This window comes from Dryas octopetala, chromosome 7 (assembly GCF_963921425.1).
Source record: "Dryas octopetala chromosome 7, drDryOcto1.1, whole genome shotgun sequence".
In the NCBI taxonomy this organism is placed as follows: Eukaryota; Viridiplantae; Streptophyta; class Magnoliopsida; order Rosales; family Rosaceae; genus Dryas; species Dryas octopetala.
Window position 1 is genome coordinate 20,289,432 of NC_141372.1, and position 60,948 is coordinate 20,350,379.

At 37.3% G+C, this 60,948-nt stretch overlaps 5 protein-coding genes across 8 annotated transcripts; 3 read left to right on the top strand and 2 right to left on the bottom strand.

Moving 5' to 3' along the window:
• Positions 1-1,332: 1,332 nt before the first annotated feature.
• Positions 1,333-3,263, top strand: LOC147280405 (putative galacturonosyltransferase-like 7). The gene has a single exon (XM_086251142.1). It carries the CDS (start codon positions 1,889-1,891, stop codon positions 2,951-2,953), a length of 1,065 nt encoding a protein of 354 aa, XP_086107268.1. The 5' UTR covers positions 1,333-1,888; the 3' UTR covers positions 2,954-3,263.
• Positions 3,264-30,595: 27,332 nt separating this feature from the next.
• Positions 30,596-33,434, top strand: LOC147280406 (uncharacterized). The gene is made up of 2 exons (XM_086251669.1): positions 30,596-32,343; positions 32,450-33,434. Exons 1-2 carry the CDS (start codon positions 30,937-30,939, stop codon positions 33,323-33,325), a joined length of 2,283 nt encoding a protein of 760 aa, XP_086107795.1. The 5' UTR covers positions 30,596-30,936; the 3' UTR covers positions 33,326-33,434.
• A 338-nt stretch (positions 33,435-33,772) lies between these two features.
• Positions 33,773-38,757, bottom strand: LOC147280407 (nodulin MtN21 /EamA-like transporter family protein). The gene is made up of 6 exons (XM_086252684.1): positions 38,031-38,757; positions 37,818-37,940; positions 36,205-36,354; positions 35,144-35,315; positions 34,839-34,899; positions 33,773-34,328 (listed from the first exon to the last, which is right to left on the bottom strand). Exons 1-6 carry the CDS (start codon positions 38,685-38,687, stop codon positions 34,226-34,228), a joined length of 1,266 nt encoding a protein of 421 aa, XP_086108810.1. The 5' UTR covers positions 38,688-38,757; the 3' UTR covers positions 33,773-34,225.
• Positions 38,758-41,363: 2,606 nt separating this feature from the next.
• LOC147280408 (NDR1/HIN1-like protein 6) lies at positions 41,364-42,443 on the top strand. Its single transcript, XM_086249845.1, has one exon. The coding sequence runs from the start codon at positions 41,433-41,435 to the stop codon at positions 42,213-42,215; it is 783 nt and encodes a 260-aa protein (XP_086105971.1). The 5' UTR covers positions 41,364-41,432; the 3' UTR covers positions 42,216-42,443.
• Positions 42,444-42,540: 97 nt separating this feature from the next.
• Positions 42,541-60,173, bottom strand: NBS1 (nijmegen breakage syndrome 1). Of its 4 annotated transcripts, none has more exons than XM_086249844.1 (14): positions 59,935-60,173; positions 59,547-59,600; positions 58,876-59,140; positions 58,517-58,605; positions 56,653-56,783; positions 49,710-49,756; positions 49,490-49,598; positions 49,009-49,095; positions 47,167-47,332; positions 45,748-46,097; positions 44,246-44,307; positions 44,049-44,150; positions 43,874-43,964; positions 42,541-43,634 (listed from the first exon to the last, which is right to left on the bottom strand). In XM_086249844.1, the coding sequence occupies exons 1-13, from the start codon at positions 59,969-59,971 to the stop codon at positions 43,910-43,912; spliced, it is 1,554 nt and encodes a 517-aa protein (XP_086105970.1). In that variant the 5' UTR covers positions 59,972-60,173; the 3' UTR covers positions 42,541-43,634; positions 43,874-43,909. The 4 variants fall into 4 exon arrangements, with proteins under 4 accessions (XP_086105970.1, XP_086105969.1, XP_086105968.1 ...); XM_086249843.1 differs by having other exon boundaries at positions 45,748-46,100; XM_086249842.1 differs by having other exon boundaries at positions 42,541-43,620; positions 45,748-46,130.
• Positions 60,174-60,948: the final 775 nt, after the last annotated feature.

The window sequence follows — 60,948 nt, forward strand, 5'->3', positions numbered from 1 at the left end:
AAAACTGTATCACTTACAAAAGTCTATAAAAGTCTATACAAATTCATATTGAACACACCCCTTTAGTTGGCTCATGTTTTTACAGAGAAGAATTGTTTGGCTTCTTTGGGTCATTATTTGGTTTTGTAATCACTGTCTTTTATATCCCCTATTTCTTGTGAGCAGGCTCTTTGAAGAAAATATATATTGGGTTTGATGCAGCTAGATCTGAAGTGTCGTTGTTTTATTGGCCTTTCGGCTGCCCTCTTAACAACAAAAAATGAAATAAAAAGTGAAAACCCGAAAAGTAAAATCAGATCATAGGAAGTTTGTGTATTTGATTACTTTTCTTTTAGCCTTTTAGGTGCAGTGTAACATAATCATGGAATGGTACTATGGCAGTGGCTAAAGCCTCAAACTTAGGCTAAGTAATATAATGGATATCACTGGCTCTTTTGATGTCAAAATCAATGGGTTCGGATCCTACTAAACCACACCGCCGGGTTTGACCCGAGTAAGACTTGTATTTAGTAACATAAAAAGAAGACAAAAGAGGAAGAGTGAAATTTTGAACGACTTATTCTGACGAAAAGAAATTGAATGACATCCATTAGATTAAATATTTATTGACATAAAAATTGGCTTATTCTTGGATTTATTTTTACAAAAATACTAAAAACACCACCCTATATTCAAAATTATTGATCTTAATAGGTGTGACAGATGAAATAAAAAAAAGAGAGTAGTACAAAAAAGAATAAAAACACCACCCTATATTCAAAATAACTTTTTTTTCAGCTGATATACTAAAAACACCACCCTATATTCAAAATTATTGATCTTAATAGGTGTGACAGATGAAATAAATAAAAAAAGAGTAGTAATAAAAAAACTAAAAACGCCACCCTATATTCAAAATAACTTTTTTTTCAGCTGATGCTAAGTCAGCAATTTGATTTAGAGTCAACCCAATAAATTATTAACTTAACTAGTTTTGGTTGGTATGATAGCGTAGGTGTCTGATTTTGGTTGGATTGTGATACCATATTAGCAATTGACCTGGTATCCCCGTGATAGAAAAGTTCTTCTCAGTACAAGAAGGTGCTGGCCCGGGATGCAATCGTCATTTTGATAGAAGACAGGAGGACAGCTGGTCCTTTCCTTGTACAAGGCTCTGCAAATGTCATACATATGCATTGTATTTATATATTATACTATTTCTAGATTTGTACCACTAAGTTCACTAACACAGATTTTTATTCCCAAAATTAATACCTCACGTATTAAAAATATTAAATAAAATTTAAAACTTACCCTTTGAATAAAAAACTGCAATTTTATTATGTTAATGATTTAGCCGTGGATTTCTATGGTGGAAAATGTAAAGCTGGAAAAGAAAAGGTCCTCTATCCCCCTTCTCTCTCTCTCTCTCTCTCTTTCTCTCTCTACTTGTGCCGTACCTACTGCCTGTGCTCCCTCTCCTCTTTCCCGTTTCACCTTCTCTCAGTCCCGGACCTTACTAGAGTGAGGTAGAGAGAGAGAGAAGGGGAAGAGCAGAGGGCGCGGCGGCGCAAAGTAGAATTTGTTCGCCGTGGCTGGGCTGGGGTTCGCCGTTGATGGATGATTCTTCTTCTTCTTCTTCTCCTTTTTCTCCCTAAAAAATTAGAAAAGGTTGCTGCTGCTTCGCTTGGTTCTCACGGCAACAACCCCTACGCCTGCACTTTGATTTGATGGAGAGAAAAGGAGCAATTCCCAGCATTTTGCTTCCCCTAATTTCATTCTAAGTATTTAGACATATAAAATTCTGGCGGACCTCAAAGGAAGCTTAGCGTTCCTTTCATCGGTTGTCGCAGATCATTTGGATTTTAAGTGGAAGAGAAGGAGGAGGGCTAAGGCTAAGAAGGCGAAGATGCTGTGGATTATGAGGTTCTCAGGGTTCTTTTCTGCTGCAATGCTGATGATCATTCTCTCCCCATCTCTCCAATCCTTCCCTCCCGCCGAAGCCATCCGATCCTCTCACCTCGACTCCTCCCTCCTCCGCCTACCCCGCTTCAACTTCCGAAAGGCCTCCGCATTCCGCAATGCCGATCAATGTGCCTCCGCTCCACCCAAAATCGGCGTCTGCTATCCCAATTTGGTCCACGTGGCCATCACTCTCGACGTCGAGTACCTCCGTGGCTCCATCGCCGCCGTCCACTCCATCCTCCAGCACTCGCTCTGCCCCGAGAGTGTCTTCTTCCACTTCCTGGTCTCGGAGACCAATCTGGAAGCCCTAGTCCGATCCACTTTCCCGCAGTTGAAGTTCAGGGTCTACTACTTCGATCCGAAGATCGTCCGCAGCCTGATCTCGACGTCGGTGAGGCAAGCGCTGGAGCAGCCTCTCAATTACGCCAGGAACTACTTGGCGGATCTGCTGGAGCCCTGCGTCGGCAGAGTCATATACTTGGATTCTGATCTGGTGGTGGTGGACGATATCTCCAGTCTCTGGACTACCAGCCTTGGTTCCAGAACCATCGGGGCACCCGAATACTGCCACGCCAACTTTTCCAAGTACTTCACGCCGGCATTCTGGTCCGACCACCGCTTTTCCGGCGCCTTCTACGGCCGGAACCCCTGTTACTTCAACACCGGTGTCATGGTCATAGATCTGGTCAAGTGGAGGCGGGCCGGGTACACCAACCGGATCGAGAAGTGGATGGAGATCCAGAAAAGCGATCGGATCTACGAGCTCGGCTCTCTGCCACCGTTTCTGCTGGTTTTTGCGGGACACGTGGCGCCCATCGAGCACAGATGGAACCAACACGGCTTGGGAGGTGATAATGTGAAAGGGAGCTGCCGTGACCTCCATGCCGGCCCGGTTAGCCTCCTGCATTGGTCCGGTAGCGGCAAGCCCTGGCTCAGGCTCGACTCCAAGCGGCCCTGCCCACTGGACGCGCTCTGGGCACCATACGATTTGTACGGACACACTCATTGAACTGCAAGGGGTAGTCGCCGGTAAATTCCCTCCAGGACTGTTTTGTTACATCCTTTTTTTCTTTTATTTCCCAATTTGCGGTTTACTTTTTATTTTTCTTTTTTAAATTTTTCTCTTCATTGTTTTCTTCTGTGTCTTCTTCTTCTTCTGGTTCATTTTAGCTTGACCTACTCATTTTTTTTATCTTTTGTTTTAAAATTTTGGTATGATTAGGTCATCTCTCACTGTCAGGCGATTTGTATTCTATTCTTGTTCTATTATTCCTGCCTCTGAAAATAAAAGAAAAAACCAAGGGATATTCAATTTGTTAGTGTATAGACACTTTGTTACATAGTGTTTGTCAGATATGGTATTCTTTACTGTTTAGTGCCAAACAGAGATGGTTGTGCGGAAAATGAAGAAAAATGGTAGGGCTCCCCGGGGACTTTGCATTGCAAATTTGCAATTTGCAATTTCATTTTCATTTTCAATTGAAATTCAAGTGGTGATATATGGAATGGAATTAGCCAATTTGTAGTTTTTAATCCCATTAAATTAAACTAGCAAACATATAATTACATTTATGAGTGCCATCCTTCCTTCCTTCCTGGCTAGCTAGCTGGTGCCTGTCCACCACTCCACCTGTTTGGTTCTTGGGAATTTCATCAATATATATATATTTAGGTTGTACTGTCTTTCTGTTCCTCTCCCTCTCTTTATCTCCCTCTTATGTAAGTTAGATTGGATAGGATAGCTGCTTAATTGTTTGGAGTAATTATTTAACCTACCAGTAGTACCTGTTGGCCAAGTTGGTTGGTAGTGTGGTTTTTATTCATTCATTTATTTATGTACCTCTTGGTTTGTTTATTTATAATGTTTGTGGGTAATTGGATTCTTGACTGCGGGTCATGTTTTGGGTGACGTACAATTAACTCATTTGATGCAGAAGAGGGAGGGAGGGATGGAAGGAAATTGGGTGAACAAGGATGCAATTTAAGGTGGGAGGAGACTGAGCTTGGAGCCTTGGACTACACTGCACTGCATTGCATTGCTGGTTATCGACTATTGGTGAGGTGGGAGTAGACTTGTGACTCCTTGTTAGCTGCTGCTAATCGTCCCACTCAACCTCTCCTCTTCTCTTGCCCGATTCGTTTTGCTGCCAATTCCTCATTATATTCCCTCTTTTCCATCGCATCCCATCATTCTCTCTTTTCGTAAATTCATCCCTAATTTCATCCATTTAACCCACTGTCCATAACATTAATAATTTTAGGGGCTTTTATCCATTCAAAATCTAAATACTTATTGTGAACTGAAGTGGGAACGATTTCGTTGACAAAATAAGTAGGAACCATTCATTTCTCACAAAAAAAAAAAAAAGGTGGTAACGATATTTAAATCGAATGGTAGCATCGGATTGGGACCCAGTGTCATTGTTGCGTAGCAACTGTCCAAACTAGTGTGGACGGGGACCGATTCCTTGGGCCCCACCATCACACGTGTCTAGTTGCCTTGCCTATGTGGACTTGGAGGTTTGTTTCTACATTCACATTCTTTATCTGTTTTGGTCAAAATTCTACAATCACATCCACCAATGGTCCAATACCAAAGGGCGGTTAATTGGCAACATCACAGTCGTTTAATCAGTCGTATAATTTACAAATCGATACAATTTAAAAATGTATTACCATTTTTGTTAATAAAATTATTAAATCTATTATGTTTTTAGTCATGTATTTTATAAATTATTATAATTTTTTTCATATATTTTATGTACGGTTAGTGATTTAATTATAAATTTAACGAATTAATGAAAAAAAATGCTAATATATCTTTAAATTGTACCTATCAAAATCAAAACAAGTAAAACTACAAAAACTAAAATAAAATTTGACATAAACTACGTAGACCAAAAAGAAAAAAAAAAAAAACCCGAATAAACTAAATGGACATTTGTTAAGCTGACCTAGATGGGTAGGGTTCTGTTAATTAAACAAGTTTCATGGGCTGGGTTGTTTTAGATGGATCCGTTATCACAGATCGATAATGGGTGTACCGTTTACGCCCATGAAAGAGAAGGTAATTTTCTTTTGCTTTCCTGCCACTGGCAGTATTTATATATGCGAGTAAGTGAGAGTAGGTTGTGCATGTGTATTGAATTGCACTGTGCTTTTCTTTTTTTAATAATTTTATTTATCTGTCGCTCATTTTTTATTTTCTTTATATATATATATTTACATTTAATGAAACGATTTCTAGCTTACTGAAAGAGTTGAAATGTTTAGAGGTCCATTCATTCTGTTGAGAGTCACAGGGACTAAGGAGAGGGACTCTTGAGTCTTGACCCATAACCCATCGCGATGGGATGGTCCCCTCCCAGAATCTTATTTGTAGAAAATGGCATATACGTACAACTTCTAAGTATGATGATAAATCACAGGAACTGGTCCCTTAAAAATTCCAATGGTCTTTTTTTCCTCTCTCCAACTGAAGCCGTATTCGAAATTTTAGCCTCTATCTCCACCTAGGGGTAAAAAAGAGTGCAACTTAAGGTCGACCGTGAGATTTTAAAGGCTCGAAACGAATTATTATAAATTTATAATAACTCAAATTAAATCAAAATTATAACATAACAAAACAACAAATATAAAAATTTGAGAGTGGCGGTTGACTCACTCAACTACCCGACTCTAGACTGTAAGTTATGGTGACAATTTGTAGCATGAGTAAAGAAAACCGTGGGAACTCAATAAAGTGACAGACAATCATCCATAAAGCATGAATTTACAACAAGTAAAAAAAAAATAATAACAATAATAATAATAATACAACAGAAAATATCAGCTAAAGTAAATGCAATTTGATTTTGAGAAGACTTCATTTTATTATTCAGAGCAACAGGAAAAATAAACTAGATAAGTGCATAAAAAACCTCCAATTAATTGGATTGTGAATATAACTATTTCATCTATGGGCGAAATCTGCAGCACATCATCACCCAAATAATTGAAAGGCTTTACTTGGGTTTTTAGATATTAGAATAAAGTAAATTGTAGGGGTGGGCATCGGGCAGGTGGGTCGGGTGGGAGCCCAAACCATCTCCGACTAAACGGCTTGAATCTCAGTCGGGGACGGGTCGGAGACGGTCGGAAAATGGGTTGGCCGGGAAGGAGAAGGAGAAGCAGAAGAGAGAAGATGCCGAGAAGGAGAAGGTGGCTCGCTTGAGAAATGGTGGCTGGTGGAGGTGGTTCTTGTGCTGCAATGGTGGACGATGACGGAAATGGAGGTGGTTGTAAACTTGCAGTGCCTGAGAAGATGGTGGCTGGAAGCTTGGCAAGCGGGCCGGCTTCGACGGTCGGTGGAAGGGGGCGGGCCGACACCGGCCCGTTAATGATCGGACGGGTCGGCTTGCTGCTTGGCAGGTCGGTGGAGGCGGGCGGGCCGGGTTCGGACGGGTTGATGCCTACCCCTAAATTGGAATAAGAAATTCATAAACACCCAAAAAGTATATTTAATAGGACATACTGCACATAATAGAAAAGAATGGAAGACGAGAATTCATGTGATCACGGGGAAAGATTTGGCTGGGAGAGGGAGGTGATTGCGGAAGGAGGGAGGGAAGGGATCAATGGTGGCCGGAGAAGGGAGGGAGGTAGGGTATGGGTGAGGAGGAGGGTCGGTGGTGGGGAAGGTTCTGCATCCTCCCAATCCCTCCCAATTTCTTTTAATTATTTTCAATTTATTATTATTAGTTTTTAACTATGATTAAAAAGACATTTTTACCCTCATAAATTGGTCATGTGCGGGTCACATGACCAATTTTAAATGGCAGTTATGATTGAATTGACGAAGAGTCCTTAATTGTTGCTTAAATAAATTAGGAGTTCTTAATTGGAACACTTTGAATGTCACATTCTCAACTGAAAACGGTGTAAAAGTTGAGGCCTTTTGCTAATTTTTTTTTTTTTCCACATCAGATAATGGCTTAAGCATGAATTTGTGGATATTTACAAAAGATGTCATTGCTCCGCTTTGAGCAATATTTAAAAATCTATGATTTGAGGCATTTATTACTCATAATTTTGAATGTTTTAATTGATGAAATTTCATGATTCATGCATCCAATTCAAAACAAAAATTGTTACCAATTATGAACATCAACATATAAACACTCAAATACAAAAAAATTAAACACCCAATATACATATAATATATCTATAATATAGATAAAAAAATAAATACAGTAAGCCTCTACTTTGGGTAAAAAAAAAAAAATATATCTAATAAAAATATAACAAATCCAACACAATACAAACATAGCACTAAGATATATAAATACAAATATCAATATATTGGATTCAGGTATATAAAACAAAAGAAGAAAAATAAGAAGATACCTATCGCTCTAGTCAAGAAAAATGTATAATTACCAACCTCCTTTTGAGGTACGTACATATAATTACTAACCTCCTTTTGAGGTATATATATCAATGGTTTCATTACCTCTTACTTAGGTAGAAAAATGTGGAGGAAAAACAAGAACCATAATCATGGAGAGCTTGGTGTTGAAAAAAAGAGAGAAAAAGATCGAAGATAGAAGATTGATGATGAAGAAGGATAGAAAATGAAGAAAAAAAAAAAAAAAAAAAAAAAGATCGAAGAAACCACAAACACAACCAAAGCAAAAAAAACACGTTACTTACATGTAAGTAAGGATGAAAGGAAACTTGCAAAACATTGCAAAAAACGTTGTGTTGAACTTTTGAAATTGTTAACCTAAAGAACAGGTGAGAATGAAAGCTTAATGATGTTTGGAAAACGTAAATGCTATTTCTTCTTAATCTTTGAATGTTGGTCGTAATGCACTAATTTGGACAAACATCTATTTTGAAATTTGAAAACAAAATAAAAAAGGATATACTTAATTTACAAAGTCAAACATAAATGAGGATTAATTACCAAAAAAATAAATGACAAAACCTTTAAATAAGGGATTAATACACACTAATTTAGATAGATAATTAATACAATTGATACAACATTAATTAATGTTGTTGGAGTGTTGATGACGGTGCACGCACAATATATATATCCTTCAATTCCAGGCACTGGAATTATATATATTTTGATATCAGGCAACCCAGTTGAAGTTCCCTCCTGCAAAGCGCACATTAAGTAGAGTAGATGGAAGACTTGGAAATTAAAGCCCCAAAACTTGGTCCCAACTATTGAACACCGTCAACTAAGAGGTTGTCAAGCCAATGCGGATCATCATGAACAATATTATCCCCCATGTTGCTGCCCATGGTATGCTGTACGACTTCATCTGCTGTACATGTTGCTATAGGGGTAGTACGGTCAATACTTATACAATTAGCAGCTGAGGATAATTCTTTATTTATGTAGAAATTATTATAACCTCCACAATAATATTTTATATAGGCTAATTTTGCTCTGGGAATTAAGCGGTAACCATATCCTGAAGGTGGTGGCTAGCGAGTCAGCGACATTCTCCCTAGTAAGACCAGAAACACCCATTTGCTGCGTTCTATCCAAAATTTTCTTTGGCTGACAATCTGCACCAATTAATTAATACAGCACAGACATTACACAAAAAGCAATTAAGAATCATATGAGAAACATATATAAATTATGAAAATTATTGATGTTTCATCAATTATGAACTAATTAATCACAATTATGATTCCAAGATTAATTTAATGTTCATCAATGTTGACAATTTTACATTGATGGTGCAGTACTGAGATTATTAACGTAAATAAAAAAGTAAAATAAATAAATAAATAACCCCTATTAATATAATATAGAGAAATTCTTTTAAATGCATACAAAAAGTGAGCATACATAAAAAATTGAATTTGAACTTTTGGACTACAAGATGTGCTCAGCAATATGTAAGATGTTATAAATATTATTATATCTTAGATGGATGTCTATATGTATCCGGAATATTATCCACTTCCTCCAATCTACTTTCTCCATTGGCCTTCTTCTTTATTATTCTCCTTATACATTGTATTTTCATGATCGGAACTATTCATTTTTTATATCATTTTTTTTAAAATCATCTCTGCAAAACATTAATTAAATCGGAAATCGTTTGGTCTTATAATTGTTATAAAATAAACAAACATTGAATCAAGATGTTACCAAAACCGTCTCTTTATTTGATCTTACATAATCAAACGATGTCTCAATTTGGTTGATTTTTTTGCAGAGATATCTTCATAGAATGATTTAAAAAATGAACGGTGAAACTAAGACACTTAGATGTTCATCCCAAATTATCCCTGAACCCCATAAATAAAGGACCTATGTTAAGGAAGTGACACCTTCAATTTCTGAAAAAAAAAAATCTTTCTTCATTCTTTATTTTGATAACATTAGAGAAATTATTAGGTCATTATATATATATAGAGGCCCCTTCCGTTGAGATATACCTCATCTTAAACATGATGATGTATGATTTGTGGGACCCATTTCGCATTATAATTTGATGATCGAAGCTGTCTATTTTCTAAGTTTCTATACAAGAATTATCTTTGCAAAAAATTAAGTAAATCGGAAACCATTAAGACATCTAATTATGATAGAATAAATAGACGAATATACAGATTCCATTAAATGGTTAAACGATTTCCGATTTATCTAATTTTTTTACAAGGATAATCATTGAATATAGACTTAAAAAATAAACGGCTTCGATCATCGAATTTCAATGCAGAGTAGGTCCCACAAACCATACCTCATTATGTTTCAGTTGAGGTATACTTCAACGGAAGAGATCTGTATATATATATATATACACACAGTCCTTCTCTAGGGCAGACGTGCTCGGCAGTGTATTTTTCTACTTCTCCGAGAGCTTGGCATTGTCAATATTCTGTTAGATTTTAACTTTGAGATTTTGGGCTCTTGTCAAAATCTCAAAATTATAATCTAACATGCAGCATCCACAAGCCTCATCCTACACCCTAATATAAGGTGAATTTGTCCGAAAATACCCTAAAAAATTAGCAGAGGAAACAGTGCCAAGCGCTTGTCAAATGGTGCCAAAGGCTAATATTATAATAAGGCATTGTTTAAGTCTTTGGACAACATAATCTTAAATTTGACTTTTATAATTTAATTTCATTCATGAAATGATTGAAATAAGTAAAATAATCAATTTCAAATTCTTGAGGCTTGTTGGGAAAAGAGGCATTTCTAATGCTGATTGTTGAGATGCATTCAGAAATAGTGGTCGACTGACTGACTGGTGACTCACATAATTATATATAAAGCATGAAGGTGAAGATTATTGTCACCCGTTGACTGCAATTATTGGTAGCTACAGGCATATAGCTGAGGTGTAACTTGAAGGAAGCATGTATGTGTGCAGAGAGATATTTGAAACACAGTTGCAGATTGCCTTAACCCTGCTAACTGCAAAAGAAAATCCAACCATGACACTTACATGCTCTCTAGCCTTTGTCATAATAACTTTCGGCTGAAATAGAAAGTATAACATTCTTATAACCAACCATTAGTTTTAAAATGGCTTATCAAGAGAAAGGAGCTGGTTGATGTTACTTTTGCTTCATGCATGAGAACCAAAAGTCGTTTCCATTTCTATGTTACTTGATAAACTATCTAGGCTGCTTTAAAAAGTCAAAGACCTACTGTGGCCGAAGTTTCCTCATCAACCACTTCTTTCGTAATTTAACATCCAATGCCATGAATGTTTTTGCCTTCTTTTCATCCTCTAGCAAATCACAAGCATCTAATACAAGCTAGGTATGGTCTTCGTCCATGTCCGGTAATGCTTGAACTGCTTCAATCACACTTTCTATTGAGCCTGAGATCAAGTTCTCATCATTTCTCTTCTTCTATGATAATGAAGAAACTGCAGATGCCATCTCATGAAAAGCACTAGCCATGCCATCATCCTCTTCTCGGGATCTTTTTGGATGATCCTGATTTGGACAGTTTTCTAGTTGACGTTTTTTCTTCTGGCACATATGGGTTGACTCCTCCACATCACCAACTTGATCTTCAATGGAAACTGATGTAGATGGAGACTGAAAACTAGTTAACGCTCCAGAGAACTTGGTGCCTTCAACTTGATTTTGTTGCTCTAGATCTTGAACTGAAAAGCAGTCTCCATCATCAACGTCACTTGGATCACATATCATGCACAAATCCTTATAATATGGAACAGGTCGGGTCATGAACTGTCGTGCATCAGTATGTTCCTGCATGTTACCATAAAAACTTTTTCTTGAAACTTTGTACAATGAATGAAACAAGGATGCAAGTGATTAAGATTATATTGGGAGGTTTTATATGTCTACTACAGGTAAAATTGACTCACTTCAACCATTACGAAAAGAGATGAACTCGATGGAAATCCTATGTATGTGCTATTCATAACAGATTGATTTGATGCACAGTCTTCAGTTGAATAAGTATGCTGCACCTGAATAGATAATTACCTTAATATAATCTTGCCAAACATAATCATCAGCAGTCACCATTTGGCGTGTATCATCTCAAATAAACCCATCCAATTCAAGTAGATTCTTCATAACATTATATTGTCTTTTCAGAGTTTTGTACCGATTTTTAAGAACATCTATATTATAATTAAAGCCAAATTAACTTAGCATTGAACGATGCAATCATCTCCATCCATGCTTTTTTGTGGAAAACTCCATCTATCTGATAGATGGAGAGGTGTCAAGCGGGCCAGCTCGGCCCGGCCCAGCCCATTTAAAATCGGACCGTTCGGGCTTCGGGTCGTGCTTGGCCCGGCCCTATTCATAATCGTGTCGGGCTCAACCTAGTCCATTTATTCCAAACACTAGGCCCAGCACGAGCCTGTGATGGGCCAGGCCGGGCCGTGCTCTTGCCGGGCTGTTAACGGGCTGGGCCTTGGTCAAAGCACAAGCCCTTTTTTTTTTTTTTTCAAAAAAATGTTTTTTTTTTTTTTGCTTTCTCAGATGACATTAATTTTTTATTTCACAAAAAATGAACTAAGGAATCTAAATTTTTATTTAGCATATTTTGGTGAATAATTTCATTTAAAGCTAAAGGCAAAAACAATTACAACTTACAAGCAAAAGGGATGAGGGGGGATGGCACCCTGCCACACAACCCACACAAAAAACTACAACATAATTTGAAAATAAAGAAAGCAAAGACATACAAAATAAATAAAAAGCTAAAACAAATTGCAACTAGAATAAGGAAACTGAAGCTAAAACTCCTAGCTTTGAGGACACTATAGTTCTTGTTGCTGAAACACCTTGTAATTAAGCATGCTTTACCACCCTTTTATCCATTGGTTTCCTGCCTGAGGGATGTGCTCTAATAAAATAACTCCAAAAGCAAACACATCTATTTTCTCATCCACAATCCCATTCATATAGTACTCTGGAGCCAAGTGCCTGCACAATATATATATATATATATATATAACATCAATGCGCAATCATTTTGGCAGTGATTCAATTTCACTTGGAGCTATTGACTGATGAGCATCCATATTCCATAGGAAGCCATTTTGCTAGTCCAAAATCAGATATATGTGATAATTCAAAAACAACAAATAAACATCAAACTCAATACATTGAACCCACTTCAAACTCAAAGAAATATGTGAGAAAAAATTAATCCAGAAAAAAGAAAATAACCCAGAAAAACAAAACCAATAATTAGTCCAAATATAAGTTTCTGTGATAAAAAATAAGAGAACAAGATTGGTATATGTTTACCATGGAGAAGAGAAGCAACAACACATGGCCAATGGTTCCAATCTCATTCAAAAACTCCTTACCTTTCCAATCATCAGTGGCAGCTTTTGTGAGCCTTTTCACAGCAATTTCCTCACCACCTCTGCATAGCCTCCTTTGCCAACCAAGCCATGTCTAACACATCACTAGTGTTGTACTTCTGTTGCTGCAATTGACCAAATTTAAGTGTAAACATAGAAACAAGCATAAACGAAAACCAATCTAAAATTCTTATCTCCAAAATTACAGTAAAATTAGAAAGAGAAAAATGAATATTAATGACAAAAAAAAAATTAAAGAAAAACAAAGACTTATGACAGATTTATCGGCTGGCTTTCATTGTTAGATACATAATATGTTTCATCATCTTCATAATATGCAAGATCTTCATCTACAAAACTTTGAGCTCGAAAATCTGCATCATCCCAATCCTTTACACACATAAGGGCCTCCAAAATCTCAAGAGTTAGCCTCGTTCTCTTTTCATCCAACACATGACCACCTGCACTAAAAGCAGATTCTGATGCTACTGTAGACACCGGCGTTGTTAGCATATCACGAGCCAAGATGGAAAGCACAGGAAAATTATTTTGATGTGCTTTCCACCAAGCCAAAATATCACACTTTTTCCTTTCTTCTTTAGTCACGTATTCAAAAAAATTTGTATGCTAAGTACCTGAAAATTTCATTGCGAGTGCTCCCAGAATTTTGTTTTCCTTTACTAGCAAGCATGCCCAAAATAGCTTCACTACTAGAAGAAGTAGAAGTAGATGAAGGAAAAGGTGGGCGTGCTTGTGTAACTTGTGCACTAACAGTAGCATATTTCTTCTCATACAACAAATAAGTATCATTCAAAGTTTTCTGAATCATGGATATTGTAATTGGTAGAGTAATATATAAATTTTTTTCAATTTCACCAAGTATTACCTCCAAACCACTTACTTTAATCCTAGGATCCATTATCACACCAAAACAAAAAGTATAAGGAACATGTTCCCAATACTTTTTGTACTTTGCCTCCATGGTTTGACAAATGATTGTAAAGTCACCATCTTCTTCAGATTTATATTTAGCAAAAGTAGCACTAATCATATACAAATCATTAAGTGCAATAGGAGAGCAATTACATGTAGCATCATAGAAAACCTTCAAAAAGTCCATTAACTTAAAGCAAATATTCCACTCTTCCTCCCTCAACAAATTGGAATCCATTTTATTATTATAAAAAGAACTGATTGCACTACTATAACCTTTGCATTTTCTAATCATATGATATGTTGAGTTCCAACGAATAGGCATGTCTTTTTTCAATTTCCTAGGTTTCAAACCTTCAGCTGTACAAAACTTAGCAAACTCTTGAGTCCTAGAAGAAGAAGAATGAATATAACCAATAGCATCCTTTACTAATTAAGCTAAGGTTGTTTCCAATAAGTTTCAACCGATCTTGCACCATTAGGTTAATTTTATGACACACACACCTCATATGAAAAACTTTTCCACCATAGGGAGGACACAAAACACGCTGAAATAAAGCAATAGCACAAGAATTATTAGTAGCATTGTCAAAACTAACTGCAATTTTTTTTTGAGCAATATTGTACTCCTTAAACACATCCATCATAGAATCAAAGATAGCAATACCAGTATGTGGATATTCAAGAAGACGAAACCCAATAATTCTTTTGTGCAACAACCAATGATCATCAATATAATGGACAGTAACACAAATAAAAAGCAAATTATTACGACCATCTCATAAGTCAGCAGTAATAGCAATGGAACCTTTCAAATTAGAAAAAACATTTATCAACTTCTTTTTCTCCTCATTGTAAAGTTTCAAAACATCACTCCTATTAGTGTTGCAAGAAATTCTCTTATACTCAGGTTGTAATGCCAATTTCACAAATCTTTCGAATCTACGATCCTCAACAAAAGAAAAAGGCAATTCAGCAGCTGCAACAAATCTAGCCAATTCATCTCTCATTTTAGGTTGAGTGTACTTAAATGCTGATAAACTACTTCCATCTACAGATAGTTAGGACTGCTTAGGATCTTTAGGACCATGTTTAGATAGAAAATTTGTAGCATGTCTTTTAAGATGCCCAGTACCATTTGAACTTTTACAAGTTATAGATTTTTTGCAAAAATTACACATTGCAACTGGTACAATATTCCCATCCTCATTTTTTTCGAGTTTCACGTGTAAAATGAATCCACACTCCAAAAGTTCGTTTTCTTTTTTTACCCTCAGGTTGAGTGTCAGTGTCAATATAAGTGGGTTCATGTGAGTTTGAACCATCTCTATTATCTGGTTCATGTGGCATATCTTCAGGTGCAGGGGTTTCAAAATTATTATCATGATATTCACCAAAATCCATATAGTCCCTAGGGTCCATCTAAATAAAACTTGAGAAGAAATAGAAAAATACCTTCCCTTGTGATTCCAGCTTTTCAATAATTTTGGGCCGATGAGATTGAGATCGAGTTGATCGACCCTGAAAAAATAACAAAAATATAACAAATTAGACAGCTAATTATAAATAAAAAGTTCTTATACGATATTAAAACAAAGATTATATATATTTTGAAATAAAAGTATACTGGATGGATATCCCTTTTGAATAATACAAAAAAAAAAATCTTAGAAAGAGGCCTTTCTACCAAGCAGAATAAAACATACCAACCCAAAAATTGTAGATTGTTGAAGTTGCTACTATGAAGTTGATACTTTTGGAGCCAAATATCAGACACTTTTCAGTAGATGATACAACATAAATGAGTTGCCCACAGCCTACTTATCGGTGAGTTACCCACGAATCCACGATGATGAGACGATGAGTTACCCACAGACTAAAGGATGAGTGAGAGAAATTAGGGATTTAGAACAAGATATTTGATAAATTTTTGAGAGAGATGATAGATTGAGAAATTGAGAGCAGAGATTAGAGATTGAGAGTAGAAATTGATGATTTTTAACAATTGAAAATAGGGATTTATAAGAAGATGAATATTTGAAGAACCAAAATACCAAATCATTGAAACTTGGGAGTTGGGAGTGTTAGTTTCTAGCAAGGATTTGATATATTGGTTTTTTCCTTGTCAAAATCATTGTATTTAATTTTATTTAATTACTCACAAGTTCTAGGCTAGAATTAAGAGCAAGATCAGTTGCATTGAAGAAGTCAAGAATGAAGTAGCAATGCACAAAGACCCAAGGTATACTGCACTTCATGCATTTCATGAAAATAACAGTTTTTTGCATTTCGGGTTTTTTTGCTTCTTAAAGCCCATTTCATTGAAAGCCCATTTTCTGTTTTTCTAAACATGCATGTGCACATCACATGATTTGGTTCCCTCACTGAATCAATCAGATCTGATTGCATCTCATCACTTTCACGCCACTCACTCACACACCTCAGCACTATTCATCATCTTCTCCATTTCTTATTTTTGCAAAATAAAGAAATATCTGATTTTACAGCTCCTAATTCTTATCCTTAGTTGTTCTGCGATACCTCTCTAGGACAAAAGAAATATGCCTTCATTTGTGTCTTGTGGACAGCCACTTCTTAGCTTCCACGTGGCACGGGCAGCAGGGGCATGTGTGCGTCGTGAGTATTTGTGGTGTGCTTGGCCTGGGTCTTTTGGTAGAGATGTCAATTTTATCTGGGCATGCTGGTTGCATGAGGTGTGTGCGTTTTTGTGGGTGTGTGCTCATCCTTTCAAGTAAGAAAAATGCTTTGGATTTTCAAACATAAAATGATTTTTTATTAACTTGTTTTTCCTCTAAAATCTGAATGGGTTTGAGTGTTGTTTAAAATCTTTTCACATATTCATAAACACATTTATTTAGATTTTTAGATTAAGGATTCTCCATTAGCCTTTTTATGTCTCTGCTTGAGAAGACTGATTTTTATAGAATCCAGATTTGCATGTCATTTCACATAATCTATATCATTGAATCCACTTGCTTGGGTGCAATCGGTGCCGTGCGTTGAAGAGTTCAAGGAGGAGCTGCCAACGACATGAATGATTGATTGCTAGCTTCAAGGTGTTTGCACAAGGATGCACAATGGTAAGAAGCTGCCACTTAGTATTAGGACTAGAGTGATTGAGCTTGTTTTGTGATTGCTTGTATTGAAACCCTTGATATTGGATTGCTTGGTCAGCTGGAAAAGACCCCCAATTTTTAACGGTTAGTGGTTTTCTGGGTGAACAATCTTGTGCCTTGTTTGTTGTTTATTTCCTCTGTGTTGCTAATAATCTGGAAATAACATCACAAAATCACACACTTCACTTTAGCATGTTAACTTAACCCTTGAATGCTAAATGAAAGTTTGATAAATCTGCCCACACAACACTTTAGTTCTTAATAGCACTGGGATGCCTACATTAATTGATGGATCCTCTGAGTGCATAGGTTGTCATTCAATTCTTTGGTGTGTTCTGACTTGTGATATTTATTAAAGGTGTTTTGGTTTTACAAGTCAATCTGGAGTTTCATATTTTAGCTACTATATCGTCAGAGTTGTGTCTGCTTGACTAGTTCCTGAATGATCATATAAAACCAAAAATTGGGGTCCGATCACTGACAATAGATTTAATCAAGTTTATTAAGTAGATAAATCACCTAATACAAACTTTCAATTGGTATCAGAGCACTACTCTAAAAGCAAATAGAGAGATCCTAGGGTGTTGTTTGTTTTTAGGTGTGTCGAGATGGAAAGAGATCGAGTTACAGGGTCTTGCAACTCTCCTCCATTCTTTGATGGCAGCAACTACACTGCTTGGAGAGAGAATTTGAAATTTTCCTTGATGCCTATGACGAGTTGACATATATGAGTATCTCACTGTTGAATGGATTCCTCCCACTCGAACTGTTGATGGCATTGAAACACCTAAGCTTAGGTCCGAATGGTCTTTAACCGAAGTCACGACCTCTAACTCCAAAAAGAAGGCTAGAAATGATATTGTCACTGCACTATTTTTCTCACAATTTGCACACATACAACATTGTGTCACGGCTAGGCAAGCTTGGAACAAGCTTAGGGTTGTTCATGAAGGGAACAAACAAGTTAGGTCACTCAAGCTTCAAATGGTACATGCCAAATTTGAGAAATTAAGATGAAAGAGTCTGAGTCATTCTCCGAGTTCTATGAAAGGTTAGAAGCTCTCACAAATGAAGCCATGTCCTTAGGTAAACCATATGAGGAGTCTACCATTGTTCAAAAGGTTCTTAGATCTCTACCTAAGAGATTTCAATCTAAGAAACATGCAATTCAAGAAATCCAAAATTTGGATGAACTTAAAATTAGTAAATTGGTAGGAAAGCTTAAAACTTTTGAGATAGAGTTTGAAATGGATGAAAGGGACAACAAGAAGTTAAAGGATATTGCTTTGCAAAGTGTCAAAGAAATGAGTGAAAACTTGAGTGAAAAATCATCAACGTCCAATGATGAGGTTGACTTGTTTGTCAAAAAGTTTAGGCGAATTCTTAAGAATAAAGAGAGAGAAGTTAGGACTAGTGGTAACAACTTCAAGGACTTCAAGTTCAAACCTCAAGGAGAGAATTCATTAGAGAGAAAACAAGTGAGGAAGCCTAACTTTAAAGAAGGAAGAACAACCAAGAGAGAAGTGAAATGTTACACTTGTGGTGGAATAGGTCACATAATCCAATGATTCGGGCCGTGCTAGGCCCGGCCCGCCTTGAATTGTGCTCGTGCTGGGCCGAGGTACTTATAAACGGGCCGAGCTTGTGTCGTGCTCGGGCTGACCCAGCCCATTTGACACCTCTAATCTATCCTATCATATTGCCTTTCTGCAAATGGGCCGGGTCAGCTCGAGCACGACATGTGGCATAATAGCCCATGCACCTTAAGAGTGGAAACCAGGTAGTGGGAAGCAAGAGGCATAACAGACATGTGGCATCATAGGCTCGATCACGCCCTGAATCACAGCAGCAGCAGTAGCCACTCTACTGAATTACTGATACTGCTGCATAATTTCCTTTTCTATATAAACCCAACTCTCTAGCTAGTCTCTACCTTATTGCTCAAGCAAAACACAGTGTCACAGGCTCACAGCAGAGCAAAGAAAGGCCACAACAAACCGTAGGCTCTCTTTCTCCTTCTCTCCCTTCCCTGGTTTTCTGGGTTATTCTTGCTCATTATAAATTTATTTATTTCTTAATCCTTCAGATTTAGCTCAATTTTTCACAATACTCCTTTTTTCTAATTTTTTAATATTTTTTGAAAGCTTATTTCGTTTCTAAGTTTTGATGGGTCTAATATGTGACAATTGTAAGTTGGAAGAATCACATCTACTGATGAAAAGAACTTAGTGGCTAATGGATTGGATACTCATGGTCCATGTTATTAGTTGGGTTGGGTGACAAAGGCAGCATTGTTAGGCCCAGAGTTAGTTGTGTTTAGTTTGTTATGGGCTTGAGTCCCACTTAAAGCAACAATTTTCTTGGGTACAACTTAAGGCTAAAATTGAGAACCCATCTTCTACACTAAAGCAATCTTCTCTGTACTTTATTTTTTGGTCAAAATATTCTCTGTACTTGATCCTTGTACTTTGGTACAAAGTAGAGGTAGAATGATAGCTAGAATATGGGTTTCCAAATTCTAGTTTTAGTTTTACAAATTCATGCCAGATGTCACAACTTCATTGGACAAGATAAATAAACCAAAAAAACTAAAATTCCTATGAAGTCTTAGGATACGGACTAAAATTCCTATAAAAGTGGTACATGCAAGATGCCACAACTTCTTAGGATACAAAGGGATAAGGCTAGAGGTGAGACCTAAGACTACCTAAAAGCGTAGGAAACATAATACTAGTAAATCTCTATTTCTTATTAATTCGATTACCCTATAAAGTCTAAAACCTTAACTAAAAAAAACCATAAAACATTCATTTAGTTTATTTTCTTATATTCTTGGCGGGAGGGATTTATCTTCTCATCATTGTTATATATTTTGTTTACATATATAAACTCTTTTACTTCCATTCCATGTCTTTAAGAATTTATTAGGATTTCTAGGATTTGGTTGCTAGCTATGGAAAACTGTGGATGGAAAGTTGTTCGTGGGTGGATTATCAAGGAAGAATATTGAAGTTACTTTGAAACAACACTTTAGCAAATATGGTGAAGTAAAATAGTATGTTATTATTATAGACAAAGTCACTCGTAAACAAAGCGGATTTGGCTTTGTTACCTTTACTGACCCATTGATTGCTAAGAGAGTCTTGCAAGCACTTCATCCTTGGTAAAACGGTTGGTTAATTTCAATTTCCTTTTTATGGATTTCTACAATATTGATGTTCTAATTTTGAATTAAATATTTATTCAATCTTTTATCAAACTATGTAAAACAAAACGTTTATATTAAGAACACTGATGTACTCACTAAATTGATTTATACAACACAAAGTTACGTTTCTTTTTCCTAACATGTTTATAATAAGACCATTGCTGCACTCACCAAATTTAATATTGGTTTTCACTTCATTAAAGATGACAACAATTTCTAGGTAACAATTTTTTCTTTTGCTTCTTTGAATGAGATAGCTAATTTAATATTTATTTTGAATTTGGAAACCTATAACAAAATTTAGGCATATTTTTCGAGAATATCACTTTTTTATAAAACTATTTCAAGCCAAATTGGAGTGATTAAGGTACCAAACTAAAGATCCTAGACACCCTCTTTTTGCTATTAATGAACAATTTATAAAAGTTTATGTATTCTGGAAAAGAGGAGTTAAATTTTTGCTAAATTTATTAAAAATTCTTGAATTCTGTGTTTCTTTTATTATTTTTTTCTTCATTTATTAGTCAGTCATCGATGATTACGTAGGTAGATGTGAAACTAGCTAAACCAAAGGTCGAAAAGAACCAAAGCCAACAAGACCAACATGCTCAAGCACTTGACACCAATAGAAAGATTTTTGTGGGAGGTTTACCACATAATCTCACAAAAGAAGAATTGAAGAACTACTTTGACAGGTTTAGTACAGTTAAAGACGAGGTTGTAATATGTGAATATGATAAGCAAAACTGCAAGAGGTCTAAGGGGACGTTTGGTTTCATCACTTTTGATTCAGAGGAGGCTGTGCATATTGCAGGAAAGGTTTCATGAATTGAATAATAAATTTGTGGAGGTCAAGAGGGCTCATCCTAGGTGTTTCCCTAACAATGTAGGGTTAATGAGTTTTGGATATTATTATGTCTTAAATCCTTATGGCCTTAGGACTCTTATTTGTAGGACTAATATAGGTGGTTATGTAGCATGCATGGCCAGGTCAAGTTCCTACAAGCCTTTGGAATAGTATTTATCTTCTGCCTTATGATCAAAACCCAAACTTATGTAAGCCCTGAAGTTTACCCTACATACATGTGTAATGGGTCAATGGGTTACTTGTGTAATGGGTCCATGGGTTGAGAGTGCCAAACAAAAGAATTTCATGAGTAGAATTTGTGCTTTCCCATGTCTCTCTTGTCATGGGAAGGACCATTTGTGGTCGAGCAAGTATTGGGTAAAGGGGCTTACCGATTAATGAATATTAATGGTGATGGACATGCGGCACCAATTAATGGTCAATTCTTAAAAAAAATATTATTTAGCTACTTAGAAAGGTACAATGTAAAAGTTATCAAAAAAATTTCCTTTTCATTCAAAATTTAAGTTCATATAGAATACGATCAAACCAGCCGAAAAGCAAGAAAGTAAACATGAGCTATAAGTACGGCCGTAATACAAAGTGAAGTGCCAACTCCCAGTCCCAACTTGTTCAAGCATCTCTCATTCTTTTCTTTTTTGTTTGATTTCTGTGACCATGGGGACTAAAAGCTGGTATATTGCAGCATCTTCTTTCATTCTCAAGAATAAATGGCGAAGTCTAGAGCTTTCTTTCTCTTTCCTTCTCTTCAAGGCCACCACATTGCCTTCAGCTTTGGCGATCTCTTGGTCTATAGTCGATAAGTTTCCATGCAAGGTCTTGCACTCTTTTGTTTGTGGTCGGAAAGTCTCTTCCAAGACGGTGAATTTTTGGATCGCTTCTTCACCGGCTGAGATCTCTTGAGCCATCATGTGTGTAATTTGAAGATCAATCTCGGCAGAAACTAATTTGTTCCTTATCAAATCGATGCCTGAGACCTTGAAAAAATTGGCCGCAAGAAGAACCTTGACAGTTGAGGAGAGCTTTACTGAGTTTTCCTCATTGCGTACAGTTGTGGCATTAAGAATCATCAATGATTTCAATGTTTCAATGACCGAGACAATTTCAATGTTTCAAGCGGGGGCTTCTGCATTAGGTGCTGAGACAATTTCTCTCAATGATTTATCAGTAAGCTTATTTTTTCCTTTCTCACCGTAATTCCTTTTATTAAAACTTCGGCCAAGCACTCCCTTTTACACTTATGCATAGAACTCAGACCATTTTCGAGCTGACCCCAAGAACAAAGAAAAATCACAGAGAACAAAGAGAAATCACTGACACCTAAGGTTTGAGTGGCTTTAGGCGTCGTTGAATTTCCTGGATCACGACGGGCCTCTGTGGTTTGAGTGGTCTTCGTCACCTAGATAAGGTTACAAAGGTTAGTTGGCAAAGTTTACTTAAAGGATGGGAAGCAAAGAATGAAACTTACAGCCGGAAAGAGTTGCGCCGGGGTTGGCTAAAACTTTTCTGCCAATAGGATGGGGATGGTTTGTTACACGGTCGTATCTTGGTCGAAAGGCTCAAGACCTTCTGCATATGGAGGAAAGGTTGGTGTTGGTACAATCTTTTCAGTAAGGTTAGACTACACCATCGGTCAGTGTCAGAAAAAATGAAGTGTTTACTAATTGGGAGAGGATAAGTGAAAGGAAATACCTCTGCCAAAGCCTCAGGTTGCGACGGAACATCGCTAGAGGTTTCAGTTGGTTTTTTTTTTCCTTGAATGGCCATGCATATTAGTTTTTTATATAAGTTTTCAGTGAGAAATAAAAAATGAAACGTTTATAAGTACTTACAAGCGCTTCAGTCTCCATGGCCAAAGTGATTTCGGCTGGGTTGTCTTAAGGCTGAGTTGAGGCCTCATAAGCAACCTGCTCACTATCATTCTGAGCGAGGTTGCACAGAAAGTTAGAATTTAAAGTAAAGGTACAAAAGAAACAAAAGTGTGAAGTTAATCTTACCCCAGGTTCGCCACTGCCTTTGATCGCGGCACATTTCTACCAGAGTTTACGATGGCGCAATGGGTCTTCCTCACTGTCGCTTTCATCTAAAGAAAAATCCGGATTAGGCAACAGTGGAAAATAAGTGGAAGAAGAAGAGTCAGTGCACTTACCAATGAGAAAGCCCTTGCGTTTCTTAGGATTCTCACCGGGTGTTTGATCCTCCGTTGGAAAAAATATTTTTTTGGTTGTCATCAAGTCCTTACCTTTCCTATCTGTCATGGGCAAAAAGGGAAGTTAATTTGAGTAGGTAATGATCAAGTAAAAATCAGAAAGATTGAAGGACTTACAAGAAGGGCCAAGCTTTCTCATTTCGGCCAGAGTATCTCGGCTCTCAATGGTTTTGGTCAGACTTACTCTAAACCTAGGCTTCGCTAGAGCCTTCCATTTGGGGCCTCGCCTAAAAGTAACAAAAGTATAGGGTGATGAAGATTAAACTTAAACAGTAAAAATTAGCAAGTTAGAGGGAAGAAAATATCAAAGTTAACTCCCAGCCGAGAAGTGTGACCACGGCTGGATTTAGTCACACTTAGGAAGTTGGGGATTCCCTTCAAGGCCTTGCCCCGTGCAACGTTTGCCGGAGCACTGAATTTAATTATTGTTGTTAACAACCTCAAGCCACTCGTTGTACTCCGGCAAAAAACCACAAGACACGGCGATTGGCCTCACTGAAAAGCTATCCATATTGGTGTAGAAATAGCCATCCAGTTTGTCAAAAGGCTCTGTCTTGTTGATCTTTATCTGGGAGGAGCTGAGTCTATTGTATGAAGTCACAGGGGGCACCAGCGTGGCTTGATACAAACCCAGCTACGAAGCACAAAAGACCGCTGGGTATAGCTCTACTCTTCCCTTCTAGCCTTAGCCTTTGTTCGTTGAGCCCCATGACAAGTCTCTGGTGTTGAGTATCGCACACCATTGGTCTATGAAGACTAGTTTGTCTTCCTCGCCGGAGGGCAATTTATCTCTGTTAGCGCTATGCCATGACATAAGGAAGGAAGGGTAAGTACGGCTGAGGCAAGGTTGCCATAGTTCTGAAGACATTTCCTTCAAAGTATAGAAAAAAGTTAAAGCAACTTTCCGTCGTGTGAGTAGGACAAAGGGAAAAAGCACGTCTCACGGGCAATATAACCAGAATTAAGGAGTTGAAGGAGGCTGCTGAAGATGCCCTCTCTGGAAAGTACACTTGGAGCCAAATTTGAAACATCCAAAGTGGCCCGCCACGTTTGGTGAACATTCCTGTGGTCCTAATAACAAGTAGGTATCTATATAGATGGGCAAGAACAAATGGCCTAAACGCCAAGGCCTCAACAAAAGGAATAAATTCCTTAGTGATTTTATTACTCTCAGTACAAAAGACAAACTTGCACAACTAGTAACACAAGAATGCAGCGTGCTCTTCGTTTGTGACTTCGACAATGTTCTGACAGAAGGTTCCGACCCAAGTGTCATAATTTAGAATATTCTAGTGAGCGTACAGCAGCATCACCGGGAACTCAACTTCGCCAAGTTTCATGGAGATCACACGAGCATGTGGCTGGATGCCAAAGATAGCGGCCATGTCCAATACGATTGAGGTCATATGGCCAAACCTCAAGTTCAAGGTATTGGTTGCAGAGGACCAAAATCATAAGGCCACCGAGAGTAGAGATCTGTCCATGGAAATGTCAAGCTCTTTAATGCCAACGGCTAATCAAGATGGCTACTCAAGATGGCATCTTTAATGCCAAGCTCTTCCCACTCTTTGTCAAAAGCAGTTAATATCATGTTGAGCCAGGTAGTGTACTTTGCTTGGACAATTAGCCATTGGGGTTGTGGGCGTGTCGTATTCAGCCCAGACCAGTTAGCGAAACCCCGGTAGAAGCAAGAGTCATCTGGTATCACGGCTATGGCAGTCTTTACGGCCTCAAAAAGTCCGACTGGATAGTATGGCCCCAAGAAACGTATGTCATCTCGATTGTCTCAATGAGGCTTGCCAGGGTAACTTCAGTAGAGTTTGGTCCACGTCACCAGCAACAGAAGCTGACTTAGTTGAGGAATCAGAAGAAGTCCCAGATTGCAGCGCTACAATAGTGGCGGGGGCGACTGTAGTGACAATAGCAGCGTCCAACAGGATCGGGATAGACCCAATGGAAATGCTAGCCATGATCGTAGCAGAGATGCTCACAACGGTGGCGATGGCGGTGGAAGCAGAGGAAGAAGCAGAAATTGAAGAGGCCGTTGATGATTAAAGAAGGAATCGAAGATGGGAGATCGGGATTTCTGGAGATTTCAAGAACAAAGAGAAATCATAGAGAAAAGCTTGAAAGTTTGGAGAGTTTGAAAGTTTTGAAAGCGTAAAACTGAGAAAATGGTTGGGTTTGGATATTTATATGGTTTGAAGCTGAAAAGGTGCGCGTGGAGGTTGGTGGGAAGTTTCAAATTTTAGGGGTTTTAATTACTTTAAAATCTGAGATATGATGAGGTACGGATATCGAGGCGAGGTTTGGGGGCTGGCGTGACACTATGATTGACGTTGCTTTGAAAACTGTGAAACCCACGCCGCCTAAGTCACTCAAGTGATCAAATGCATTTAATGCTAAGATATTGTGCCGTTGGGAAAGAATCTCGCCCTTTGAGCTGATCTTGTGACAATCAAGAAAGGAAAGACAAGTACAATGGAGTATTCAGTCATTCTGAGAATGCACCATTTTCTCAGTTTATGCACGCTAGAAAGCACGAAAACCGAATGGATCATTGCCCAATGGAGTATCTATGAGAAAGTACTTAGTGAACCAAATTACTAATCCATTTTCGGTTAACATGCACCAAAACTTCAAGAATTGTGGTCGACATAGAGAAAGTGTTAACACCACATGTGCATTCATTTTTTTCTAACATCCAATTTTGTCCTAACATGAAAAAGTGGTTCTCCATGTTTTTCTTGCCAACCGGGCACATTTTGGTGCAGTTTGGACGAAATTGAACTAAGTATGCACCGAAAAAGATGTTTTTGTGTGTTCTTAACACCTAATGTGGTTTATTAGGCCTACAACACTAATGAAAGTCTTCGTGTGTTTGGTTCATCCTTAACCCTTAATCCAATTAATGTGGTTCATGCTCGATATTGACATTTTTTGTGCAATTTGGACAAAAGTAGACTGAGTATGCACCGAGATAACATTTTTGTACGTTTTTAACAATTGATAACAAAATACAAAAAGAAAAAAACACAGTAAGAATGCCAATTGACACGTGCGGAGCACGTGCCAAGAGGCTAGTATAATGAATTTAAAGAAATAGTGGTAGTTAGAAACTGAAACAAATTTTATTATATATACTTTACCGACCTGAACTTTGAGCTCAATCTCACTTTACCACCTAAAAAAAATTATGTTAATTTACCATCTAAATTATTTGTTGCAATGTACCACATCTGTCTCATTTTTGTCTAAACTTTGCTAAAAATAAGGGTATTTTAGTCTTTTCAAGTCAGCTTTTTAATGTGTCAAACAGGTAAAGTGTAAAAAAATCATTTTTTTCTAACAATAGGAACTTGAAAATCCTAACAAATTTTGGACTTTAGCCGAATTGCACACCTTTATTATAAAAGTCTATTATTTGGACGAAAGTGCTTCTGAATTGGAACATTTGGGTAGAACACTAATCCACATTTTGTCTATGTGCACATCGATTAGGAATATAATTGGTCTGATGGATCAAATATTTAAGAAATATGATTTTTTTTGTACTGTATATATAGATGATATTCTTATACATAGTAAAAAAATGAACATAGGAAACATCTAGAAATTATTTTGCAAGAATTTATTGATAATGGTATTATCATTGGTAAAAATAAAATTGAATTATAAAAACAAGATATAGAAGTTTTAGGAATATATATTAAATCAGGAACAATTCAATTGCAAGAACATATAACTAAGAAAGTGTTAGAATTTACAGATAAATTAGTAAATACAAAACAATTACAAGCATTTTTAGAATTATTAAATTATGCTAGAAATTATATTCCTAATTTAGATAGAAAAATAGATGTACTTCATAATAAAAAAAAGTAAAACTAGACAAACATATTTTAATAGTGAACATATTAAATTAGTACAAGAAATTAAAAATGAAATAAAAAAATTACAGCCTTTAATTATAAAATAGTTGAAACATATGCCTCAACTATAGGATGGACATAAATATTATATCAAAAGAATAATAAGGAATCCTCAAAATCTAAAAAACAAATTTGTTGATATTATTAAGGTAAATTTGGAGAACAACAAGCTAGATTACCAGCAATGACTGACTTAGAAATATTATGAATAAATGATAGAATATTGTTTTTCATTATAATGAAATTATAAACTAACAAACAAGCAACCCGAGATTAGTTTTATTTGTTGATACTATTATAGGAAGATGATTTAAACTAGTATTTGAACATATTAAAGGTTTAAACAACACATTAACTAATATTCTTTCACGCATTATCCAATAACAGGTATGGATTTCTGTGGATCATCATCTAGTCAAAGAGCATTTGGTGTTATCCACAGAATAATAATATAGTAAGAGCAACAGTTGAATTTCCAGAGAACATAAATTTTATGTTTAATACTATTCGTATTCAAACAGTTATAAATCCAAAGTTTCAGTATCAAACAAATTCTTTAGTAGATGAAAAAGAAAATGTTTTATTGGACAATTTTTGGAGTTTGAGTAACTCTCAAACTGGTCCAGTAAAAGCTGCTCTCGAAAATTAGTAAGAGCATTAGAACAATATTTTTTGAAAAAAAACTTTTTTATAAAACAGTTATAAAACCAGTTTTTAAACTTACAACCAAACTTTTTTGGGCTAGATAATAGCCTCAAAAAACTTTTAAGACATTTTCATGTGTTGAATGTGCAAAATTAAGAACTTATTAGCATGAGCAATAGCTCTTTTGAGCGAACTAAACAAAAGGTTATTGAGTCACTGGTATCTATAGGTAAAATAATTAAAGGCAGTATAATGCCTTCACAAGAGGTTAATAAACCCACTTAATTAACTTGGTGATTTACTTAGTTTCAAAGAACTTGATGAGTCAACTAATAGTTAACAATAAGCCAAAAATAAAGATATCTTTAGAAGAAATAGAAAGAACTAATACAAACAAGTTTTTCTTGAAAGAACTTGCAAAAGAACGAATGAAGCTGATGCCACAAGATATCCAGCAGCACATGATAATTCAGAACAACTCAGCAAATTGAAATCCACAGACAATTAGCTATCCATGAGCAGTTATTCCAAACTATTAATAATGTTAGACCAAGGGTTATAATAGTCACATATAAGTCTCCACAATGCACTCATCAGACACAAGGAGAATGCACTTGTGACCATACGAAAGTACAGTTCAATGTAGTAGCCGGAATTGGATTAGGGTGCATTGGACTAAGTATGCACCGAAATTTGGTTATACTATACTTCCGTATGGTCACAAGTGCATTCTCATTGTGTTTGAGTACCCATTTATAGGCACATGAGTATGCACATCGATTAGTATGCACTTATGAACGTTTTAAGTAAATTGCTAATCCACCTGCTTGGCGTTCAAAAGACTAGAACCACATGGGTGCATACTCATGTGGATCCATCATGTTAACACCTAATCTAGAATGCTCAATAGACACTAATCCTAATTCCATACACAGATTCCAATGCATTGTTTTTTTTAAACAACCAATCTAGAACCTTCCACTTCATAGATAACATGACCTAAGACTCATCAGTTGGTATGTGCACCATTACGAACCAAGAATATATCAATTCTCTAATAATTAGGTTTCATTATCCATACTGAAAATGGTGCATACTCTGCCTGGTGCATTAAGTGGAGTATACTCAATGTACGTATTAACGTTTCTTCCCAGTAGTGGTTCATTAGTACCCACATTGCAATTGAAAAAGTTAATGGCCATGTGTTGGAAACACTATAAGGATTTGTAATCCTAATTAAGAGTTTGCATGTGAATGTGATTGTGACTACTACTTGATTGATAATTATCATTGTGACCTTGTGATTTTGAATGTTGATTTCTTGTAAAGAATATTTTTTATGTCATTATAGTCAATTCATTGGAGGTCTCATATTTTATATCAAAACCGTTGTGAGATTGATTAACATGAGATTATGTAGACTCTTCGCCTGACTAGTGAAGTTGTCTTTGGTCTGATGCTTCCCGTAACATTTTTCAAAAATTAACACAATGAGACTCTAGATATTTGGCTATGACATAAGGAAATAGTTTCACATAATGGATTATGTTACTAAGATGGGAAAAATTGGATGTTTATTTGAGAATTGCCTGGCGTACACAAAAAGACCTGGTATATGAAAGGAAGACATTTGTTTTGGAAATGTTTTCATGGATTTCTTGATTGAATGATCTCTTAAGTTTTAGTTGACGAACGATGACTTGTGAATTAGACTCTTTGTTTTCGAATTAAGGATCTAATGGATCGCTGGATTTAAGAATTTTTTAGAATTCAGTTTGTAACTTTGTTACCATCGAATGACTGTTTGAGGAAAAATAATTTATATGAGTTTGGAAGTGGACGTCACTTGGATGACTCTATGTTTCTACCTTAGAGAATCGTATAGGTTGTGCGCATGATCTTCTGGAGTGAAAATGTATTTAACCCAATACAAAAATAGTTCACGAACTTTACTGTGATTCTCAATTTGGTCCATTAACTATAAAAAGTGTCAATTTGGTTCACGAATTTCCCAAACTGTACCAAAGCAGTGCAAACGTTAACTTCCATCCAAAAAATTAACGGAACTAGTCATGTGCACAACATGTGACTGCATTTTTAGGGGTATTTCAATCCATTCATCACATTTTGACTTAAATTATGACTTAAATTTTTTATGAAAATTAACGTTTGTACTTGTTTAGTACAACTTGAAAAATTCGTGGACCAAATTGAGAATCACAGTAAAATTTGTAAAGCATTTTTTTATTTAACCCAAAAAAATTAAAGTAAATTACTCTAAAGTTCATTTTACAACTCTTAATGATAAACAAATCCATCTAAAAAGTTTGAATTATGAATAGGTCAACTTTATACAAATAAAGCTCATTTTATGTTCTGTTCTATATTTTTGGTGCCAAGCACTCGATGAGTTTTTTTTTTTAAATCGAAAAATTGCCACTGCACAGTGGCAATTTATAGCGTATTTTTGCAATTTAGATAATTACTGTTGCATAGTGACAGTGATTGCCACTGTTGGACAATGGCATTTTGACGAGCGTTTGATGGGTTGTACCGAGTGCTCGATGATGGTGCCGAGCGCTCGGCTCATTAAAGTTGACCAGTTAGTCACTGTGTTTTTGCAGGTGCGCTGCCGCTGGCCGATCAGGGTATTTTTCGATTTGAACTTTTTAAAAAAATAAAAATAAAAATAAAAAACCCAAAAAATTAATGCAAAATTCATCTACCGTGTATGGGTTGGCGTTCAAACCCGACCCAAAAAAAAAAAAAACAAAGGCAAGATAGCCGTTGTAAAAATTTGACCCGTAGCGATATAAAAAATTAATTAAAAAGGTGTAAAGATTCGAATTGTAGACTAATGGTACCAAATTAAGGTCATTATGAAAGGGGTAAAAAGCTGAAGTTGGTGGTGGGTCAGTGACTCACTGGCTCAGTAGGGTCGGAAAAATATCATCCAACGGCTCTCCCCATCTAACGACTCTATTTTTCGGAGTGGCAGTCGCGTGCCCGCCCGTCTATCACAATTTCAAATTCTCTCTCTCTCTCTCTCTCTCTCTCTCTCTCTACAAATGAAACCATTTTGAAAATGTTTCTCGGGCAAAGGACCACCAAGTCTTCCCTCATCTATTATAATTCAAAATCCCTCTATCTCTGCCATTCCGTTTTCTCTGTTTCTTCAATATTCATTGGGTGGGTTTCTTGTGTGATTTACCCAGACCCAGATTTTCAACAAGCTCCATGGGTACTTGTTTCAGCAAGAAGAAAGGCTCCACTCCTCCTTGTGCTTCTCTTTCTCCTGCTACTGCTGCTGGTTATGTAGCTACTTCTTCAGGCGCACCATCAACGCTAGTAGTGGTTGATCCAAGTATTAACAACCACCCCAAATCCGAAGCAGTGCCAGGTGAGCTTAAAATGAAGCTGAAGAAGGAGAAAAGGACAGTGCCAGGAAAACAAGAACAGATTGAAGAAGAAGAAAGCCAAGTGAAGAAGGAGATATTCATCATCAAACACCGCAAGAGCCACAGCCAAGATGATAGAGACAGAGATTGTAGATGCCCACCTCCCCAACCAGCAGATGCAGAGGGGGTTGCCTCTGCTCCCGTTACTACTACTACTACTACTACTACTACTACAACCGCCAAGGCTTGCAATGAAGTAGTGGATGACAAGGTTGCGGGAGCAGCAGTTACAGCTACTACAGGCATGGGTATGCGTGTGAGGACATCAAGCTGCAATAAAGAAGAAGTGGATGCCATTCTTATACAGTGTGGAAGGCTCAGCCGCAGCTCTTCTGGGAAGGCTGCTTCTTCTTCGGCTTCTTGTGACCGTGGCAGAAAGTACTCTGGTTCAAAGAGGAGCTATGACTTCGATAACTGTGAGGATGAACATGTCACTGCAGCTTCTGATGATGCCAAGAAGATTGAGAATAATGACTGTCATGATGCTGATGGGATTGCAGCAGAGAAAACCCACCACCACCGGCAACGCCACCGGCAATCCTCAAGGGCTTCTCCTTCTCCTCAAGGGAGGAGGAGGACGCCCAGCAGAGAAAGAAACCAGCAGCAGCAGCAGCGATCCAGTAGCAGAGAGAGACGGGCGAGTCGGTCCCCTGGCCGACGCTCATCGGAGCAAAATGCCACTTGTAATGTGAATGCTAACACTTGTAATTCTACTGCGGGTGCTAATAATAATAGGCCAGGAAAGATGGTTTCAGTCCCTGCCACCATTTCTTCCTTGGTGATGGACAAGAGCAACAATGGAGGAGAATATACAACCACCAGTACCACTTCCATCAAGCGGATATCGGTGAAGAGAAATGTCGGTGGTGGTGGGGAGGCAGTAATGGTGGGTTCAAGGAGTGCCGCATCGCCCCGTTCTCAGTCCCCGGCCAGATCAGCAAATGTTAAAGCTTCCAGTGATGCTCAGCAGCAGCAGCAGCAGCCTTCGCTTAGCCGCAGCTCTTCAAGAAAAGCAGAGCATTCGCCCTGCAGAAGGAACCCATTGAGTGAGATTGATCCTAATTCCCTTGCATATCCACAAGCGCATAATAACCACAACAGCAACAGCAGCACTAGCAGGGTACAAAACAGGACCAAAAGAGGAACCACCACCGAGGGTACAGAAGAGATTGTTTTGAATCACCTGGTAACTTCACTTCTTATTTTTGCCTTGCTTTATATTATTAGCAAATCAACCTCTAATCGGATATGAAATTGTTTTCTCAAGTTTAACCATTCATCTTGCATTGCAGAAACCAAATGTGGAGATCAACAATAACAGAGTTATGAGTGCAAACTGCTCTGCAAAGGAGAGGCAACAGATAATAGGGGTGGAAGAGGCTAAGGCTAAGGGACAGGCACCAGCAGCGGTAGCCTCAGGAGCTGATTGCGGGAAACCCCAAACATTGACAAGAAGCAGGTCCTCTAGACGATCCCGAGACCTAGACATGATCAATCCTGAAACAACCCTCCTTTCAGATCCTACGCCGTCTTATACTAGGCTATTGCTGGAAGACATACAGAATTTCCACCACCACAACACTAGTACTAGTACTGCTGTAGTATCATTACCCCCGTGTGTAACCAAGGCCTGCTCTATCCTAGAAGCTGTTGCTGACCTCAACTCTGCTACCAGTTCCAATCTCTCTTGCGCCTTCTCCTCTGCCCCGACAGATCAAGTAAGCATGAATTGTTCACTGGGTGCTAATATTGTTCGAAAAAGCATAGTTGTGGAGTCTGAGGTAGTTGTCGATGATGATCTAATGGAGCCAAGCTTCCACAAGTATGTGACAGTGAGAAGGGGTACTGGAGGAGGGGGGTTAGATATGGAGGACCAAGAATCATCGTCCGGCAGCAACAGCTTTGTGAGTGGTTCTCATTCTCAACAACATCATTGGGGCTTCTCTTCTTCTTCATGGGAACCCAATTCAGCTGATTCCACTGATAGCTGGACTTCAAGATCTAACACCAACACCAACACTAGAGAGCTGGGTGGGAGAAAGAGATCAGACTGTGATGGTCATTACCAGCAGATGCAGAGCGGTGGGATTAATGGACGTGGCAAGCTCACTGCTACCACTAACGCTAAAGGTCTTCCTCACACAATTTCAGCAGCTGCATCCACGTAAATGTAGTGAATGGCTTTTTTTTAACTATTCATTCAGCTTCAGTTTGTACCTTTCAATTTAAACAACTATCCATTGTGATGTTGAGTGTTGCATACTTGCAACGGTTTTTATTCAGTTCATTTTCTTTTGCTCAAGAATCCTTCTTAGTTCTAACACTTTCCTTTCTATAATTCATTCCTTCTACGCTTAATTCAGACAGTTCTCAGCTGATCAGCTGTTAATAAACGGCATTGCTTATTAGTTGCTCCATTGCTAGCAAAATTGATTTGGCAAGTTGTTGCCTTCTGGATGTTGGCTTAGAAAAAAATCACTATGAAGATTTGTTTTAGCCCTGCTCAAGTTCTGATCTAGGTTGGCACGAAACCTAGCTCAGAAGTCCCAGATTTTCCATTTCCTTTAGTGATTAAAAAACTCAAGCTGTATACTTCTTTCAAAATACTCAAAAGATTCACCACCATAACTCCAGACTTTGCATATTAACTAGATCATACAATATCTCTGTACAAATATTATCATACAATTTAACTTTACCAAGAAACAAGATTTCCCATGGAGACAAATAATAGTAACCGCAACAGCGAGTGCAACCCAAGTAAGCTTGATAAGGCCTAAGAAGCACCAAAAGTTCTACCCAATATTATGCTCTGAGAATATGATTGCAACCATTTTAACCTTTCTTTACAGTAATTACACTAGTAAATGCATGGTTAGCTCTCCAACTTTCTGTCCTTTTCCTTATTATTCACTGTGTCAACACAAGGTGCCTCAATTCACACCCCAGGGCACTTTCAGCAACTTTAAAATCTTTTTGTAAAAGGTGGGAGGGTCAGGATCCAGCCTGCCAATCAGCCTAACTACCTTCTGTTCACATGTAAAATGCATCCATGCTGATTATATGCTTCATTCCACAATAGTTTTGTAGTTAACCATGTATATTGCAACAACAGTAATGATGGCCCCACCCAGTTGCAAGGATGAAAATGTCTCACCAAGATATAGAAACCTGCAATCAGAAATCAATGAGGCACGAATAGTGGGAATGGAAAATTATTAATATAAAAAAACAGAAATCTACCAATAATCACTAGCAGGTGTCGTGTACTTTAGGAAAGTTCCTAAAGTCTGTTTATTTATTTATAGCTTATTTGCGCATTTACTCCCTTAAACTATAACTTTGTCTCACTTCACCCCCCTGAAAGTTTAATGTCTCAACTTACCCCTTAAATGTATATCATGTGTTCCACATTACTCGAAACCGTCAAGTCCATCAATGCCACCTTTTGAATTTATGACGAAATTGCCCTGCCACGTAGATGCCGCATCATCGATTTAAACGAAGGAATTGACAGATTTGATGGTTTCGGGTTATGTGGAACACAAGAAAAACTTTTAGGGGGTAAAACATTAACTTTAAACTTTCAGGGGTGAAGTGTTACACAATTATAGTTTCAGGGGGTAAATGTGCAAATAAGCCTTTATTTATTTTCCTTGCAATGCGGTTGGGTGATCTTACCCAAATATCGAAGCAAACATTGGAGTGAGAAAGGTAAGGGAGCTGAGCTTTGTCAGGCTACCTGAAATCCAATAGAAATAGTACCTCAATTCTATAGGCAGAGAATATCAACTCTACAAGTAATAGTGTGAATCAAGTTGACTTAAGTCAGAAGAAATAGCTCTCGGAAAAAAAAATTGTGACTTTAAACATTGATAAGCAACTTAAAAGTGAAAACTATATGGTGAAAGGGAATCACAAGGTTTGAAAAGAAAATACTGAAATTTGTAATGAAAGATAAATCATAATAAAAATTTAGAGCATACCTTTTGTTGCACTATAGAAGTACACACCATAGCTGATGGCACTTCCAAAAATGGATGTATACAGGAGTGCCAATACATCATTTGCTGTGAACTCCATGAGACTTCCACTGATAGCATTGTCATGATTAAGAATGGAGATTGCAACAAGAGGTAGACCCCCAATAAGCATGTGCTGCAACAAAAAACGCACACATCCCTTAGCTCTATTTTTCCAGTAGATATTAAATAAAATATGGCATGTAATGGTCTAAAGCTAAGTAAATAAACATCAGAAATTTTTACGACTTCAAATAACACATTGCCAAAGGTACATAAGCCCAGTAGCACACACTACTCAACCCTCCTCTGAAGTATTCCAAAAATACATTAATTCACTTGTGTAGTTGGAAACTACTCAAGCCTCCTTTCTTTGGCTTGTACTCAAACCTCTCTTGAGTTTCATATTTTGAACACACTATATTCCACTCAGTCATTCATACTGAAGTTGACAAAAAGATGTGATATATCTCTCATTATATCATTTTAAATCCAAACAGGCCAAAGAATCACTTTTTCTTCAAATATTTCCCCAAAAAATATTAAGCAATGTGGACAGATGGAAACTCAAAAATAACAGAAATTAGTGTTTTTTTATTCAAATAAAGGCACCTCCTTAAGAACTTAAATAACAAATGGCTGTTGTTTCTTGTATGGTTGGAAAATGTCATAAAGAAGCTGGCATAAATATGGCTGCGTTAACTTCGCTGAGTTGGTTTTCCTAGGCCAAATGAAACCATTTAAAATGAAGGGAAAAGGGGTATATCATTGACTAGCACTTTGAATCTGAGTGTAATTTTTGAAAAATCTGTAAATAAATAAAGCAGCAAACAGAGAGAGTAAGAGGGTGGAAACTTTCTTCAAATGTTGAGTACATTTAATATTCCTATTTTAGATTTATACACTGAAGAAGGTAAGAATTCTCAAAATAACCATCAAATTTTTGTAACTGCAATAAAGAATTCCAAGATAAACACAGGAAATAATATCAATAATAAAGTTACTATCAAGTGATTACAGCCTACCCATCCAGTTGCCATAATAGGATCAGAGTACTTGGAAACCCAGCGCACCATGACTGTGCCAACTGCCATGCTCTGAGCTGCGAGAAGCATCCACCACTCCCCACTTTGCCACAATGAAAAGTTACTTCCATCAAAAGTAAGTGAAGGTGCCTGGAGAATAAAGCTTAGAATTATACAATAGCTACAGGGGTAATGCAAAAGGTTCCGTGGAAATCAATTTTTCTCAAATACAATTAGATCGTAAACTCAGTATAGCCTCTAAAGCATGTGCCATTATATAAAATACGATTAGATCGGAAACTCAGTATAGCCTCTAAAGCATGTGCCATTATATAAATAAGTAAATAAACTAAGATTTTTTTTTAATAGCACAAAACAGGAGAAATAAATTGTACAATAGAGATCTGACTAATATACCCAGTACAGCCCCTGGAAAGATATATCTGAAACCGTCTGCACCTTGTTGAGCTTAGACTATTGAAATGCCACCATCCTTCAAAGGAATTGAATACCATACATCTCAACCCCCCCCCCACACACACACACACACATACATACCCTCAAAACATCACTACCATTAGAAGGGCTAGTTCTTGAATTTTAAATCCATGATGAAGAAATGAACCGAGAATTGTCTATGGCCTAATTGTTGCATCTGAAAAAACTTTAACTAGTTTGAAAATTGATTATATATAGAACCAAATTATTTAAAAAGGTGTTTGCTCACTACTCTAGTTCCACTTTATTTTGCTTCAAGAATGTTCTAATAGTGTTATTCCTAAAACTGTATTCACGCGGATAAGTGACTTAAGGCTACTTGTTAATGGATGAACATAGTACCTTTTAAAATAATTGATGAATAAGTATTCATGTCAAGCCTAAACTTCTACCTGACCCTCCCTTGATACTCCTATTTTCAGATAATTTATATATATTGGAGAGTAAAGTTTCAATTCAATCTCAAATTATTTGATAGACCATTAATATGGGTGAACATAATCTAGGGAAAACACATTTCATCTCACCCCTCTTATACAAACTTAAATTAAACATAACCCTTTTTCCTTTGAAGTTTGGGTTTGAGCCGCTGACCAAGCCATAGACGTAGCTCTCTTAACCTCATCATTCATTAGAATGCTTCTATTACTAGGTCCACAATGCACACCCCACCTGCCTATATTCCCCACGTCTAATTAAAACTTTTAAAAATTATATTAACCCGCGACCTCACCCTAAGCCAAAAGCTCCATAATCCCAATTCTAAGCCCTAAACCCCATTTCTAAACCCTAAACCCCATTTGTAAATTGACACTACCATGCATATTTATATTTGTACCAATGGTCAGTGTGACAATGTGGCCATTTCCGCAACCAAAAGTTACTTGACATCCGCAAGCCAGCCGGGGCTATTGACCATTATGGGACAAAATTATAAAGCAGAGTAACCATTATGGGAAAAAAAGGCTCACTATGACCATTATGTAATATTGAAATGTTTCAGTAATTTATATGGAATTTGCTTTGTTTTTTTTTGTTGGTTACAATATAACTCAATGTGTCCGAAATACCTGAATTATAACTCATTTTTCTGTCTCACCGAAGGAAAGGCTTACCTCAAGAAGTAAAAGTCCAATGACACCAAGAACAAGCCCTGCGGCTCCAATGAACCCAATGGACTCACCAAAGAAGAAGGCGGCAAGTATAGCCACCGTCAAAGGTTGTGAATCGATTATAACCTGCAAAATATGCAATGGTTGATGTAGATTAGATTAGAGGGAATGCGTGACGACATTATACAAATAGAGAGAGAGAAACAAAAAACTTACACTGCCCAGACCAGCGGATGTCCTCTGCAAACCCAGAGCAAGAAATCCTTGAAAACAAGCAGCATCGACGAGGCCAAAAAGTGCAATGGAGAGCCAAGCAGTGAGGCCGGTTGGAAAAGGGCGGCCTCGGGAAGCGGCGAAAGCAACGAGGAGAAAGCCAGCAGGGATTAGACGGAAGGCTGAGACGAAGAAAGGACCGGCCCTTGGCAGAACCTCCTTCATGGCCACCATAGCCGTTCCCCAAAAGAAGAAGGGAGAGACCAGCACTGCCCATTCCTGCACTTGTTGTATCAAATCTAAATCCAATCCAAGCGACGTCTGTTCAATTTCTTCAGAGACCACGCACTCTACGTCCTGGCCTGTCCCCACACAATCAAAATCATCGCCAGAAGATGATGATGAATCTTGGAGTTGGGTGTCGGTGGAGCAATTAGCAAGAAAACGTGGTTTGGAATGAATCGTGGTCCTCGTGGAGTTGGAGTTGTTGTTGGGGTGTGGGTGTGGTGGCCGAAGCAACCGAAGCGCTTTGCTTGAGCCATTGTTTCGTTTTCTGATATTATCAACCAAACAGCAGCGAGAGACAGGAGGTTTGTAGCATTGGTAATAGCAGCAGCAGCGGCAGCAAGAAGAGACTGAAACTGTGGATGACCACCCCATTTGTTCTAAACCTTTTCAGTCACTCTCCAGTCTCCACCCACATAAAAATATAAAATAAATAATTTCAGTGGACAGTGTGAACTAATGACTGACTAGTATTAAGTATTCGGCCACACATCTTACCATTTGAGAAATGTTTAGATAATGAGAATAGCTTAGCTGATCACAAATCACGTCACCAAGTCAAGAGGAGTTTCAATTTCTCAAAAAAAACAAAACAAAATTTTTGTGAAAAATGTAAATGTCCGTTGTAACTTGTAACTTGTATGTAGAAAAAAAAAATTTCAAAAAAATTAAATTTCAATCTCTATAACATAAATATGTTTTTTTTTTTTTTTTTTTTTTTTAGAGAAATCTCTCCAATATTGTAAAAAGAAAAAAGAGAGAATTATAATAAGTTTTTTTTTATCATAAATAGCCCCTCAAATCTCACTCAAACATCAATTTAGTTTCTAAAGTGCATTTTCACTCCATTAATGTCATCCCTCATATTTGCCACCGAACATTAATTTGTTCCCTCCGTCCAATTGTGTTTAATTTTCCATTTAAAATACCAATTTTCAAGGACAAATATGTCTTTATATCCCTAGACACTTTGAAAAGTTGTCAACAATAGTTTGGGACTCGGAAAAATTCCCTAAAACTTTTTACAGACACGTCTTGAGTAGTACTATTTTTATATGAGGTCAAATTAAAATAAAATGTTATTTTAATTTTCTAGAAATTAGTTTGGAAATTCTAAATTTTCTAAAAAATATTAAACTTCAATTTGATAATTTGACCTCATATAAAAATAGTAATAGTCAAAACGAGTCAATAAAAATTTTTGAGGACTTTTTTCGTGTCTCGAGTTATTTTTGGCAAATTTTTAAAGTATGTATAGGGTAGAGGTGTCAAACGGGCCGGCCCGGCCCGTTTAAGTTGAGTCTATCATGCTTTCCTGCCATGCTCGGGCCGGCCCATATAGTTAAGACCTAAACCCGGCACGGCCCGCGGGACATTCGTGCTCGTGCCGTGCCTTAAACGGGACGACCCATAGACCTTTTTTTATTTTTATTTTTTGTGGTGATAAAACAAATCTTATGATATTTTTTTTATAATTAAATATTAACATTATTTTTCATGAAAATTGAATATTTTTGTTAAAAAGTTATCTAAAACTGGAAAAAACAATATTAAAATAATCGTGCCTAATTCGGACTCATTTCGTGCCCGTGCTCATGTCGTGCTCGTGCTGTGTCGTGTCCGATGGGCTAAAAACTTCGACCCGGCCCATTTAATCATGTCGTGTCGTGTTGTGCCGTACCTATTTTAATTGTGCCGTGTCGTGCTCGGGCCAGCCCGACCAGACTCGTTTGATACCTCTAGTATAGAGGGTGTTAAGATATATTTGCCCTTCAAATTAAAAATGGTATTTTAAACAAAAAATTAAATAAAAGAGGATAAAGGGACTAAATTGATGTTCGGTGACAAAGATGAAAGATAATATTAATCAAATTAATATTTTGATAAAACTTAAAAGACTATTTATGATAAAAAAAAAAAAATTCTTATAATAATGATCCTGAATTTTATACCAATGAACATACTTGGTATATCACGTTAGAGGAAAAAATTAATGAAAGTCCAAGCGCCTTTCATAATCACACAGTTTACCCTTTTTTTTTTTCTGGGTTAGGAAGGTTTTTTCAACTGTATTTGTATCCCTTCGCGGCTTCACCATACACCCAAAAAATCCAATTTTAATCTTTTATAAAACTAAAAAAAGTCTGGGTCCTCTTATGATGACTTGTCGGCTGGGCGTCGGCTCACTTTTCATTTTTTCAACCCATACCCTTCTTTTCCTATCCCTTACTCAAACTAACCATAAGGAGGTTCCTCCGACCTTGTCCGCTTTCACATTCGTACGTTATTGCAATTTATCTAGAGGAATAAGATGGATTTATCTATTCACATATGGATATAAATATACAATGGTTTTTTTGTTATTGCAATTTATGTATCCATTTAAATACCTTTTTTTCCATTATTGAATGCGCCTTACATGACCCAGTCATGTGGGTAATATCTCTCAAATCAAACAACGCGTATTATAATATAAAAAATCTAACTATCGATTCAAGTTTTTTTGAAAAATAATTTAAAAACAGTCACAATCGGACTTTTTCTTCTTTAATTATCTAAATCTTTCTTTTGATTTATAAATTTATTTTTATTAGGGGTTCTAGATGGAAGGAATTAACACATGGAGTTTTATACATGAGACGCGTGAACATATATATATTGCTTTAATTTAAAGGAAGCAATAAGGTTCCACGGCACATAAAACTTAAAAGTCGTAATAGATGACAAAAGGATTTTACATACAGACGTTTAGTTGGTTGAATATTTGGCACCGAGGGCAGGCATATATGTAATAATATGTCAGAGCCGCCCAATAAATACATATACAATACAAAACCTACTACGTTACTACCTCAGCTCCTGGCTAGAAAGTCAAAGAAGGAAGCTTGCCTTCAACCGTGTCATATAGCGAGTACAACGACTCTTCCTTGCTCGTTCCTACCCTCGGCTTAAAAATTGGTTATAAGTAAGTCGGATCACCTAACTCTACAACATCAAATCAATACAAAGTAGAAGAAAGAAATAATTTATTGATCAGTACGAATTGAGGTGGTGTTGATTCTTGATCTAATTAATTCATCTGTTGTGGAAATTAAGTTGGATCGATTCGATATTATTGAAATGGCAGATCACCAAAGAATCCATCCAGTAGTCCATGATGTTGAAGCACGTGGTGCAGCAGCACCAGATGTACCATTGGTACCAAGGGGAGCTTCTAAATCGGATAAAGGCGATCAGCATCATGGCGAGTATCCTCCGTTTCAAGGACGAAGCATTCCAGTGATGCATTCCGCGCCACCAAAGAAAAGAAGAAGTTGTTTCCGTAGGTGCCTGTGCTGGACTGTTTGCCTGCTGTTGCTCCAAGTGGTTGTGATAGCCATCACTGGCGGAATTATATTCCTTGTGTTCCGACCAAAGCTTCCAAAATACTCGGTGGACAAATTGCAGATAACCCGGTTCAATGTGAGCGACGCTGATGGGAGCTTGGATGCGACTTTTGACGTGAGCATCACGGCAAGAAACCCTAACAAGAAGATTGGGATATACTATGAAGGAGGGAGCCGAATAAGTGTGTCGTACACACCCCAAGGGACGAAGCTATGCGAAGGAGCTTTGCCGAAATTCTACCAGGGTCACCGCAACACCACTCAACTTGTAGTTCCTCTCACCGGAACCACGCCAGATGCCGCGGGCCTTCTCACCACACTCCAACAACAGCAGCAGCAGACTGGCAACGTTCCCCTCACTCTTAGGGTCAGGCAACCTGTAAGAATTAAGCTTGGCAGCCTCAAGCTCCCCAAGATCAAATTTGTGGTCCGTTGCAGGTTGTTGGTCGACAGTCTTTATGAGAACAATGATATTAGAATTCAGAGCAGTAGCTGCAAGTTCAGGCTTAGGCTATAATTCATGAATTCTTAATTTCCATTTTTTTTTTCGCCGATATATCCATCTATAGCCGATGATTCTTTTCCTTTCTTTCATTTTTTAAGCTTTGAGGATTCTATGTGATAATATATTTATACACACGTACACACTAGCTGCTTTGCTGCATTAGTGCTGTTTTAGCATGCTCTTTGTATAGCTAGCAGCTGCATGATCTGTTCAGAATATAAGTAAATAAAATTGCCTCTAGCTCTCTTTCTCTCTCTCTCACTAAAACTCTGCTTCCACTGGTATATGCTATATCGGTTTAAATTGTTTAATGGTGGAGGAGATTTACTGACTTCGATCGAGTAGATCCATATTCGGATCAACTTGATATTTTTAAGTTCCTTGTATTAATCTTATAAAAATAAAATTATGTAATTAATAGAGTACACTATAGAACTTGTCTAGTTGTTTACTAAATTACAAGTTACAGTTGCCACCAGTACTGTAGCGTGAACATAGATCCCATGGTGGTATGGTGTCCCTTAGGGGGCCACCAATCGTTAATTGATGAATGTATCAAGTCAAATCAATCGTGTAATCTAAACTTATAATGTTTTTTTGGAAAGAGTGTACTGTGTATCTAACCATACATGTACGCACCCATAATGTATCTCCAATGACAAATCACATTAGCCTCTACACAATAGAGTCTGCTACCCTGTTGAATGAGAAGGGAACAAGAAGAAAAATGCGAAAAAATTGGCATCTCTAGAGGTTCAAGGCATGATCTGACAGCTCTCTTGTTTTGCTGTTTTGGTGTTGGATTCAGATGGGGGCTATTTTGGTAAAACCGATTTCAACGGGGATGGTTAAATGCGGCGAGAAGGAGAGGAAGATGAGGGACTTTTTTTTCTTCACTAGGGCAAGATTAAGACTACAAAAATTCCAAGAAAGAAAAACGAGAGGGTAGATCCAAAGAAAGCAAACATAAAGAATACGTTATAGGTTTCTGGCATCGACATGTTCTTACAAGTTACATCTACACCAAAGAATTATATGAGTCATAAAAAAACTCAAAATCTATGAAAAAAAATATTAATGCAAATAAATAAGCAAAGTTACCACTTAATTTAATTATTACAATGCAGGAACAAAGAAGCATACTTGTATACTTTTTAGGAAGAGTTCCATCATCACCATGCATATACCTTCCGGCAATATATAGCAATTTTGTTATCAGCTAAAGTTATCTGCTGGCCAATCCTTTGCCAACCAAACTACCTTGCTGGTTGACCAATGTGCAGATCACGCTCCCCTTCTGATTCTCATTTCGTAATAGACATTGCTTGGCAGAATTGTTGATGGCTCCTGAATGCATTTGATTGTGTGTCGTAGCTTGTCATGCTACTGTTGTTAGTGCATTAAATCCACTGGTTGCCTATATCAAATTGCCTTCAAATTTCATTATGTGCATGATTAGTGCATTAAATACCAAAAATAAATCCCATAAAAAAGATAATAAACGGTGTAAAACTCACCAGTTTCATTCACTCAGTTTTACACTGATGTCAAGTACTCACCTATAAAGTTCAAGAGTAATCCTGCCTAATATGCTTACACACGCCAAGATAGATACACACACATAAGGGTACATACTCACACATATATGGCAATTCAAGAGAACTCTTTACCTTTCTGTTTTCCTCTGAGCTAGTAGTTCACCCATTTTAACCATGAGTAAGAATCCCATGAAGAGAACCAGCTACACGACGACGTCGACCCCTAAGTCATTGAAACAAATTGTAAGTTCTCAGGCACATCCTCTTCTGATTTATCGAAAAAAAAAAAAAAAGAGAGATGCATTACTGTTCATTATTAAATAATTCTTCGGAAATGGCTTCCATATGCTTTCTCCTTTTCTCTTCTTTCACAGACTCTACCACTTCCTCACTCCCATAGTCAGAATCTCTATCATCAAGAAACAAAGAACAACATAATGATACATCTGGTGATGTTCTAAACGCCATACATAAATTGGATAGGATTGACAAAATGGATCTTACTTGTATGGGTACTTCAAGAATGGAATAAGATTGTTGAAGCTATTCCCTGATTGAATATTTGTCTGCAGTTCCATAATAGAGAGAGAGAGAGAGAGAGAGAGAGAGAGAGAGAGAGAGACTCTTTCAAAATGCAAGGTAGTTTAACAGGTATGCATTGAGCATATTCTCGTCATAAACAACCACTAAAAGTATTAAGGCACTGATAATCGAGTGTGTTATTACATCTTAATCAGCATACTTGAAAAGTGCACAATAAAGTCCATAAAAATTTTCCCGTTGCTTACAGGAGAGCAAATGGGTTGCCTTTTTCTCAGATTAAGCATGTTTAAGAAATTGGGATTGATTTAACTTGCGTATAAATCAGCTAAATTCAAAACTATGCAACATAAATAGGAGTTGATACTGTATTATCACTTGACATACCAAAATAAAAGTTTAAATGACAAGCGCATATTGAAACCTCATCATACATCAGCTAATTCAAAACTATGCAACATAAACAGGAGTTAAAGATGTACTATTCCTCGACATGCCAAAATATATATTAAAGGACATAAGCCTATTGAAACCTCACCGCACGGTATCAGTATGTAACTGGTAAAGTGATGAGGACATCGTTATTAAACCATTCAAGGTTTATGAGCGGAAAAGATGGAAAAAGAAAAAAAATGATCGAGTCCTTTCATTGTGGCTGGATTAAGAGCAGAACATTACTTCTCTGCATTTATGGCTTTGTTTCCAGCAATTTATTGGGTTTATTTTCAGTTTTATTTTCTTCAATACTTGTGTCAGTTTCAGTTCAAATAAACTTTTAAAGCATAAGTTTCAGTCTCATAAAATTAATTAGGACACTTATGCATGAGTTATCTTTAGGAATTTGGGGAGTTTTTCTTTGTAATTGGGACTTTAATGCTAGTCTATTTGGGAGGTATTTTTAGATGCATCTTGCTGGAGAAAAATAATGATGATGATGAATAAAACATTTTATCAGAAATTTTCTGGTTTGTTAATTTTCCTGCGATGGGAACTTTTGGTGTGAAGCCAAGTTTTGGGTGTGAAACCTTGTGATCATCCAACTACTTTATCTTTCTATAATCTGAGCTTAATCCTTCTTGTCTTTGAGCTTTCATTATACATCTCTCAAGTAAGTGTTCCTTGATATATTATTCCCTTTCCCTGCAAACTTTCTTCCTTTCTTTGTTTCTTCAATCTTACATCTATTGTTGAACTCACTTCACTACTATATTCTATTTAGTTCTCTCCATTAAATTAGAACAACCCTAAGCTAGAGGATTCAACACATTCATTATTACCACTTGAACACAAGATTTTATAAGGAACTTTCTGTGGGTTTAAAGCTGATTCGTTTCATACTAATCTTACTTTTGAATTTTCCTTATATGAGTGTGGGTGTTAGCTAATTTATATTCAAAGCTTAAAATTAATTATAGTTGATCTTGGCTTTAGTATCATATCCTGCATCATAAAGCTTAGGTCATTACCTTTCTGAAGCGTTTGAAATTTATGATTCTGTTGTTTGCAGTTGTAACAGCACTGGTACAGGGTACGCTCGTATCTCGCACAATCAAGTCATGGCTAAAAATAATATCTGCAGTTCCACTTTCAGACTCGTCAAGCTTGCCTCTAATGGTGGATATGTCACTACAATGTCTAGAGCTCATGACATAGTTATTTTCCGATTTGGTAGCTGCGTGATTCATGGAGATTTCATGGGGCACATTTTCGACAACTCCAGTGCCAACAGATGCAGTTTCCGGAACTGATGCAGCTGTTTCTTCTACATCAGAATCAGCTACCACCGTTTCATCTGTGGAGCATGATGATGATACAACTACTGCAAACAACACATATTCAGCTACATTGCCTTCAAAAGAAACAACACACACGTGTACTAGCTTCTTCACTGTGCGAATAATACTCACTTCAATAAAAAGAAAACAGTGTGGAGATGATACAAAGAATAATCTCAGCTACATGCAAAAGAAACAACACACACACAAACACACACATGTGTACTAGCGTCTTTCACTGCATGAATAATACTCTCACTTCAATGAAAAAAGAAAACAGTGTGGAGGTGATACAACGAATAATCTCAGGAAAAAGAAAACTGATAAAGCAGTTCTTTTTAGTGACAATGTGCTATAATTAAGGGGAGAGTGGGGTCAGATTTCGGCAGATCTGGTTTTCTCACACTGAGACTTTGCATCAAGGTTCTTCCACATAATTAGAGTCAAGTAGACACGTCATGTTTCCTTAAAGTGGTTTTGCAGTTTTAAAGGTGATTTAGTTGTTTTTCCTCAGAAGGTCTGTTTTCTCGGTGCAGCAGGCCTTCTTTTGGTACAGCACCTTTTTTATCTTTGATTTGGGGTATGACAGATCACAGATATGTACTTGGCTTCTTCTGCATTGGGCATGACTTCTCTGGCTCGGGTATGCTGTGTTTGAATTCAAAAGATGTTATTTTTAATTATTTTCAGACTTATTCCAATAAGGTGAAAGAGAGGGGTGGGCTAGTGGCATTGTGAGCCAGAGTGCATTCCCAAAAGATATTCCTCATATCACTTTAATTCAATTGATTGGGTGTAACTACTTAGTTTGGTCAAGATTGCTATTTATTAAGGGCAAGATTCATATATAATATATTTATTAATTTATATAAACAACTAGAGATTCATATTTTCTCAACAGTCCTTGTCCTTCATCCCAGTTGTTCAGACTCATCAGAGCAACTAATCTATTACGACAATGTAAGTATATGAAACCTCCAAAACCCTAGCATGCAAAAAAAAAAATATATATATATATGTGTGTGTGTGTGTGTGTGAACATCTCCTAAAACCTTCAAAGTACCAATAACACAATGCATAATGAATCCAAAAGACAACCAGAATACTCACCGCAAGGTGATTTTAACATAGATGGATCCAGCCGTCCATTTAAAACAGCGCATATTATGCCTATTTCATTCACTCTTAATAGTGAACCAAGCTTACTGAAGTGATCGTCTGATAATCTTTCCGGGATAACACACACAACACGATCATTTTCTCCACATTCAGAGCTCTGAAAGGAAATATACATCCCAAAAGATTCAGAAAATAAGCCAAATATATAATATCCCTCAAGCCATGCACAATATGACCAAACTTACAAGGTTAAAAATAAAAAAATTGTTATTTTTTCTTTAATTAATTTGGTTAGCAGATATTATATTTAGGGTCAGTCAATTAATAGCTTTCTTCATTATTTGTAACCTTTGAAGGGAGCTTAGGCGTGACAAACATAGATAATTCATGGAAACTTGGATAGATCATGGACTAACTCAGCAATCTTATAGACTTCACAAAAAAGTTTCGTTTTAGAATATCAGGTGGAAAAAAAAACAGCAATATGTAGTCAGCACAGAACCCAGTACGAGATAACACATGCACATGGGGGAAAAAAGTGGTAGGCAGGTTATGCGGATATATATGAACCCAGCACATACAAAGATAGGTACACGTACATGTGTCTATACACATGTATGTATGCATGCAATGTATTTCCATAAATACTGAAATAGAAATTAACACCTGTGTTTTAATGAAGGGGTGGATGAAATGCTAATTTTAAAATATTTGTCATGAAGCTGGCATATAAGGTAAGCAAGTGACACTATACATAGGAAAACCTTGAGAAAAGACTGGACTCTTTCAACCTTGGCAACTGTCTTCATGAGTTAATTGAGTAATTACACCTTTTTGTGCCCTACGGCACATGCAAAATTGGGTATTTTAAGGCATACATTAGTTTTTTCAAGAGGGAAAAGGAAGAAAGATAGAGGGAAGAAACAATACTAAAAAAATAAAAATAAAAAGCCTAATTTGTCTAGATTCTAAACTCCAATTATAAGACACAATTTATAATGCCACAAGTTATAAACCTAAGCACAAGTGCAAGCACAGTTCCTGATTCTATAGGATCTAGAGAGCATGCACCTTGGTTACCTTGGTCAAAATAGCAAGAATATTCAAAATATGAACCATGATGAGTCTCTCAAAATATGAACCATGATATGGCAGTTGATATTCAAAATAACTGGAAAGCAACCAAACTCACTGAACAGCTAACAACAATATCATCCACAAAAACTTCCAACAAGTTGCAATTGTTGGCCTAGAACTTTCCCTTCAGGTCATCTCCTATTAATTTTATTCAGAGAATCTGACTGTAAATTCACTGTTTGAGCACACTCAACCTATAGACTTGAAAACTCATTTTTTCTGCTCACATAAATTTGTGTTTACATTCTATGTAGAATCACAGACAATAAATAAAATGTTTCAGATATGATAGGTCAACCAAAAAAGATAAACCCATATTAAGTATTGATAATAAAGACACTTTTTATCTTCCGATTTTCATAAGCAATAGTATGTAAAGACTAATACTGAACTAAAAAGAAGAACACTAGTATGAGTTTTCTATGATTTTAATTTCGATAACCAGAAATTTTCCTAGCAAGTATGTGAAGAATTATATAAAATAAATAAATCTACCTATAATCAAACAGTGGATAACGTGCAAATAATAGAACAAATGAAAAAAAAAAAAAAAAAAAAAACAGTTAAAAAAGAGAACTTTTTAATAAGAACTTTAAACAGACAATATAATATCAATAGAGTAAACATTTGAATGCAAATGAAAGGAGAAGGTGTTCATGTAAGTATTTATACATATTTCAAAATTGAGAATCATACTTTGCTATTTGAATTAAACCCTTCGATGGAAAAAATCTTTGCACCACTCACTTCCAGTAAGGACTGCAACCTATTCCTGAATTTATACTGTAAGAGCATAAAAATACATAGATTAGCATATAGCGCAATCATTTCAAAATGTTCAGACAAGATTTGAGCTCTCAAACATGAATGTATATATGCATTGGAGAGAGCAACAAAACTATTTATTACACATCTGCCTAAAACAATTTACAACTTGTAAAATCCTACTTTAGTTTTAAAGCTTTCAGTGTTGACTAATCTGTGTTTGCATGTAAGGTTATTTATAGCCAAATGCACAGATGTTAACATTTAACAAATTTCTCTAATAGAAAAAATCATGAACAAATATGAAAATATAATTTCCTTTTGCAAGGATCACTAGTAAATTTGAACTGATATGAGTTCAGAAAAAAATGATTCTAAATTTTCTAAGGGATTACAGGAATCAAAACATTACCGCAGATATTGAATCCAACAAAAAGGTGTATCCTTCTAAACAGTTTTCGCGAGTTCTTGGGTCTGCAAGTTTGACTGATACTCCTTCCACTGTAAGTGTTGGAGCAAAGCTGATTAAGGGACAGAAGAGAACATTAATTTATCAGCTCAACCATTGGTAATCTACTTGGAACTCAATAAATAGAGGTAAGATCCAAAACAAGATTAGAATTAACACTCACGGTTTGCAACTAGGAAGCTCAGTGCAGATGTTTTTTTCTGCAACACACTAAATAAACCGCAGCAATCAGTAATAATAGCGAAGTGGAATGAAAATAGAGAGCATATGTTACATTGAAAATGTCCCATCAAAGTAGTAATAAATAGTTCTAGATTTAATTATTTTTGCCTTTTAGACAATTAGGCATACTTTTTCATCATGTTGTGATACCAGTGCTCATTTTCAAAATGCCAAAAAGATGGGATAATTTATACAAAAAGGTAATCAAATAAGAGAAAAAAGATATAGGAAGAACTGTACAAAAACAACACATGGAAGCATCCAGGCTATCCAAACAAATCATTCCATTCATAGGGAAAGCAAGATGTCTGAGGCCAAATTCAAGTTAAACAAAGCATAAACAAGAAGATATATGCAAATGTCATCAATAAGAAAATCATTCGCAAATCGCAACTAAGTTTAAATTCCACAAAATTAGTTAATCAAATTTTCTATTCTAAAATCCAAATTCTTACAATGATCCTACTAAATTAGGTATTAGAAACACAAATTATTTCCTGCATGCTATAAAATTATACTAATAAAGGCAACAAATATATGACTGATCATACCAACTCTTTCCCTGTCCAAATCAACCTCCGTATCTTTGTCTTTACCTTTATACTCTTTGTCTTGACCACCTTCAACTTTCCAAACAGTTGAATTAAAAAAAAAAAAAAAAGCAAAAAGTTGCCTCTTTAAGAATTTATGCTGTAGTGAAAAACACCTTCTAGCCTTGTCTTAGATGTATTCTAGAGTTAGACTAATTAGCAAACAAACACACAATATATATAGCAGCAAAAGGAAGCACAAAGAACACCAAAAGTTTGTTCTCGAGGTTCGGCGAACTTTGCCTACGTCCCCGTGTGATCCGTAGAGAATCACAGCTTCACTATATTTAGAATTGGATTACAAGAACTTGTTGAAACCCTAACCCTAGCCTCCTAGTGTTGCCGCACCCTCTCTCTCTAGTCTCACACTGTTTTTCTAAGTATTTTCAGTATTCTAACCACTTCTCTAGAGCTGTAGCAACCTTTATATAGACATAGGTTTGCTGCTTACAGTAGGATTCCTAGTCCTAATAGAATTAGGTAAAGATAAAAGGAAAAACAATAGAACTCCTTCCGGACTTAGGAAAGGTAATGCGCATGTTCCCTTTTGCCCTTCAATCTCCGTACCCAACTAGGAAAGCCAAAAACTGCCCCAGAAAAATAACTGATGCTCGCTGCCTTTGGGCGACCAGTCAGCCACCACCCTCTGGAAGTTCCAGCGAGCCAAAATCACAACAATCTCCACCTTGGTGAGTTGGAACCAAAGCCATGAATGCTGCACCTTCGAGATATCCTATAGTCTTGAAAGTAACCTCGAACAAACCTCCAAGAACCCTTCACCTTGGCAAAACTCCTTGCCTCAACGCACCTCAAGTGAGAAGGTGCTCCATCTCAAGCTTTAACAAGTAACAAGATTGATTAAGCTCAAGCAATGCTTGAACTTTTCTGTCGGCACTGGCTTTGTAAGAAAATCTGCAGCGTTGTTGCTTGTGTGCACCTTTTCTATACAAATCTCCTTTGAATCCACCCAATCTCTGATCCTGTGGTACCTCACATCAATGTGTTTGGATCTTCCATGAAAAACTTGGTTCTTTGCCAAATAAATGGCACTTTGGCTATCACATTTTATTTTCACAGACTCTTGAGTGATTCCCATTTGGTTTGCCAAACCACTGAGCCAAATAGCTTCCTTTCCAGCTTCAGCCAAAGCAATGTACTCTGCCTCTGTAGTTGACAAAGCTGTAATTGGCTGCAATAGAGCTCTCCAACTGATTGGTCCACCTGCACATGTAAACACGTAGCCCGTTGTAGACCTACTCTTGTCCAAATCTCCTGCATAGTCCGCATCCACGTACCCCAACACACATGTTTCTTCTTTTTGCTTCTCAAACAAAATACCATAACTCTTTGTACCCTTTAAGTATCGAAAAATCCACTTGATTGCAGCCCAATGTTGCTTTCCCGATTTTGACATATACTTGGATACTACACTTATTGCTTGAGCTAGGTCGGGTCGTGTGCAAACCATTGCATACATAAGGCAACCCACGGCACTAGCATAGGGCACCTTCTTCATCTCTTCAATTTCTTCTTCAGATTTAGGACACTGCTGCCCACTTATTTTAAAATGAGCTGCCAAAGGTGTAGAGACCGCCTTTGCGTCTTGCATGTTGAATTTTTCCAGAATTTTCTGAATATACTTGGCTTGTGACAGCCGAATCTGATTTGCAGCTCTATCCCTTTTAATTTCCATGCCAAGGATCTTTTGTGCAGCTCCTAGATCCTTCATGTCGAATTCCTTACTCAACATAGCCTTCAAGTCTTTAATCCTTGACTTGTCTTGACAAGCTATTAACATGTCGTCCACATATAGCAATAGCAATATGATAACCCCATCTTTGGATACATGATAGTACACACAACAATCATATAAGCACCTTCTAAAATTAATTTTCAGCATATAAGAATCAAACCTCTTGTACCACTGCCTTGGAGATTGCTTCAAACCATACAAAGACTTCCTAAGCCTGCAAACTAAATCTTCTTTTCCAGTCTCGACAAAGCCTTCTGGTTGAGCCATGTAAATTGTCTCCTCTAGATTCCCATGGAGAAAAGCCGTCTTCACATCCATTTGCTCAATTTCCATGTCATGCTGAACCGCCATTGCTAAGAGCAATCTTATTGAAGTATGCTTAACCACTGGTGAAAAAATCTCATCATAATCGACTCCTTCCTTTTGTGAGTACCCTTTGGCCACGAGTCTTGCTTTAAACCTCACGGCCTCTAGCTCATGTATCTCATCTTTCTTCCTAAACACCCACTTGCATCCAACTAGCTTTAGATCTTTGGGTTTAGGAACCAGCTCCCAGACAGAGTTCTTATACAGAGACTCCATCTCTTCTGACATAGCACCTATCCAACTTTCCCGTTCTTCACTTGCTATAGCTTCTTGATACGTAGTTGGATCTCCTTGACTAATATTTAGAGCATAATTAACCTCTTCCGTTTCAAAACCATATTTCTGTGGTGGTTTTGTAACCCTCTTAGGTTTGTCAAGTGCTATGCTCCTTTGAAATCCAGGTGGTACTTGAGTAGATGCTTGAACTCGTGGGGATGGACTGCGGATTGGGGAGTGTTCAATCTGCTCCACCGGATTTCTAATTGGTGAGTGATGCTGCTGCTCTTCTTCTTCCTCATCACCATAACCATCTTCTTCTTGCTCAATTGGCTCCACCCGAGCTTGAATGTCTTCATCAACGACCGATTTGGTGAGAGGTACTTCAGTTGCTTCTGTTTCAGCATCAAACAATTTCCCATCTGTTTTGTTCTCTTCTTTATTTAGAGGCATAGTTTTCTCATCAAAAACAACATCTCGGTTGATTATCTTCTTGTTAGCAACAATATCCCAAAGCTTGAAACCCTTCACTCCTTTCTCAAACCCCAAGAATATACAATGCGTAGACTTTGGCTTGAGTTTTGATCTCTCATCACTTGGAATATGAGCATAGGCGCTGCAGCCAAATACCCTAAGATTAGAGTAATTCACTTGCTTTTCAGACCACACCTCTTCTGCACACTTAAATTCGAGAACCCTTGATGGCGACCAGTTAATCAAGTAACTTGCATGATTAACGGCTTCAGCCCAAAAACTATCAGGCAAACCCGCATGAAATCTCATGCTTCTTTCTCTCTCCATGAGAGTTCTGTTCATCCTTTCAGCAGCCCCGTTTTGTTGCGGAGTCTTCTTAACTGTGAAGTGTCTTGTAATACCTTCTTCTTTGCAAAAACTTAAGAATTCATCGCTCTTGTATTCACCCCCATTGTCGCTTCTCATGTACTTGATCTTTCTCCCTGTTTGGTTTTCAACTTCAGCTTTCCACTCCTTGAACTTAGTGAAAACTTCGGATTTCTCCCTCATGAAATAGACCCAAACCTTCCTAGAAAAATCATCCATGAAAGTAACAAAATACCTGGATCCCCCTTTCGATCTTGTAGGAGCCGGACCCCACACATCCGAGTGAATATAATCGAGTACTCCTTTGCTTTTGTTATCTGACTTTGTAAATTTGAAAGAAACCCTACCTTGCTTTCCGAGAACACAATACTTGCAGAAATCTAGCTTACAATAATTCGCACCGTCTAGAAGACCCTTCTTGTGCAATTCTTGCAAACCCCTCTCACTGATATGCCCTAGTCAATGATGCCAAAGCTCAGTTTTATCTTCCGCATTCTTCTTTGTGGAAATAGCTGCTCCACCTGTTATTGTAGTTCCCATGAGCCTGTAAAGGTTATTCTGTTGAATGTCAGCCTTCATTACCACAAGTGACCCTTTGACTATCTTGAGTCTTCCACCTTCAGAACAAAAACTAAACCCAGCCTTGTCTAAGGTTCCCAAAGAAATCAAATTCTTCCTTAGCCTAGGAACGTATCTGACATTCCCCAAAGTCCTTATTATTCCATCATGCATCCGGATCTTAATAGTGCCAATCCCAATTATAGGACATGATGAATCATCTCCCATTAATACATCTCCGCAGCTGCTGTCCTTGTAAGTGTCGAACCATTCCTTTATTGCACACATATGGAATGTGCACCCGGTATCCAAAATCCAACTTGTGAAAGCCTTAGAGCCTGATGTAACCGAAAGTAACTCACCATCACTCTCTTCTTTGGTGATTGTACTAGCTGAACCTGAGTCTCTTTCCATCTTAGCTTTCCTATCTTTCCAAGTCTTGCAGTTTTTCTTCCAATGATCCATTGAACCGCACACGAAGCAACCTTCTTTTGGTTTTCCCTTGGATTTTGATCTACCTTTGTTGCTGTTTTTCTCTCCCTTCTTGTTTGACCGACCCCTCTCATTGCCCTTGGCATAAAGCCCTTGTGTCTGAGAGCCATCGGTTAAGTCATCTAGCTTGGCATATGACTGAAGGGCTTGCACAACATCATCAAGCTTCAGAGTCTCCTTTCCAAACATTAGGGTTGTTCGGAAGTGCTTGAATGATGGTGGTAGAGATCGCAGCAAGATGATCGCCTTGTCATCATCTTTATACACTTCTCCTACCTTGGTGAGATTAGCTAAGCAATTCTGAAATTTGCATATATGATCAGCTACATCTCCCCCTTCTTCTAGTCGAAGTCCGAATAGTTCATCCTTTAGAAAGAGCTTATTAGACACTGTTTTGCCCATATAAACACTCTCCAACTTTTCCCAAGCTTCTTTTGCTGTCATCTCTTCTGTGATGTGAGATCTCACGGATCTTGTGAGATGAATCTCAATTGAACTCTTGGCCTTCTTGAGAATCTTGCTCCACAAATTTTCTGGTGTAGTTGCAAGCCTCGCATCAAGTAGTGCATCATCAAGATCCTGCTGAACCAAAACGTTTCTCATCATCCGTTGCCAATCGGTAAAATCCTCCTTGCCATCATATGGCTTCAAAGCAGGCCTTATATCCCCTAAGTCCATGCTTCGATTACCCCCTCTAGACATCGCACAAGCCTTCTAGCCAACCTGGCTCTGATACCAATTGTAGTGAAAAACACCTTCTAGCCTTGTCTTAGATGTATTCTAGAGTTAGACTAATTAGCAAACAAACACACAATATATATAGCAGCAAAAGGAAGCACAAAGAACACCAAAAGTTTGTTCTCGAGGTTCGGCGAACTTTTCCTACGTCCCCGTGTGATCCGTAGAGAATCACAGCTTCACTATATTTAGAATTGGATTACAAGAACTTGTTGAAACCCTAACCCTAGCCTCCTAGTGTTGCCGCACCCTCTCTCTCTAGTCTCACACTGTTTTTCTAAGTATTTTCAGTATTCTAACCACTTCTCTAGAGCTGTAGCAACCTTTATATAGACATAGGTTTGCTGCTTACAGTAGGATTCCTAGTCCTAATAGAATTAGGTAAAGATAAAAGGAAAAACAATAGAACTCCTTCCGGACTTAGGAAAGGTAATGCGCATGTTCCCTTTTGCCCTTCAATCTCCGTACCCAACTAGGAAAGCCAAAAACTGCCCCAGAAAAATAACTGATGCTCGCTGCCTTTGGGCGACCAGTTAGCCACCACCCTCTGGAAGTTCCAGCGAGCCAAAATCACAACATATGCATCATCCTAAGTGACACATGTAAGAAACTGTTAGAACCACCATACCAATTTTACTGCAGGCAACCTGAAAGTATATGCATCCATGTAGCATCATACTTCCAAGTCCTTTCACAAGACTGGCAGTAGTTGGGAATAATTATTTGGATAAGACGTTGGAAATAATTTGTGCCTAGATAATTTCCCCTTCACTGTCTTAATCCAACATTTACATAATTAGAAATTGGCTAATCTCTTACCTAAGATTTATTATATTTGGTTCATCTTTTAAGAATAAAGGGCCCCATAAATTTTGTTCATTAGTTTTCCTAGATTACAGTAACTAAGACTAGAATGAGTCTTATTATTCTTTTTACAGCATTCTTAAGCATGGTGACAATCAGTTCCAAGGTTTCCTTCTTCCTCAACAGAAGTTTTGATTATTCAATTATGCAATAAGGATATCAAAGTATCTCATTGAATGACATTAGGCAATTGGCACAGAATCATGTTATATCCTCCTTAATCTTCCACCCTTTCATTTAAACTTTAGTAAAAGCCACATGTATGATAACAGCCGAAAGTTAGGAGAGGTGATAAACCAAGAACTCCTAGCTATCCATAACATTTATAAGATCAAACAAGCCCTACCAAGCAATAATACACATGAATCACATTAAAACAATCAAAGATGCAAAAAGCATATTCAAAGACTTTCAGGCACAATTAATCACTTAAGAACAGCAAAGCAGGATCTTAAACATTGACCTACCTCAACCCAACTACTAAGAACAAAAGGTTTCTTTGCTACAATAGCATCCAGTAGATCTTCTTTCACAGGCATGGGTTGGTCAACAAGCACATGTGTGCACTCTGGACTCAAATTATAAGTGATACGAGCACCTTTAATGAAAGCATAATAGTCAGTAACTGTCGCAGTATCACTCTAATAATAGGACAAGCACACATCAATTAGCAAGCAGTACGAAGAACTGTCAAGTTAGATTTAAATTCAGCCTAAACCAAAACCATATGATGTTTCCAACTAATAATACATTTTTTTGGTTAATTACACTTTGCACCCCTGAAGTTTAAGTAGAATTTCATATTGCACTCTGATCTTTAAAACGTTGCAATATTAAACTTACTTACCTAATGTTTGAAAAACATTGCAATGTTTGCCTTATGTTAGTTTAGCCGTCAATTTACACAGTTTTTTGTCTGAATTTTATACTGATGTGGACAGCAATTGCACCATGTGGCATTTGAAGAAATTAAAAATTAGAAAAAGCAACCAAATTTTTTACCCTGGCTGCACCTGCTGTTCAAGGAACTTCTATGGTTTGCATGTCAGCAGCAGCAACATCTGAATCACGAAGGCTAACTTCAGTGGTTGGTGCTGACCGTATTGGTAGCATTGGTTCTTGGTTCAAATTATTAAAAGATTTAAACTGATTTAATGAATGAAAAATTGAAGAATAAACTTTGAAAAGAGCTATCTCCGTTGCACGTTCACCGTCCTTCATGAAATGGGGGAGCAAGATCACACCAACACCAACCACCACTATCACTGCCCATCTCGGCACTGTTTCTTGCTGACTTCATGCTCTGGTGTGACGAAGAAGATTCACAAACTCAAAATTTGCAAGTGATTACCAAAACGGTGTGATGGAGAAGGCTCATATGCAGAGCTTATGAAACAGATATTAGCAACAAGCTTTTCTCATTTATTATTAGAAACATATGAGGAGCATGTACTTGGTAAGGGCTTGATGGATCCCCTGGGCCTTTATGACAGATAAACAGTTGTCCACTGGCATCTTGGGTAGTCATGATTTTCGAATAAGTGATGAAATCACGGAAATAGAAGAAGACGCCAGAATAGGACCCACAGGTGTAACCCCAAATGGTCATAGGCCTTTTGAGGGTTGCTGTCATGTTAACTACTTAGTCAAACACTATGAAGCTTCTCTGTCACACCAGAGCACAAAGTCAGCAAGAGAATGGTGCCTGAAGGTGCGAGATCCGACCTGCTGTTAAGGAGACGATTGCGTTTGAAGTCAAGGTTGGACGCGAGTTCAAAGATGGGGAGGTGATAGTGGTTGTTGGTGTTCTTGCTCACCGATTTCAAGAATGACAATGAGACATTCAGCTGCAATTGCTTCTTTTATAAGTTTTATTTCTAAATTTTATTATTCTTAAATGATCTTAAATCTTTTAATATTTTGAAAAGGTTATTGCAGTCTGTCTTGCCTGAGTGCTCTTTAATTCAGTGGACTTGGATCACTTTCTTTGTATTAGCACTATTTCTTCTATATAAGTATCTCAGTTTCCTAACCCAGGGAAAAAGAGGCAAGGGTGATATCCTATTCAATTATTTTGTCAAAAACATAATAAAGGTAAACCAATATCTATAAGAAATAGTGTTTAATTTGTTAAAGACATTCGTATTTAATGAAATATAAGAACTTTTCCTTTTAATGTTAATATATATCAAAAATTGCATTACAAAGCACACTTGTGAAAGCAACCAAGAGACATTACAGATGAAATTATTATAAACAAACATAAGAACATATGGTCATATACACATGGAAATTTTCAGGTAAACAATATGTTTCTCACTGGTCACTAACCGATTGATGAAAGTTTGTTTTGAAGGGGATGATTCACTTGGAATGGTTCTGAGCAGCACCCAAAGAAAATGAGTGGAACAAAGGAAAATCTGCCAGATTTGTATTACAAGATATAAGCATATCAATGTGAAAAAAATCACTGCAGTGCAAGTCCTACGTAATAGCGTTTTTAATTAACAAACATAACTGCATCTGGTATCATCCAGCAGCAGTTAGATTTTGATAAACAAACATAGCCATGTGAGCTCTGAATGATACCATAATATTAGAATATGTAATCCAAAAACAGCTGTATTCTTTGATGCTTCTTGCAAGTGCCACACATGCAGAAACTAAACTCAAAAAAGTAGTTAAATTACCTGTAGATTGCATTACCAGTTCCAAATGAAACCAAGTCCCCATCTCCGAACGATGTTTCTTTACTCGGTAACTCATGAATCTTTTTCATTGACATAAGGTTCTTGTTAATATACGTTCCGTATTTAGAGCAATCTCTAATCCGAACTTTGGAGGACAAAATAGAAGATTCGGTTTGCGGGGTAAGAACGGAAATCATTGCATCAACAACTATTTCTGCATGGACCCGAGAAACTCCTTTGTCTTTAGTAATATTTACATCACAGCCTACAAGGTCACGTAAGGTTAGATAATTTAATATCAGGGATTCAGGGGTCACATGTAGAGGACAGGAAAGAGCAAAAAGGAATTCAACGCAAAAAAGCATTACTAGGGACCTGACATATCAAAGAAGACAGGAAAGAAGGGTGTGAGACTAATTTATAAACAAAAAGGAATTCATCACCAAAATCATCCTGAATAAGAACACAATTTTAGCCCAAGAAATATGGTGTGAGTGTTGCCTTGGCACTTGGTAACCAAGGAAATAAGAATCTATTATCTAAAAGAAATTCATATAATTATGATCACAAATTGACACATTTTCCATTAAGTACTGAAGCAGATGCCTTACAGAATGTAATCAATGAAAAAGTAGCTAGTGCATGTAAAATGTCAGCAAATTCGAGAGTACCTTTCCGACCCACTTTGTACGTTCCCCTTGCAAATATATAGTAGTGATCTTCACCTGTCATATTATGCTAATTTAGTTAGACATAAATGTGAACTAAATCCTTATCAACACATTAAAAACATAAAGATTTACAAGAACCTATAGCATTGAGGGTAGAGACATTTAAATAAGCATTTTCAGTGATGACTTCTAATCTACTTTCACAATTACTGTAGAAGCAACAAGATAGACAGACAAACACATACTGTGGAAGTTTTAGATTACGATTAAAGTAATTAATCAAAATATTTCGGAAGTTTTCTGGGTTCTGGTTCATTTCCCTGACGGGGCCAATCAACAAACAAATTCAATTTCTGAGGAATGAGCAGGGGCAATAGACAGATGTTACCTGAGAGGGGGTCAGCGGGGAATAAACCCCAAACCATGCTTTCCTTTTTTATCGGATACCGAGAGTGACTGACCGAGATTGGGGACGGATTGCCGGTGCCTACATTCAATGAGTGAAGGAGATAAAGGAATTAACCATCTATTTGGCACATGCAACCGCCGTTTTCGAGTTGCTGGTTTCCCAGTTTACCAGTCATGCCGCCTTAACCCTTTTAGACCAAAAATAAAAACAGTCATGGCGCCGAAGCGTCGCCTCATAAGATTTATAAAATTGGCTTTTTATCACAAATAATCTTTTATATCCCAATTTACAAGTTACCACATAAATTAAAAATTGAATCAATTTACTATCTGAATTAATAAAAATTTGCAATGTCACAATTCCGTCCAATTCCGTCAAGATATCCGTTAAAATTAAGGGTACATTGATCTTTTCAAGTAAATTTTATAGAATATTTTGGTTTTTTTGAATCTCCATGAAATATGTTTAAGAGTGATATATTCATACCCTAAAATATTTTTTCCATATACAAAACTTTACTTAGTATTTAAACAAAAAAAAAATTACAAAATAAAAGAATCACATCCCATACTTCATCCGCACCCACCCACCCAGACTCATCCTCACCCCATTCTGCTGCCGACACCACCATTGGCGGCCCCTCCTCTCTCTCTCTCTCTCTCTCTCTCTCTCTCTCTCTCTCTCTCTCTCTCTCTCTCTCTCTCTCTCTCTCTCTTTATTTTCCCCTCTCTCCTCTTTTTGATTCTCTCTCTGATTGATCTATATGAAATGTTATTGAATCCTAGTCTATAATCTGATAGGAAACTTAAGGATTTGATTCTTGTTTGCAGTGAATGACCCATTTGTGATGAATGCATGGGCTAAAACATACCCTGCAAACAAGCATGTCCTTTTCCTTGCGGGTGCAGGGAGGGGCTAGGCTTGCGGGGGTCCGAGGGAGATGGGCTGGGTTGGGGAGGAGAGGGGCGGGGAACCGAGGGTGGGTGGTGGATG

What these genes read in the sequence shown, in the direction of transcription:
- LOC147280407 (XM_086252684.1), bottom strand. Translation starts at nt 38,687, where the DNA reads ATGGGGTGGTCATCCACAGTTTCAGTCTCTTCTTGCTGCCGCTGCTGC. An exon ending in CATCCGCTGGTCTGGGCAGT is followed by an intron (nt 37,941 to 38,030) that starts GTAAGTTTTTTG and finishes CATATTTTGCAG; the next exon opens with GTTATAATCGATTCACAACC. An exon ending in ATGTTTGCTTCGATATTTGG is followed by an intron (nt 34,329 to 34,838) that starts GTAAGATCACCC and finishes TTCTGATTGCAG; the next exon opens with GTTTCTATATCTTGGTGAGA.
- LOC147280405 (XM_086251142.1), top strand. Translation starts at nt 1,889, where the DNA reads ATGCTGTGGATTATGAGGTTCTCAGGGTTCTTTTCTGCTGCAATGCTG.
- LOC147280408 (XM_086249845.1), top strand. Translation starts at nt 41,433, where the DNA reads ATGGCAGATCACCAAAGAATCCATCCAGTAGTCCATGATGTTGAAGCA.
- NBS1 (XM_086249842.1), bottom strand. Translation starts at nt 59,971, where the DNA reads ATGGTTTGGGGTTTATTCCCCGCTGACCCCCTCTCAG. An exon ending in TATGTTAAAATCACCTTGCG is followed by an intron (nt 46,131 to 47,166) that starts GTGAGTATTCTG and finishes TTTCTTTTGAAG; the next exon opens with GCAATGTAGCTGAATATGTG. An exon ending in GAATTATTTAATAATGAACA is followed by an intron (nt 43,965 to 44,048) that starts GTAATGCATCTC and finishes TCAATGACTTAG; the next exon opens with GGGTCGACGTCGTCGTGTAG.
- LOC147280406 (XM_086251669.1), top strand. Translation starts at nt 30,937, where the DNA reads ATGGGTACTTGTTTCAGCAAGAAGAAAGGCTCCACTCCTCCTTGTGCT. An exon ending in AGATTGTTTTGAATCACCTG is followed by an intron (nt 32,344 to 32,449) that starts GTAACTTCACTT and finishes CTTGCATTGCAG; the next exon opens with AAACCAAATGTGGAGATCAA.